The 72,089-nt window shown below is 38.5% G+C and overlaps 1 pseudogene; it reads right to left on the bottom strand.

Annotated features, from left to right (window-relative positions):
• Positions 1-61,923: 61,923 nt before the first annotated feature.
• On the bottom strand, positions 61,924-63,555 carry LOC118987500 (probable inactive 1-aminocyclopropane-1-carboxylate synthase-like protein 2; annotated as a pseudogene).
• Positions 63,556-72,089: the final 8,534 nt, after the last annotated feature.

The following is a 72,089-nucleotide window of genomic DNA, read 5'->3' as shown; positions in this document are numbered from 1 at the left end:
CCCATGGTTCCTGGGCACCCAGTCCTCTGCTCTTGGAATTTCCTGAGTTATGAAAGCATGTATTGTCCCAATATTGGATCTCTTGTCCTCAGTCCCTAAACTTGCTTCAGAGTCACAAAGGTCGAAGGGATCTCTTGTTTACTCGTAACATGTCCCTTCTAACACAGCTAGGTTTGTGTTCATCAAGGTGACTTTTGGAAACCACTTAGGGATGGAGGCTGGTTGCAGGGTTACCAATCAGCGATGGAAGGTTGTAACTCTCAATTCCATCCCCTGATTTCTGGGGAGGAGAGAAAATAGAGGTTAAATCAATCATCAACGGCCCATAATGTCATCAATCATGCCTAAGGGACGAAGCCTCCACACAAACCCACAAGGACAGGGTTCAGAGAGCCTACAGCTCGGTGCGCAGCCTGCCCTCACGTCCCCTGGGGCCAGGCACCAAACCCTGAGAGGACAAAAGCTCCTTTGTTCTTGACCCAGCCCATGTATCTCTTCATCTGGGTATCGATTTGCATCCTTCAGTATTCTTTGTAATTAGCAGGTAATCCAGTGCATCAGTTGGGTTCCTCCATTCTCTGAGACACTGTAGCAAAGAGGGTGTCCTGGGAACCTCTAATTTACAGCATCCATCAGGGGCACAGGTGACAACCTAGTCTTGTGATGGGCCTCTGAAGTGGGGGAGGGCAGTGTTGTGTTTGCTGCTGTCTCTGAGTAGTTGGTGTCAGAACTGACCCAAAGTGAAGGACATCCATTGGGTGTGCAAGAATTGCTTAGTCATGTGGGAAAACCTCCATCCCCCACATCAGAATTGGTACAGAGCTCTCAGTATCTAACTGACTTCAAAGCCTTTTTTTCTTCTTCTGTCTTTCATTAGCTCACTCTAGAATAAACAGGCATTTCTGCAACATTGCGAGTAACAAAGCAAGCATGTCTCTGGTTTTCTCTATGCATGTAAACATATAGTTAATGCTTGTGACTTTTCTTAAGTTCCACTCAGCCTCAAGACACCTCTCCTCTCCCTTTCAAAGTTCACTTTCATCTCTTTACTTCACCCCAGCACTTCCCTTCTTTTCTGGGACCAAGAGGATGTGTTAAAGTTTTCTTCCTCTCCCTTGCTCGAGTCTTTTCAATCTTACAAAACTCTTCTTCACAATGCTTTAGATGCCACCGTATCCCTCTCTTTTCCTCCTCAGACATCCTTCTTATAAGACTCATCACCAATTTCTGCCTTTACTTCCACAGCTGCTATTTGCTCTTCATCCCCAAATGATTCATATGGCTTCAATCCTAATCACCAGATCTCCTTGGACTTGACCTATCTCTGGGGTTTATACTGGACACTGTTCTACTTGAAACTCTCTACTGTCAGTTTCTGGGATAGCTTCTCTTTTGGTATTTATTCATGCTGTTTTTTCTGACCATTTCTTTTCTGCCTCTTATGTCTGTACCAAAGTCATAGCTGTCCACAGGGTTTGAGGTTGGCCTTGTCCATCCATTTTCCTCATCTTGTGCTTTCTTTGTGTCTTAAGTCTCATAGATGTGCATCTTTAGCCAGATATTGCTGTTGGGTAACTGGGTCATGTGCTCTTCTACATGGGAGGTTCCTGGTCACCCCACATTTATTGTGACTATAAGCAAACTTGCCTCCTTTCTTACCTTACCCTGCAAATTTACTTCTCCTCTGTTAGTTCTTATCTTGCGTATTAATATGTATAACAGGTATATTCTAGCATATTTTGGCCACACAGTAAATGGTAGTTATTATTAATTTAATTCCCCAATGCGTGCTATTATTATTATTTTTATATGAAAAATTGAGGCAAAAATCGGTTAAGTGGCTTGCCCAGGGTCATTCTTGTTTTGTTCATTTCTTTAAAAAACAGACAATTAGCATCTGAGCCCTTGTTATTCTACAACATTTCTCTATCTCCTACTACCTATGTTCCGGTGCTTTTTATTTCTTACATGACCTATGGCAATAACCTCAGATGGCTATTTTTTCTTCCACTCACATCAATCCATCTACACTACGGTCAGGTCAAAGTGATCTTTCTAAAATATTTGTCCATTCATGATACTGCCTTTCTTAAAACCTTTCCATGGCTTCCATTTCTTGCAGGTTAGTCCAAACACGATGCTGTAGCATGATGGGCCCTTCTGGGCTGGCCTGCTCTTGCCTCACCTTTCTCCAAGCCCCTACGTTAGAATTCATGCTCCGACCACATAGAATAATAAGGTAGTTCTCAAAGGCATCATGCAGTGTCGCACTTCCATGACTTTATTCCCACCGCCTCCTCTACTCAAAGTGCATTTTTCTACTCTCTTTCTGAGGGACTCCTACTCATCATTTATGGCTGACCTATGAGGTCTGTCCAGAAAAGTAGCCATTATTAATATAATGAGAATGGTTTACGCGGCATCCATGTAACCTTGCAGCCAAGGAGAGTGGAGTGGACTGGAATGTACATGTGTGAATCACAACAACTTCATTGTGCTAGTCAGTGGGGGTGGTAGATGCTGTTGCGTGAGCACATGTACATCACATTCAAAATAACTGAGCAAGTACAGCAATGAATCTGCATCAGATTTTGTGTTGCTTGAACATTCCTCCACAGAAACTATTTGGATGATTCAGAAGGCCACAGCTATGGGCAACTGGTGAATGGCAGCTTCAACATGACAACATACTCACTCGTGCATCACGTCTTGTGCAGAGTTTTTTGGCAAAATTTGAAATCACCCAGGTGACTCATCCCCTCTACAGCCCAGATTTGGTGCCCTGCAACTTCTGCCTTTTCCCAAAACTCAAATCACCTTTGAAAGGGAAGAGACTTCAGAGTCTCAGTGAGATTCAGGAAAATATGATGGGGCAGTTGATGGCGACTGGGAGAACTGTGTGAGGTCCCAAGGTACCTACTTTGAAGGGGACTGAGGCATCATTGTCCTATGTACAATGTTTCTTGTATTTTATATCTTCTTCAATAACTGTGTCTATTTTTGATATTACATGGCTGGGTACCTTTTGGACAGACCCCATAAAATGTCAGCTGCTTTAGGAAGCATTTCTACTTGAAATCTCAGGGGCAATTGAGCATGATTTCCTTCCAACGAAGGGACTGTGCACATACATTTAGTATACTATCTTTAACTGTTAGTTTTCCTAATTTGAGTAGCTGGTGGTTCACAGTTAAAATTCTGGGTCTGAAAACTTAATCTAACACTAAGTTGTGTCTTGCCCTAGTCAGTGTGGCTCAGTTGGTTGGAGTGCTGTCCCATAACCAAAAGGTTGTGGGTTTGATTCCTGGTCAGGGCCACATACCTAGGGTGTGGATTCAATTCCAAGTCCAGGGACATATACGAGGCACTCAATTGTTGCTTCTCTCTCACATGGATATTTCTCTCTCCCATCCTCTCTCTCTAAAAGCAGTGAAAAAATATCCTCAGGTGGGGATTAAAAAAAAGTGCGTTATGCCTTTTGGCAAAATACTGTTCCCCTCATTTACATCTATAAAATGTGGACTAAATAGGGACACTTAGGGTTGTTGAGAGCATAACTGAGACAATTACAGTCAGTGCTTTGCATATCAGACTTTCCTTCTTTTAATGGGTTCCCATCATACTTAGCATGAAATTTCAAGTATTAATTTCTTTTGCTATCTAGATATACTTAGTCCTGATTTCAGAGAGAGAGTTTATAAAGTGAGGGGTACCTCTACTTACTTTCGCCTTTGTAATTGTGCGTGATCCAGCCCCTGGCTCTCTTTCTGACCTGATTTCCTACCACTTTCCACTAGCTCTCCCCTCCCACCCTCATTAGCATCCTTGTTCTTCTCACTGTGGCATCTAAACTATGACTTAGAGAACATTACCCAGGGTTTTTCTTCCCACTAGTGTCCAAAAGATTCCATACAAGCCATTGCTCAAAGGCCACCTAAGAAACTTATCTAAAGTAGAACTCCCTTCACTTTATTTCTCTTTGACCTCCTTTAATTTTTTTAAAGATTTTATTTATTTATCTTTAGAGGGGCAGGGAAGGAGAGAAATATCAATGTATGGTTGCCCCTCGTGCGTCCCCCGCGGGAACTGGCCTGCAACCCAGGCATGTGCCCTGACTGGGAATTGAACCATGATCCTTTGTTTCACAGGCCTACGCTCAATCCACTGAGCTACACCAACCAGGGCTGACCTCCTTTAATTTTTTAATCACACTTATTATTGCTCGACATTATCAGTCATTCTTTTAGCATCTCCCATTTTTACAATGAAGAAACTGAGTAATTTTCCCAAAATGTTGCTAAGTGAAAACATGGCAAGACAAAGACACCCGCACCATCCTTACTTGGAGTTCTGCTTTTGGCCACTGCTACAATTTTGAGACACTATTCCGCAGAGCTGAATCAACTTTATTTATAATAGCTGATTTCTCTTCTTAGTAAACTTCTGTGCACATTAGCCACTAGTGGTAATAGAATGCTGTTTGCTTCATTTTAAATACTGGTACAGACACGTCGTAGTTGTGGGCACTTTAACCCAGGAAATTACTGAGAATACAATTTTCAGTGATTGGGTAGAAATGCTTTTAATTTTCTTCTTCTTTTTGCCATTACACTTTTTAAATAAAAATTTTTTGCTGTACATTTCAGTTTCACTAATGTGATTATGTGCTGTAACATCAAAAAGGTTCATTGCTTAATGACCAAGAACCAAGCATGTCAGGATGCAGGCGTTGAAAATGGTTTTAAACAAATCAATTTTAAGTGAATTAATCTTTGAAAACAGCACTTGAGCATTTTCCATACGAAAGTAATTTCCATTATGACTTCATAGAACCATTCAAAGTGTCTTTTTGATGTTTATTGTCTTTATGCTACCAAGAGTAGCTACATTGTGTGATAATAACATGGTTTATTTCTGCCTCTAAATTATCTGCAGACGAGAATGGATTTATAAAGCTGTGTATCTATGCTCAGCCTCTCTTCAATATCCTTCCAGAATCACTCATACATCACCATTGGTTGTATATGTATCTTTGTGAAGCTGACAGCAAGCACTGAATCAGAGTGATGCACCGTTTACTCTCGGTGCTTTATGTGTTCTCATTGCAACTGCGTGTTTACAGGCAGCTCAGTGTACTTAAGATTTACAACTCATTTGTTTGCTTCCAAGAAGTCATCTGTGACGACACTTATATTAACGATGCTAAACACATTATATTTGTTTGCCTACAACTTCTGTGATTTACCACGCATCAGCATCTACTTTTTTCCCTTTCTCCCTTCTTTCTTTCCTCCATTCCCTTCTTTGTTGTTGTTTTTTTCCCTGAAAGCTGTATATCTTTTGTAATTCATTGTGTAACTTTACCAAGAACCTGAAATCATTTTTCTTAGACTCCTTTTTCTTCCCGTTTTTGCCTTTGCATTTATATTGTCTCTGTAGCCCAACTTAATATGTAAGTCTCAAAGCGATTTCCAGGTTTCAAGCACTCTCTTCATTGGTATTATTAAACTTAGATTTTATCTTTCCCCATCCAATCACTAAAGTGATAAGATGAAAAGCTCAGTTATAGATGTGAGATTTCCTTAAGAATAAATTTTCTAAGCTCTGTAGTTTATTTTTTTTAAAAGCCAGGTCTGAGAAAAAAAAGTGTTGCTAAAAGAATCTGATATTCTCCACAAACCCATTAAATGATTCCCTTAATTTCCGATTTAAAAGAACACAGATTTCGTTTTAGGTAAACATTTACAGCATCCCTTTATTAAATGGTATCTTAAGTTTTGAGCCGTCCTAGCTAGGTGATTCTATTCAAGTCAGGTCCCTGTCATTGTACCTGAAACTGTGAAGTGTCCGTGTGGTAGTGTCAAATTGGGCTGTTTTGATTTTTTGGCATTTACTTAGACAGTTTCTTCTGTTTCCCCAAATGACAAAATTATTGCTTATTATTTAATTCAGCATAAAATTGTGCCACGATGATAGTGCTTTGTGTAGAAGAATATAGTGAAAGCTAGCCTGCCACGGGTGGAAGTATAGAAGCCAACATTTCACTTGTGTCTTGTGCTACTGCAGTGCTACTTCTAATTCTGATCCTGCCTAGTCCCGAGGAGGCAAATAAAGAAAATGTAATGGATTTTACTTTGTTTCTTCTTCCTCTCTTGCTTCCTGCTTCCTTATTTCTCCCTACCACACATTCGATTTTACGTGAGAAATGAAGACGCAGAAAGATGAGCATGAGCACCAGTCCGGGGTGGCTTTCAGATGCAGGCTTCTGGGGCCTCTGCAGAACTTTGTCACACGAGCCAGTGTTTTTTAAATGGTATAAGCTTTGAATCATCACATTTGAAGGAATTTGGCAGTTTTTCAGGCCTCCATCTGGCTCTAGTAAAAGCTGCTGTGATTAAGTCATTCCAGGGAGATGGGAATCCACGAGTAGGCTTCCTTTTAGGCTCTGAGAGAAAATGATTCAGTAATCTCTTTTATAACTTATTTTGGTGTCTAATAACTCGAACCGTCAGAAAAGATTTTTCATCATTAGCCTAAATTCTTTATGTTGTCGTTTAAGCCCAAGAATCAGATGAACAGCCTCGCACATTAATCTCTGAGGGCAACATCAAAGGGCACGGTGACTACAGTCCAGGCTGTTTGGCATCAGTCCTAATTGTACAAGTCTAGAACTAGGGCTTTTACTAAATTAATAATGATTAAATTTTTGTATTTGATCCTCTTCCTATTTATAAAGTTAAAACCTACTGGATGTGCCACTGTACAACTATGAAGTTTTCTAAAACCCTACTAATGATATTTCTTAATAATGTATACATTGTTACCTCTTCGGTTCACTGTCTCTGATCTAGACCCGTTTTCTCTGATCAATGCCCGAGCCCTCTGGTTTGGGTTTTATTCCTTCTTGTTGTCTTCCTGAGTTCTAGACCAGTTTTGCTCAGCTATGGGTATTACCTGCAACCTCTGTCATCTTGGGGATCACACCGGTAGCTGCCCTGCTGCTAGTCCTAGAGAACCTGCAGCCAATGCTCTCATTCCTCGGCTGTTTTCATTGCTGCTGCTACACGTATCCTCCCCTGTCCGAAGGTGCCAGGCGCACAGCGTGCTGGGCTCATCCTGGGAAAAGCAGCAGGGCTGGGAATAAAGACACTGCATAGATGTCTGCTTGTAGATATTACCCAAAAGAGGTTTGTTATTTCTTAAAGGAAACCTAATGCTTGTTAGATATTTACCCAAGAAGAGATAAAGACATGGTTCTATTATTCTGATTTTGGAATTCATCCCAGAACAGTATACGTTGATTGGAGCAGTTGACATTCCATGCAAGTGAGAAGAACTCAACTTAGAATAGCTCAGCCCGAAATGAAGATGGTATTAGCCTAAGTAATCAAATGACGTGAAGGAAGAGGCTCCTCTGGCATGAGGAACATCAGAAGTGAGGACCCTTAAGTGATACCAGCATTCTCTCCATTCCCCTCTTCCCTCTTTTGACTGAGGGATCTCTTCTCTCAAAACATGTTTCCTACACAGAACAGCTGTCAGCTTCCTACTCAGTGGCTACTAGAAATCTTTCCTTAACTGCATTATGGGAAACTCTGATTTTTGATGATGTTAAGCAGAAGTGTGTCTTGGTCTGGTCTACATCGTAAAAGGCACACCATGGCTGCCTTCTTTGATTGTAGGTAAGGGAGGTTGGAAAAAGAGGGAAGCCAATTAGGAGATCATTACAGTAGTTCAGGTGAGAAATAACAGTGGCTTGGGGTAGGATGGCCAGAGTTGAGAGGGTGGAAATGGTTCAATTGGATATATTTGGGAGGATAACTCATAGTTCAGAATGATGGACTGGTAGTAAGATGTGAAGACTGAAGGAGGAACCAAGGGTAACACCTGTGTTTTAAGCCTAAGCAATGAGATAGGTAGTGCTAGCATTAAATGGAAGCCCATGCTTGTTAGATCGGGAATGTGGAACAGCACTTGAAGATCAGCATGCTCAATAAACATTGGGTTGAGAGTCATGTGCCCCGTTGGTTAGCTAATTCTGGAGCTTGGGTCAGAAGCAATAATAGACACAAAATTATTGGAAAAGAGTTGTGTGATTATCATTATGTGGAGATAATGTGATTCTTCACCCAGAAAAATATAATAGAATCAGCGAAAATTCTTATAATTGAAGTAAGAGTTAAGGTGATAAAACAGAAAATAACTGTACTTTCTTATATATAGCTGTAATCAAACACAAGAAGATATAAATCTATTCTAAATTAGCAAATTGCATCTAAGAATAGCCCTAAAATACAATATGTAATACATATCTTCCAGCAAATATTTGTAGATTTTTACATGGATTCACACAAATGCAGAAGTAGCATGCCTTTATATCTAAAAACATATAACACATTCTACCCCAATCCAATTGATACTCAGTCTTGCCTTATAGCAGAATCAGAATAAGGCAGCATAACTAGTAGCAATAGTTTTATAAAATACGAGACCATACCCTTCTCTGCCCACAAATGATTAGACTGCTGAACCAGTACTGTGCTTGGCGTACCAACTGAATATTTCAGTGTGTGATTTGAACAAATAAAATAGAAATTATTCCCAGTAGGTAGAGTTGGTGTAAAGAGGATAGAACCAGTTAAAAACCTGAGTTTGTAGGGAGTAAGAATCACAAGTAAGCAAATAAAGTGGCTCTACAGAGAAACGGAGGACAATGCAGCAGACTGGACATGAGGAACAAGAGCAAGATAAACACTCCATTCGGTGAGAATAAGAAGTTGCCTTGGAGCCTGAGTTTCCCATTCAGACCCTGTATGGACAACCAAATTTTTGTTTTATTTTTTGGATATCAGTATTTCCTGTGTTAGATGTAAACATGGACTATTCCCTTAGTTGGAGTCATAATTTTAGATTCTGTTAAAAAATTTATAGATGTAGAAAAATATTTATGTACAGAATTATGCATAGCTAAACTACTGAACAGGAAAAAATAACTTAAATCTTCAATAAAGGAAAGTGTTTAAAGTGTATCCACACAGAGGAATATTATGTCACCAATAAAACTATATATTCAATAACAATACTCAGTTTATAGGATTAGGCTCAAAGAAAAAGTAGAATACAAAGCTGGAAGTAGATATACATTTACATATGTATTCCCATATGCCATTATCCTCACCAGCTTGGATATCTACAATGTAGTATGTTATTTTTATACAACAGACAACCTGCCAGAAAGAGGGCCCTTAAGGTTCCCTCATTTGTCTCTGAGAGTGTCTCACAAGCAGGTGTATCCATGCCTTGTACCAGGTTCTTCTGTCGCCTTTGTTCTGGCCTTCGTGTCTTGACCTTGTTGCTGGTGGACCTTGTGAAGTTTCTACTTCACAGACACTGGCTGCCATCTAATAATTATTGTAGCCAACACTTCTGCTCCAGTCTTCAAGCGGGGACTCTTCTCTCCCTAGTAGCCCACAGCACAATTATTCCAGACTTTACTAAAGGCTCAGGAGTAACAGAAATAGAGCACAGATTTAATCTAGTTGGTGGTGGCTCACAGTACTTATAGCCAAAGTCTAAGTGCACACATACCTAGCTTTATCAGAAGGTCTCGAGCCCTGGCTGGCGTAGCTCAGTGGATTGAGCGCGGGCCTGCGAACCAGATGATCACGGTTCGATTCCCAGTCAGGGCACATGCCTGGGTTGCAGGCAGGTTCCTTGCAGACTAACTACCAGCAGGGGATGCACAAAAGGCAACCATACATTGATGTTTCTCTCCCTCTCTCCTTCCCCTCTAAAAATAAAGAAATAAATGAAATCTTAAAAAAAAAAGAAGGTCTCGGTGTACTAGCTCACCTTCCAGAAACAAGAATTTCAGACAGTTTCATATCTAGAGTCTGGGTCCTAATGCACTGTTAGCCATAGAGAGAGGAAGGAAGAATTTTCTGCCTCTGATCCAATACCCCTTGCATGTCCTGCCCTGAAACGGTTGATGATGAAAATATTCATTCCTTGCAGAGGAAATAACTTCCCATTAGGAAGATGCATGGGTCCCATGATCTCCGTGGATAATCACAACATCCACAGTGCATTTCCCCAAATCTAGATCACCCAGCCTCTTAAATAACACTTATGTATGACGATAGCCCCAAACCAGTCATAAGCCCCTAGAGCATGATATGATGGGTTGACCAGGAAGATGTATTTTCCTGCCGTGATTGAATCTCTCCATTTCTTTGTGACTGAATGTTTGTATGAGAGCACACATACCATGCATGAAAGATAAATTTTGTCCTAGGGTAATCCAAATGAGGATGTAGAAGACAAAATATTCTCCAACTCTGCACAGGTACGATGCTGCCAAAACTGTATAACACTGCAAACTCGGAATGCCTCAGTCTGACTCATGTTTCCCGATAACAGTGGAAAGATAACCCAAAAATGCCTTACTAACTATGAGGAAAGTGGCCACAAAAGTGGCCCCTTCCAGAAGGGAAGTTTCCTTGAGGGAAAGTTCACTTTTCTACTCTAAAATTCAGAAACTGCTTACAATCACCAAAATTATTGACTGGAAAAGAAATATTTTAAGTTGTAGTTGTCAGTGGTCATTTGTGAACAATAATTATCTCTGAGTAGTGAAATTGTATTTTTTCACAGTGGTCTCTGTTTTCCAAATTTCCTGTATTCTATGTGTCTTGTTAAAAATGAAATAATTTTGAGCCCTGGCTGGCGCAGCTCAGTGGATTGAGCGCGGGCCTGCGAACCAGACGATCGCGGTTCGATTCCCAGTCAGGGCACATGCCTGGGTTGCAAACCGGTTCCTTGCAGGCCAACTACCAGCAGGGGATGCACAAAAGGCAACCATACATTGATGTTTCTCTCCCTCTCTCCTTCCCCTCTAAAAATAAATAAATAAATAAAACCTTTAAACTAGTAGGGCTATTAGGACATGCATATCATTAGTGAATAAATAAAGACTGGTGGAGCAGAATACATTTTAAAAAAATGAAATAATTTTAAGAAGTCTGTATTGGAGTTTACCTTTATCTACTGTCAGTGTTTGCCTAGCTAGATTATTAATGGCTTAAACACCCCTGACTTAGTAGTTTTAATTTAAATGAAAATTTCTCATTCTAAAAAGAAGCCAGATGCTCTTGTTATTAGAGTGATGATTATGTTTGTAAGAATTTCAGTCAGAATGTAGAGCAGTTAAGGAAAGAGATCACAAAACTCCTAAAAAGTAACCAAAAAAATAAAATCTTATTTCCTCCCGAATTAAGTCAGAACAGTATTAACTGTTTTTTGGAATTTGAGAAGAGGTTCATTTTAGTGTGTGTGTGTGTGTGTGCGCACGCCCGCTCGTTTTGGCGGTGGGAGAGAACTCTGTCCATGGGGTTAATGCCTGAGCTACCAAATAAACTGCTTTTAAAATACAACCCGTGGACAATTTTATGGAATGGCTCTGAGGTCATCAACATTTTTGGCATTAATGACACTACATCATGTTGTTATTTGTGATAATTATGTATGTCTTGGGTCTAAGTAACCATCTCAGCTCGAATTTTTCAGCCAATTAATCATATAGGCAAACACAATTCAAGTTAAGTTAGTTTCCAACTCAATTCCTTTGACTGTGGAGGAAATAGGCAGGAAGGTTTAATTAAATTTTAAGTGCAAAATAATTAAACACATTGAGCTCATGAATGGAATCTTCTTGGAGATGCCAGGAGGTCAGTTAAGTAGTTTGATAGGATTTCTGTGAATTAAAATATACCACATTTACCATGTATAATGCACATGTGTTTGCCCAGATATTAGAGGGGAAAATAAGGATGCACATTATACCTGGGTATAATGATTTCATACTATGAGTATAATAATGGACATACTGTATTTTTCAGACTATGACACACCTTCCCCACCCCACCCCCAAAGTGGGAGGAATAATGGTTGTTAATGCTGCTGTTGAGTTCGGTTTACATTTACATTGGTGAAACAATATATTATTAAATATTTTACCACATTTTTTGCTTCAACATTTTTTTCTATTTTTCTCCTCTAAAACTGAGGTGTGTCTTACGGTCCGAAAATAAGGGTAATAAAGCTGAGTATAATGCACACAAAAACCTGGGTGTGCATTATACATGACAAAATACCTTCAACTAAAGTGGTAAATATTCACTTTAGAACAGAAACATTGTTGGTTTAATTATTATTCTTTTTAATTAGTCTACAGTAGATAATTTTATAAGATTATACAGAAACCACTGTGCATTTTTAAAAGCATTCTTCTGTAACACAGATTTGATTAGGAAGCTGTTTCATTTGCCTTTCTTGACCCGAAAATAAAATTAAAATCTCTTTGGAGATACTTTATTTTATTTTCATTATTATTTAATTTACTAATATGATTTTTCTTTGGTTTATCTTGTGAAATGTATATAAACCAGGTAGCTTTAAATACTGAGCTTCAATTCAAATGTGTTTCCTCTGTCTAAAATGAAACAGCTATTTCATAAATGCCCTAAATCAGTGAAATGAATGGTTAGAATCATACCTGAAACAGCCTGATCTTCTGATTTATTTGAGGTATTTTAAAACAACTCACATAACACTGTTTTTTGTAGACTCTCACTGCCTTCCTTCCTACTTTTAAATCATTTCTTAATTTTATGTTCCTACTTTCCTTTTCAGTATGGGACTTACCCATCCTTTTACTGACCTTTATAAATGGTTCTCTTTGTTATCAGAACAAAATAACAGTGATCTCTTCCTTGATAATGATCAGGAAACTGTGAGATCAAAAGAGAAAGAGTTAAGTTCATGTTTTCTTCTGTCTGTAAATGTTCTCTTCTTTTTGTTGTCACTGCTTGTTGCCCAGAAAAGAAAGCCTGCCCCAGGTGGGGTGCAGGGCAGCAAACACAGCTTCTGCACTCAGTCAAAGGCTGTGTTTTTAAATAAGAATCATTTTCCTTTTAATCTTGAGCAGGTTAACTACATGTTATTTTTTTCTTTCAAGAAATTAGCAAGACAGAAAAAATTTTTTTTGAGATATTAGGTCCAGTTGAAATTGTTTCCATTAAAATTCACATAATTTTTGTAAGACAATATTGAATTGGCTTATATTAGCAGAGGACAAGTCTGTTTCTTACAGTATAAATATATTTGGTCAAAAACTATAATCCCTGTCTTCATTTTACAATTATCTAGGCACAGATAGCTAGCAAAAGTGAATCCATTGTTGTATGTTCCCTTTCTCCCCAGGTACATTCTTATGCATTAGGTAGCTATCTATTCTGCTGGATAATTTCTGTTAATTAAAGTTGATAATTCCAGAAAATGATGCCCAGTACATTCATCTCTTGAGTCATTATTGCCTCCTCTAAATTTTGGGTAATGAGGTTGTTTGCCTCTGTGAAATACCTCAGGATTCTGAGCTGGTCAGAGAGACTGTCCATCTGAAACAGATCACACGAGTAATGAGAATCCACTCTCACCGTGTGGCGAAAGAGGACATCCTCTATTTTTGCTCAGAAATGTTATGTGGAAAATAAATTAAACATCTAATATTTTATGACTCACTATGTCATAGTGTATCTTGCTAGACAATGAAGCAGGTAACACTACTATTGACTTTAATGACTGGCTCCTGAAAAGCATAATCATTCATTGAATTTATTTTTTTTAAATTATGGTTCTCCAGGTCACTCACAAGTATGCATTGAAATAGTTTATTAGTGTAAAGATTAATTGTGGTAATTTCATTGTCTAGGGATTCAATAAAGAGACCTTCAAAAATTCCTTTGAATGTAATACGCAATAAAAATACAGAAACAGCCAGTTCTATGGTTCAATATTCATGGGTCTGTGCTAGAATCTTTACATAAATTTGAACTTTTATAGGTATTTTTTCAAAGTGAAAATGTGCTAGTGCTTTACACTCACTTGTCTTCAGTTTCATTGGCTCCGTTCAATAAAGTTAGCTATCTCCTAAAGAACCATTACGGGTTATTGGCTTCATGAAGCACAATGGAAAAAGTTTCAAGCAGCACCTTTTCTGTGCTCCTGGTGCTTTATTAAGTTGCAAACTATGTCCCAGTTCTAAACAATTCCCAGGGGTGGACTTATTCCCAGCATGGCAATAAACTGGACCTGCGGGAATAACTACATGAGTATTGTACACACAGACCAGCTCTACCGCCTCAATGTTAGACCGTGTTCGACCATGATAACTGCTCTGAAGAGAGTCTACGTCTAGCAGTGGTGACCAGAGTATTTGTTTCCTCTTTTTGGAAATTCGCTGGGGTATTACAGCCCATGTAATTGTATGGAGAATGGTTAGGGAGTCTGATGATTGACACTTTGTCATACAGGAGGTCGCTAAAAAATAAATGTGTCCCCCACATTGTAGGCTCTTTCACAGCGCACAGATTTTCATACTCAAGTCCTTAATGCTGAACACCAAGGAATTCTGGCTTTCTTCATTATGATCAATTTCTAAAACAAAATTTAAAAATCTATTCTTAATTTACAGGAGGGGAATAAGAAGTAAACAATGTACAGGTCTGGTTAGTGTTTCATGAGGTTAGGAGAGAGGAGTCTGGAAAATGTCCCTCTCACAAGTGTGAATAGGAATAGAATCTTCTCTCCTGTTGTTTGCTGTTATGACTTAAAAACACTGACTCCTAGGCTTCCATTTTTGGCTTCAAGGATAAATTTAAAGGGCAGTTTATTTAATTATTTTATAAATTTGCCTTTTTAGTATATCTACAATTATTACACTCTGGCATCATTTGAAAAGCTCAGGTCATAATCTGAGCTTAATCTCAGGTCACTATTCCTTGAACAAGTAAATAAAGTTTCTAACATGACCTCTCAAGCTTATGGCAACACTTGAATAATATAAATAGAAAAAATAGAAGTATATTGTTAAATGATAATATTTTTTAAAAAATAAAATCAGAGCTCTCATATAAATATAAAATTAACACGTCAGATATTTTGACTCATTAATTAATGAGGAAACCAGTAAGATGTTCCAANTGAAAGTGCATCATTTGAAAAGCTCAGGTCAGAAAATATATTCACTATTCCTTGAACAAGTAAATAAAGTTTCTAACATGACCTCTCAAGCTTATGGCAACACTTGAATAATATAAATAGAAAAAATAGAAGTATATTGTTAAATGATAATATTTTTAAAAAGATAAAATCAGAGCTCTCATATAAATATAAAATTAACACGTCAGATATTTTGACTCATTAATTAATGAGGAAACCAGTAAGATGTTCCAACTAGCTAAAGGGAGAATTCAAATAAACATGCACCTGAGCAATAAGGGAAGCTGAAATGAATATACAAGTAGATGCAAAACTGTTCTGTCACAAGGCAATAGCGAATTGTATTTCACAGAACTCCTTTCATTTGCATTTCTGTAACAGGAATGCTTCGCATTATTTTCAGTTTTCTACAATTTACAAGATTAGAAAAACAGGTCAAAGAGAATGAAAGGCAGAGGTACCCATGAAGGACAACCCGAGGGGACATCCAGCAATTTTTTTGCCCATTTCAAGCCTTTCCTGCTTCTTCCTGATAGTAATAAAACTGTCCATGTATCATTTCCCCACAAGCTTGCTCATTAAGTAAAAACCATGGGTATTTTTTCTGTCAATTTTTATCAGAAAATATCTGGGAAAATAATTCAATTAGATTCAAACCAATAATTTTAGGATAACTATTAAGAACCATGAATCCAAGGTGAATAGCGTGTGCTTCCTGCCACCTGAGACTGCCTAACCCATGGAGAGCAGCAAGGTCTAGTGTGAGAGGAGCTCTAAGTGCGTTTAAAGTGCTGAGTGTTGCGGAGGTGTTGACTCGGGAGGAGTAGAGGGGGTAGTACTTCATGATTAAATATTTGACCTAACTGCACGTGATGGGGATCTTCTCACCGGCACCTGATTTTCCTCATGCCTCACTCTTGCACTGAGGAGAGACTTTCCTCTCCATTACAGCAAGCTAGTAGAAATGTGTCTCAAACATCTAGTGCAAAATTAAAGGACCTTAAGTGGAGAATTTCTGGACCTAAGATATTATGCTCTGAAGATATAGGAAAAAATCATGAATAAGTCATTTTTTAAGTCAGAAGTGGAAGGTGGGGAGCCTAATTTGAAGAATGTTGTGCCCGGACCTGGGGTCATGTTTGAAAACCAGTTGCTGAGATGACCAGCAACTGCGATGAACATCAAAGAATAGACATCTTTGAAACTCAAGACTCGAAGCTTTGAATCTGTTTACAGAGGAGGAAACCTTCAGTGCATCTTGGTTTAAGAGATGGTAAAGTAGTTTTTAAGATATCATTATAACCATTGAGTTCTTTGGAACATATGCTTTTTTTTTTTACTTTACAGAGTTTTTGCCTTGCACATTAATATCAGAATTTATTATACAAACTTTCCCCATAACCTTTTTTTGTAACAAGGTTTGAAAGTTTCCTGTGTTTATTTTATTGAGCTCAGGGACTCAGATGGTAAGATATAATAGATGATCCTTTCCTACTGATTGATTTATAGAGGAGCTGTTTCCCCAGACCACTGAGAGACGTTCTTAGTAATAATAATTACAACAAAAAGTCCGTGTTTTATTAAGATGTTCTTGTGAGGGAAAATCTTTCATTTTAAAAGATAAAGAGCTTCTGACATGTTCTGTTCACCAGACTCCAAAAACTCTAATGTGTGCTGGTAAAGTGTCCTAAATACAATTGCTTGGGATCTCTTTGTCTTGACTGGCATGTGATAAGTTATCAAATTGATTGAAACAGAAGTAACTGAGAAACTAATTTTGGCTTTTGTTAAATTTGCTGCAAACTTTAAAATAGTGAATTGTATATACTGATGAGTTTCCACTCTTGCTGTTTGTGCAGGTCTGCAGTTGTGGTTCGTCAGCTGTTGGCTGAGTGCTATACAGGTATTTTCGTTCAGTGTAGGAATTGGATTTTAATTTCCCATGCTGCTATTTCTAACTTTTGCCACTTTGTGATCAGAAAGGAAACAACTAGTCCTTGGTAAGGGTTTTGTTTTGTTGTTTTGTTTTTTAAAACATCGTGTTTTTCAATATAAGAGTTAGGGCACAATATGGAAGAGGTAGCAATCAGAGCTTTTGTGGAAATTTCAGTATGGTCAAGCACTGTAGATATGGCCATAGAATTTCTATACTCAGTTAAAAATGATCACCTGGTAAAAACAAAGTTGATAAGAATCAGTCCAAAATGAATGAGATTTGTGTCTACAGATATATTGCTACCTACAGGGTGAAGTTGCATATAGGTTGCTGATGGACTTATGATACTTTCTTGGTATTACTAAAATATCACCAATCTAAGATTCTTCTTTCATCTTGAGGTAATATTAAAATAAATGTCTTATTTGTTGGTTGGCTGGTAATAAGGGATATAGAAAGTCAAAAGATTATAGAGAAATAATTTATCTTCAAGATGGGTTTGTTTTGAAGCTAGAAAAGCACTCTGTAGTATAAAATGGATTTGATACATGATTTTTGAGTCAGGAGACATGTGTTGGGTACCATCTTGCCACTTGTGAACCATCTATTCCTAGGAATAATTGCTAAATATTCCTAAGAATATTTCTCTGTTGAGAAATATAAGAGACTACTAGAATATGCATATAATATTAACAATAAAATTTTTGTGATGGGATTTAAATTTTTCTTATTTATATTTTCCTTATTACTTTTAATAAATATGAATTATAAGAAATCATAGTAAAGTTATAAAAATGATACATAGATATTTCTTTATTTTTTATTAAAGATTTTTATTTATTTATTTTTAGAGAGAGGGGAAGGGAAGGAGAAAGAGAGGGAATGAAACATCAATGTGTGGTTGCCTCTCACACCCTGCTGCCAGGGACCTTGCCTGCAACCCAGGCATGTGACCTAATTGAGGATTAAACCAGCAACACTGGTTTGCAGGCCCAGGATCAATCCACTGAGCTACACCAGCCAGGGCCATAAATATTCCTTTAAAAAGATTATGTTCATGCCAAAGAAATCATGCTTATAAACAAAAAAATTAGAAAGCAGGAAAGGCTTATTTTGATACATTTCTAATTAATTCTACAGCTATATTACCTTTTTCTCAAGAATTGAGCCTCTTTACAAGTAGAACCATATGGAGGGAGCAACATGTAATGACCAAGCACTTACAGCTATGAAAAAAAATGTAGAAATGTCAGCAGTGCGCAGTGGCTTATAAAATGACTGAGTCCACATAGCTTCTTCTCCTGAGAATGAAGTCAGGTAGTAATTACTTCAAGGTAAAAAGCGAGAGTGTATTGTTGTGTATAAAACTAGGTTTTAAATATTTGTGATACAGAACATTTAGAAAATATTTCATGAACTAACAGAAACTTGTACAAACAAAGACATGTTTAGTTTGTGGGGGAACAGGCTGAGTTCTTCCCAGCACTGTCTGTGTAAAAGTGGGCTGTGAGGAGAGGGCTGGGCTGGTGGTAGTGGAAAGAATAGGGAGTTGGAATGGCCTTCTGTTCACCTCACCAGTCTTTGTGACCTCTTTGGACCTTGGTTTTCTAATCTAAAAATTGGAAAAACTAATAATAAATACCCATTAAAGTTGTTAAATAAAAAGCATATTTAAAGTAAGTAGGGACATTCTTGCCAAATAACAGTGATTCAATGAATATTAGCTCCGTACTTGAATTTGGAGTCTCCCTTGGTGATTCAAATTTAATTACTGAAAAGGCTAATGGCTTCTAAAGTAGCCATTTTAGAGAGTGAATTCACAGCAGGGAGAAAAACTCAAGCGGTTATTCTTTCACAGAATTCAGTGAACAGGTCTTGGGCTAATTTATTCAATTTAGAACCAAACAGTTGTGGAACAGTGAGTTTTCAAATTTATATCATTTGTTTGGATTCGAACTTGACTTTGATAAGTTCACAAGTGCGGAGGGGTTTTTTTGTTACAGAACAAGTTGAGTTTTCATCCTAGAAAATTCATATTCAGTAGGCTAACTTGATTCGCAACCTTTCTAAGAGAGAGATTCAGAAGTAGATTAACAAGTCTGTGGCAATTAGAGACTGAACTAATGAATAACAAAATTAGGTTAGAATTTTATCATCATGACATCTATTTTACTTCCATAATCTTTACCTCAGGACAAAAAAAATAACTGTAGCTTTCTTTTCAAAAGAATAATTGTTGTAGGGGAAGGGAAGTGCTAAAACAGTCTTATGAAATTCCATGAACAACTTGGAAGAGTCTGAATGGTGATTGCTATCTGAGTCTTTATCCAAAAGACTCAGCAACAGGGCAGCTTGGAGGCTTGGCACGTCTCTGGTGGTCTGCCTGCTGAGCTAGGACACAAGTGCCTGTCACAGGGACCCAGTGGTTTAATTCAGCTTCTGAAAGCAGGACCTTATTGACTTTTTAAATGAAATGATATTTGTTGGGGTGACATTGGTTAATAAAGTTACATAGGTTTCAGGGCTACAATTCCATAATATATCATGTGTATATAGTGTTGTGTCAAGTCAAGTTTCCTTCTGTAAATGGTGAAAGTAGATCTCTAAGAGTTCAGAGCCAAGACTCAAATTCATGAGAGATTTATTCCGCAAGCAAAGAAAAAGTACACTCAAAAGAAAAATTTTTTGAGTGGACTGAGCTGCCCTGGGGTGTGGGCTAAGGCTCTTTTTTATCCCTTAGTGGGGGCAATTAACTGCTTTTTTCTTCAAGCTGACCTGTCAGGGCCTGCCCTGTGGCCTTCTGTCCTTGTACAGCAGTCAGATGGGACTTTTTTTCTAGTCCTCTAGAGGTGTACTGCTTGACTAGCTATATGCCCAGGGAGAAAAGGTCGGGGAGGATCAGACCTGTGTGCCCAAAGGCAATCTGGGGGTGGGGAACAGGTGCATTACGGACAAGGACCTGATTAACGATACTTATCCCCAATTCTTGCTCTCCCAGTTCTGCCCATTTCTGGGCACCCGGGGCTTTCTGCTCTAGCGACTGTCTGCATCTGGCCCATCATCCTTGCTCTGCTCATGCTTGTTGGCATGCCTGCCACACTTCCATCACTATCTGTCACCTCTTTGTTGACTTTTAATCTTAAATTTTTGCGTTCATTTTGCTTTAGAATCATGGCAGTCTAGATTTTCTTTTACTGTTTTCAAGTCACAATAATTCCGAAATAATCATTTCACCATGCACAACAAATATGTTCTCTAAGGTTTTCAGGCTACTCTGCAAAACAAAGCAGTGTTGTGATCATAAAAAAAGCTTTAAAATATGAATTTCATGTGGGAAAAGAGCACTGTGTAACATCTTTTCAGACTTGTAAAGCACAAAGAAATGGAGGGTATTGGACATATGGAGTTGTTCATTTTGCACACCAGTCGCTCTCAGATGTTCTTAAATAACAGGATGAACACATGCTTAATTAGCTCAATTGTCTGTGGAAAACTGTGGTGATGCTTGACTTCCCTTTCAGTTTCAAGTTTATGATGCCTTGGAAATTCTCTCTGAAATTCGCTATAGTACATAATGCTTGTACATTATGATTTAATAAAATTATCCAGGTCTACTGAAATCTGCTGTAGTCCATCAAAATATTTCTACTTAGCAATAATATTATTACACAGAGCCAGACTCATACCTTAAGCTGTCATTTTATGGGCTATATTGTGAAGACATGATATTCTACAATTCTTATTTATATCAACACATTTTCCTTTTATCTTTTATTTAAAAAAAACAAAAACAGACAACAGTATGGTGATTATCAGAGTGCAAGGTGGGTGGGGGAGGTAGAGGAAGGTAAAGGTGGGGAATGGTGATGAAAGGAGAGTCGACTTGGGGCAGTGAACACACAATACAGTATACATATGCTATACTATAGAATTGTACACCTGAAACCTATATCATTTTATTAACCAATGCTACTCTAGTAAATTTAACAAATAAGAGAAAAATTAAAATCTATAGAAAAAGACACTATTTGTAACCCCAAAAATTATAAAGTAGAATTAACCTGCAGGGATGCAGAAAACTATTATTATAAAAAATTAAAAACCATTTAAGAAATATGAGACCTGAAGAATTAGAGTGCTATAGCACGTTCATGACAGGAAGATGGTGTTGTAAAGCTATAAATAGTCCTTAAGTTTTAAAAAACCCACAATGATCTTTAACCTTTATTATTGGATCTAATAATCTTAATATCTCTTTTCCTTATCTAGTTATTGAATGGCTGTTTCAGATGTCATGAAGTCAAATGCTCATGATGTCACCAGTAGGAAGAGATGATAATATGGTGAATTGTTAAGTGTGGGCTCTTTGCGATGACATTAGGCCTACCTGGGTAATGTATTTACACACCAGTTATTAGCAATCTCAATTCTACCTCCACCCTTAATTCCTGTTTGCCATAGAATATATAATATTGGTTCTGGGGATTAGGGCATGAGTTTTTTTGGGGAAGCAATTATTCTATTTATTACAGAATGTATTTTCATTTTTAAAATAAGTTGGAAACCTGTGTTTTCAGTGACATGCCTAGATATTTAAATATTTAAAGCTAATTATAGTTTTTAACAATTCTAGGAGATACATGGCACTTTAGTAGGTCCATTGAGCCTACAGGCTGCCTATTTTCAACCTCTGGTCTTTTACAGAGCATCACGTATATTTTATTCAAGTTTTTAAAATCTAACTGATGATGCAAACATTTAAGAAAATATGTAAAGCATTTTGTGAACAGCATGGTAAAAGCACACTGTGTGGGGCATAAGGAATGACCATTGTAGGGTGCAGCAAGATAGGTCTTGAAAAACACATGATGGATCTGGATTGGCAGAAGGGAATTTTGAAGACAGTGTGATTGGTTAGAACAATACTGCCAGCAGTGGGGATAGGAGGAACAGGGTGTGCGTTGGCACACCAAGAAGCTGGTCTTGCTGGTGTAGGAGGAACCAGGCTGGGGATACATTATTTGAAACAGTGGCCCAGTTAATGTACAGTTTCAAGGCTTTCTTTAATTTGGCTTTATTCTGAGATGCAATAGTTGTTGTTTGGGTTCTCGGACCAGAGAAACAAGTGGATAGATACCGGTTAGTTAAGTTATTTTGAGAGTTATCATAACAGAAATGGAAGCATGAAGACTGTAAAGATGACTGTTCTAGTTATCCAGGTATGAAATAATGAGAAACCTATAATAGGGTACATGATGTACGTTGAAGAAAATCTGGAAGACATCACATAGAATGGATCAGCAGGACTATGAGATAAAGATAATGATAAGATCATGAGTCTTGGGACTAGGAGCACAATGAAATCATTGGCTGAAGTACATAAGTTTGGGTAGTAAAAATCATAAAGTTAGATCTATCTATCTATCTATTGTCCAAGGAAAGAGTGTGGTGCCAAGAACCAAGCTGTAAGAGATGCCCACATTAGAGTGTTTGGGAAAAGGCGAGGGAGTGGAAAGAGAAGAGCAGTATGTTGTAGCTGCATCTGAACATATAAGGGCAAAGGGTGGTTTAGGGCTGGAAAAGAAAGGGCTCTACGTTAACAAATACAAGTTTTGTAAGTGCTAGAATTGTTTGATATGGAAGTTGAGAGCAAGATAAGGAGAAATTGTTCAGAGGAGTTTGCAGTGGAATTTTCAGGCAGAAAGGAAATGCTCATTAAGAGTGAGAAAATGAATTTCCAAGTTTGTTAGTCTTGAAGTGGTTATAAGATAGGAAAAGGCCAGTATCAGAGGGTGGAGCAATGTTCCTGAGGAGTCAGGTGTAGAACAGCTTTGAAATGTCTGCCAGATCAGCTTCTGTGAGCTGTGTTTGTCCTACCGTCAGGGTGAGCCCAAGAGACCCTTGTCTATTGGCTACAGCATATTTTTTCAGAGAAAAGAAATAGCCACATGACTCAAGCTAGACCACTCACAATTTCTTTTCTATAAATTTGCCACTGATCTTGAGGAATGTGTCATTTATTTCTGTGGGTGATATGAAATGAGGACATGTAAATTGAATGTGCCATTTAATTGTGCACATGTATATTGTAGCAGTGAGAATCAGTCAAGAGATGAGAGAGAGAGAGAGAGAGAGCTGGCAGTGAGGCAAGAAGGAGGGGTTGGAGGAAGACACTGCCTATATTCCTCCTGGCTTTCCTGACCCTGCTTTAAGCTCTTTGTGAAGCTTTCCTTCTCCCCCTAGAGTTTTGTGATTATCCCATTATCTTCCCCAGACATTCCCTTCTTTGCTTAAAGTAGGATGAAGTGATTCTATTCCCTTTAACCATAAGAGCAATGAATAAGACACTAGGAAAAGTTGAATCTAGAATGGTATTACCTCCTCCTCAGGTAACAGGAACGTGGAGGGAACTGGTACAATGAACAGGCTGGGAAACCAGAAAAACAATAGAGGTACTTTATATTCTTTACCTTATGATTAGTTCTAGTCTGAGTTGCAGGGGCATCCAACCTTTTGGAGTTTCTGGGCCACATTGGAAGAAGAAGAGTTGTCTTAGGCCATACATTAAATACACAAACACTAAGAAAAACTGATGAGCAAAAAAAATGTTTTAAGTAAATGTATGATTGTGGGTTGGGCCACATTCATGATTATCCTGGGTCACATGTGGCTCGAGGGTCACTGATTGGACACCCCTGACAAGGGTACTTCTATGAAGCATTCCTTAAACAGCTGTTGTAGGTTAGTTGCCCCTTCAATAGGTTTTGTCCCATAAGAATGTCCCTTATCACAGCATTTACCATACTGTATTTAAGTAGTGGATGTTCTTGTCTGTAACACCCTCTAGACTTTAAGCTCTATGGAGTTAGGGACCACGAGTATTTGTTGAAAGAATAGTTCATATAGACCCAGTGGAGACTAATGTTTGTCCATTTTGCACACTGTCAGAAGAGCCTCACACATCTGAAACAGCTCTTCCCAGAAATGTTTAGCGTAGAAATTTAGAATTGATCCATGTAACATCATGAGAACTAAAGACTGCTGTTGTTTAATTTGTTATTACACATACGAAGTATTTAACACAATTTATTTAGAGATTTATTTTACAAAGCTATTGATTTCTTTAACAACTAATAACATTTTCTTCCAAAAGCAATCCTAAAATGTTATGTGATAATTTTATGGTTCTAGATCTTCTTAATACAAATATGAAGAGAAAAGGAAGCGTGAGATGTTTCCTGATTATTTGTGATTTCTTTTATCAAAAACTTTATTAAGAATTATAATGTGCAGTTGGTGGAAATGGGATAGTAAAATCAAAGGGGGAAATGTAGCTGACTCAGGAAATGAGCTGGTTGGTTGACTGGTCTACACTAGCAGTTTCTAGCTCTTGCAGACTTTGGATCAGGATGCCTTTCCAGGCAGGTCTTCCAGGTCTGTGCTTTAACGAGTGTTGCTCACCCCTCTGATGATCTCAAAGTAAAGAAACCTTCAGACTCAGAGCAGAGTTTTTTATTGTAAGAAGAAAGTGTTATGATGAGGTTACTATAAACGTCATTTGGGTCTAGTACAGATTATTTTGGATTTTCAAGATGTAAAAGAGATGGTAAGCTTAACCATTATTTCCCAAGTTTGATTATTTTAGATTCATGGTACAGATCTTAAACACATTAACCATCTCATTAGAACTTAGTTATGTGTTTGAAAACACTGTGGAAGATGAAAAGTCTTTAGTTCTACAAATAAGAACGCATTTATTCCTTCGTACCCACACCCTGCTCCACCCTGGCACTGAAAAGCAGCCAATGAAGAGGGAGAGGCCCTCTGCTTCTCTCTCACCGTGTCATTCAGGTCAGTCTTGCCAGGTGTCAGATCGGCAGTCCCTGGTCTTCCTGCACACACTCAAGCTATCTGAACCAATTTTTCTCCCTCATTGAAATCTATTCCATCATCTTCTGAACATATTGATCTTCAGTCGTGCACATACTCGTCCTACTCTTCATGGTGTCTCTGCCTGCAGGCTCCCATTCTCATTATTTCTGTATTGGTCACTCTGTCCTCACAGCTGATGCCAATCACGCTTCTTGCAAGTGCATTTCAAAGGCATTGAACCCCCGAGTGTTTCACTCACAGGAAAATAACACTGAATCTCTCCTTTGTACCGGTCGTGTGGACTCACTTAGCTGACTTAATTTGATTGCTAGTCAAATTTTTAAAGAATTTTTATAAAAGTGCATGCATTTTCAACCCCTCCCCCACATTCCCTTTTCACGCTGTACACAAGTGAAAAGAGGAATTTCACATAACAAGCACAGAGAACACTTGTACCACACAAAAAAGAAAGGATCAATATTAATCACAACCTGAAGTCATACTACCTTTGGCTATGATCATCTCAGATCTCCTATCTGAGAGGGGCCCGGCTGGATGTATTTTTTAAATAGAAGACCCCGTGGGAGAGTCTGGCGGCTGTCAGAAGCGCTTCTGGAGATTCTGCTTGTGGCACTGCTGGTAATTCTGCAGCTCTGCCTTTCTCGAGAAGGTTATGTATGCACACTGAGTTTCTAGTAGAAATTTTCACAAGATTGTTGCTAGTCTACTGTGGTCAGTGCATATTGATCCTACCTCATCTAATGGATAGATTCTTTAGGACATTCAGTCGAAGTAGATTTAATAAAAATAACAGCAATAATAATTAAGCCTGATTGAAATGTTATGAAATGCCAGCTGCTGTGCAGTCTGCTTCATTTCATTAAATTTTCAATAATGCAAATGAGCTTCTAGCCACATACTGCAGGTGAGGAAGCTGTGGCTTAGGAACGTTGAGGATCACATGGCACCACTTTTGACGTGCACGTTGTCTTAGTCCATTTGGGCTGCTAGAACAAAATACCACAGGCTATGTGGGTTATAAACAGCAGACTGTATTTCTTACATTTTGGATGCTACAAGTCCAAGGTCAGGGTGCCAGCATGGCCAGGCTCTGGTCAAGGCACTCTTCTAGGTAGCAGACTGCTGACCTTTGGCTATGTTCTCACATGGAGGGGGAGGGGCTCTGGAGATGTGTCCACTTTGGAGAATAGTGTTTTTTTATAAGGACACTAATCTCATTCTTGAGGACTCTGCCCTGATGATCTAGCTGACTCCCAAAACCTCACCCCCTAATTCCACCACCTTTGACATTATGTTTTCAACATATGAATGTTGGGGGACACACCCATTCAGAGCATCAGTGAAAACATCAGTTTTCGCATTTGAACATCTCTGAAATTGTGCTATGTCGTATTATCATTGTATTTTATGAAGACAATTGGAAGTTTTATTTTTATGTGTGGCACATAAAATACCATCATATCTGACTTTCAAAGGTAGTTTAAATTTCACAGGATAAGGCAGCTTGTCCAAAGGCAACCAGTTAACAAGCGGTAAAGCAGACCGGAAACCCCGTGCTGTGTTCTCGGTCACTACACATCCAACTGGGAGGATGTGGCGTGTTCTTTTTAAAGCTGTAACATTCTTTCCACTGCAAGAGTTGACATTGATAAAGGAATTTTAAAGACCTTTATTATTCGGGTCCCCAGTTTTTAGGGAGGGCCATTAGGCAGGTTGAAGGAAGCTGTCTCAGTGACACTGGGTGGAGAGGATGACCTTCGACACTCCTTTCAGTTTTCTTTCTGACTTGGATATTTGGTGTCAGATGAAGAGGGGACCTCTGCATCTCTTTGTCTTTAGAATCCCGTACTCTCTGAACTTAGTCTGTAGTCTTCTTCTGCAGTCCTTGAATATACAGATTACCCTCCCAGGATTCATAACCTAATTAATCAAAGACAAGGACAGCCATCTCTTTGCTTAGGGACTGATAGTTTTCTGTTACACATTAGGAACTGTGTCTCAGAAGGCATTTATCTTTCTTTACTTGCTGTTCACATTGAAGAGTGAGAGAGTGAGAAAAGCAATAAACGGTTTCTCCTCTTCTAAGTGTTTCAGCATTCTTTGTATGGCTTCTCATGTTCCCCTGCCTCCTGTTTTAGTAACACTTCAGAATGTCTGCCAGTCTGTTTTAGAGACAGTTTATTGGCTGTGATACTGAGAAACATGCAACTTATGTTTCTTAACTTCTTTTTCTGCTCTATTTTCCTTTCCAAATTAATCCCACAAATGGCAACCATTTAAAAGTGGGAACTTGTCGAGAGAACTGGAAAAAAATCATCCAATCCCAGACATCCGTGATAGGATGTTAATGAAATATTTTGATATGCTGACACCTCAATTTCACACTGGCCTGGTAAGTGAAACTGTCTTGTAATGAGTGTTTTCAAGTCACAAAAACTATTGAAATGTTTCCAAAGTTAATCAGAGTTCTATAATAGCAAATTTCATCTTGGGGTAGATCACATAAAGAATTCCAAATATTTAACACCATTCACTATCAAACACCAATCTCGCTTTAGTCATTACATCAAACTTACTGACCTTTGGTAAAGGGAAATGCTAATGTTGGGACTCTTCATGTAACTGGGTCATTTGTCACGTGATGGATATTCTTAAAACCAGAAATTAGATGCCAAATTTCAATACTCTGATAATGGCTTTTATAATCACAACTTTTAAAAAAATTTTATGACTTACAGTTTGTTTTAGACCTTTTTGAAAACCATTATCCCAATCTTTCCACTTATTGTTTGCTTGGGCATTATTTCTTTTAATTCATCCTGCAAAGACCTAAAGGTCCAATTATCACTTGAAAAAAACTTTAGGAGTTTCCAAACAGGAGAAGTTATTTCTTGATTTGTTTTCCCATTGCCTGACTTGTACTCTCTCCTCACTTGTCTACCGTTTAATTAATGCACATCAGCTTTGTTGTGTCACCTCCGTTGAGAATTGTGAATGAGTGATTAGTCCAATTTTAAGCTATTATCTAACACATCACACATACGTAATTGAAACAAAATGCTGCAGATAGACTTGCCTGGTTCATGCTTCTGTAATTTCTCACAAAGAGGTCATGTAAGCATCACTTCCTCTGAAACAAAGATAACTAGGGCCAGCTATATAATTTATAGAGGTAAGTGGGAAAAAGAAAAGCAAGACCCTCCACCTGGAGGTGAGGAAGGCAATCTCCTTTTCCCACAGTCAGATGGACAGATGAATATGTGACCCACAAGACCTTGCCTTAGATACCTGGATTGACCCTGGGCAAGAGTCACATTGCGGGATCGCAGGAGGTTCCTTCCGGGTGGATGCTGAGTGCACCACGGGGCTGACAGCCACCCAAGCACAGGCACACACCTGACTTGCCTCCCTGTGCCCGTACCCAGGCTCTTTACCATTTGGAAGGGACCCACCCAGCAGTTCCTTCCCCAGGCAGAGAGCAGCAACATCCTGTGTGTCGGTGGGGACAGGGGTGGGAGGAAGAGATGAGAACCTGTCCAGAAGATGCACGACTCTGTGTGAATTATGACTCTACGCTTCTGGTTCATGCTTCCTGTCCCCCTTGGGCTTCACCTCCAAAACACTAACTCAGAGATAAAATGATTAAGGATTTCAAGATGGCGACTACAGAGCATTAACACCCTTTGCAACTGCACTGGATACATGCCCTTAAAGCCTTCCCTGAAAGGTAGCCACGCCTGTTGTGAACTTAGTTACTGTGGTTTTTATTTTTTTCCTTAAAGCTTCAAATATTTATTCACAAGCATCTGCTCCTAGTAGATCATGCACTGATGAGCAGCCTGGTGGAAGAAGTGGTATCCTTGGAATTTCTTCCATTATATTTAGAGCTACCGTACTGCATGTAACACGTTTATTAATTGGATGAGCAAAGCAAACAAAAAAAGGCAAGATTCAAGGGATGGTCCTTAAACCCTCTCTTCTAGTTCATTTAATTCAGGAATGGGACATTTTTGTATACCTCTTTTAAAATATCTGTTTGACTATTATATCAGCTTTCAGGTTTAAAGGACTAGAAAGAGTACAAGAAAGTTGGTCTTTTAAATCTGAGGGTTGTACCGTGCCTGTAAGTCAGGGTTTCCAACCCTGGCTGCAGATTGCAGTCACCTGGAAGTCATTTCATAAACAGGCATGCCTGTGTCCTTTGCTCAGAGATTCTGATTTCATCGACTGGGACGTGAGGGCTTGGTTATTATTTCATTTTGGAAGCTCAGAGGGTGAGGAGAGACTGGGGGGAGGAGTTAGTGCTAGTTGTGGACCAGGGCTGTCAGCCAGATCCCCTACTCAGAGCCTCTGCAGTAGGCATGGCCTTCTCAGAGCCTGGCAGCTGGGTTATGAAGGGGAGTCTTCCAGAGTGAATGTTAGAAGGCCCAGGCGGAAGCTGCCAGACTTCCTGTGCCCTAGCTCCAGAAACCTCAAAACATCACTTCCGTCACATTTTGTTTGTCAAGCAAGTCACTAAGGCTGGTCCAGATGCAAGGGGAGAGGAGTTTGACTCCACCTCTTGGTGTAATGTCAAGATCACGTGTGAAAAAGCACGTAGGATGTGAAATATCATTTCAGTTATCTTTGGGAACGCAGTCTGCTGCAGGGGCTATGGACTTTTCAAAGTCATTTTAGGCTGGACTACAACATTTAAAAGAATCAAGGAAATAGCCCAAGGTGTGGTATTTGTTCCATTGTTTTTCAATTGGTGAGCTAGGCTTTAAAGAGTACCAACCTGTGTTTCCTAATTTTGATTATAAAAATTCTATTCATTTTAAAAAATGTTTGTGATGATAAAAGTACACTGCTGATTTTTTTAAAGAATGAAATCAATGTAAATGACAAAATCCCTTTATGCTACTATATTTTTTCTCTCATCCCTACCTCAATAAAAACAATGTATAAAATCTACGATTTGGAAGGACAGTGAATTCAACTCTCTAATTTTATATCTATATAGTAAAAATAAAACAGAATACTGAAAAGCCCAAATATTATGAAACCTCACCTTGGCACTACCTCTTGGTATTTACCACCTGATGCTCGTTAATCTTTTGTCCAACTTGATTCAATGAAGTCTCAAGTTCACATGGAAACAGGTGTTCATCCACACCTGCCTGGCTTTAGGTCTTTCCTGGGTATGGTAATGTTCTGGAACTTTATGGAGAAAGACATTTAGGTTTAGTTTATGGGAGTACAATGTATTGTTTTATGTTAGGAACATTTGACCAAAATTAGAAAACAGTAACATCAAGTTTTATCATTTAGCATACTTGTAATATCTATTGTGCATCCTATACCCATTTAGTCAACCTAAACTGTGTATACAGTACACATAATATGTAGATATTTTATGTGACCCTAAGGAGCACTCATCTTTGGTGAGAGCACACTGAACAGTATTAAATGTAGGCTACAGGAACATCTGTATATTCGTTTTATCCCAGGTAAATTTACATCTATGTCATATTTTCCTTCGAAGAATGATGAGCTGTAATCAGTGGCAGAGTCTTTGAAATAGATCACTAGGCCCGTCTTACAGTATAAGTTGGTACATTCATTTCATGAGCAGAGAAGCAGAGTTACTGAGACAGTTCAGAGGTGTTAGTCTCATCATTTTCCATATTTTTTTCTCATTGCCGGCCACCTTGTACACTTCAACGTGGTGTTTTCCTAGCCTTTTTAAAAATAAGCAATCATTACTTTTCACCCTTCCTTCATCTTGATATTCTTTTGACTTTTAAAAATAAAAAAAATGAATCTCTTCCTACTTTTTGCTTTCCTGTGTGTCTCTGAATAAAGCGTTACCTCATTCATTACCACTGGGAATACTCCAGTATTTTTTCTGGATCTCTAGAATTAGTAAATGGCCATAAATCTGCATTGTACCAGACTTCCCAGGTGACTCTTGTGCACGAGAAATATGTAGACTCACTAGCCTAGACCTTTGCTACCTAAAGCACAGTCCTAGGACCAGCAGCCGGCACATCCCTGGTGGCTTGTTAGGCATGCAAAACCTCAGCCCCTGAATCTTCAGCACCTGCTGAATCCTGGTCTGCACTTTAGCAACAGGCCGCAGTAGTTGCTGCACACTTAAGGCTAAGAAGCACTGATATAGGGGGTTAAATCCAAATACCTAAGCATGTCAAACACAGCTCAATATAATAGTTACTACCTGAGTCTCGAGCTCCTTCTGCCCTTTCTATTCATTCATGTGCATACTCCATGGAGCCATTCCCGACCAGGAAGATGGCCTTTTAAAATCGCAGATATTCTAACACTCTTGAGCTACAAAAATGCTGAGCAATTACTGTGGTTCAAACTAAATACTTGCACTTCCTTATGGAAGGGTTGCCATTTCATGAGTCTTTCGCCTTTGGACATGAACTGCTACAATGACATCTTTCCCCACTTGATGAGTTGTCATTCACTCTTAAAGAGAAACTTTCCATGAAGTTTGTATCTGTACATCTGGGTTCTGATGGCGTTTATCTGTCCTTTGCCCATTTCAATGCCTAGAATATATAAAATGTTCAATTAATATTTTTAAATGAATGAAGGAATAAATACATGAATATTTCACCTGTTTTCCATCTTCTCCAACACCATGGATTCACTGCTGGTGGTGGAGGCTTTTTATAACTTGCTTTACAACAGCTAATAACAAAAGAAAATAGACGAGGAATATGTTTTCTAATTTTTAATCAAAGTAAAAGTGATATATAAGTATATTTTGCATCATGAAAAATACATGTTCCTAAAACTTGTTACTAAGTATGGTCAAAATCAATCACATTATGCTTGTAAGGGAAATGCTTATGTTTCTGAGATTAGAGCCCTATAGTATGTGTATGTGAGTATATATATATTTTTTTAAAAGATTTTTTTATTTATTTATCTTTAGATGGGAAGGAAAGGAGAGAGGGAGAGAAATGTCAATGTATGGTTGCTTCCCATGTGTGCCCTGCTGGGAACTGGCCCACAACCCAGGCATGTGCCCTGACTGGGAATCGAACCACGATACTCTGGCTCGCAGATTATATATATATATATTTAATAACATGCTGATTCTTTTCAAGATGGTAAGAGTCACCTTTAAAATTTACCAATTTTTTAATTGTGTTTTGAAGCTACCTCTTCTGCTATGGGAGTGGTTTGGCATGGCATCCCGATTTTATTCCAAAAGACATAGGAAGATAGAGAACATCTTTACGTCTCAAGTTTTTTCTGCTGTGCTGTGATTTTGACAAAGAGCACGCATTGGATCAGTTTCAGCTTGGCTGGAGAGTATATACTTCACATATGCTCTTTGGCTTTGACAGTGTTATCTTGTGATTTAAGGATTTTCCTCTTGGTTGGCAGGTTTTTCTTTGGATGAGATCTTAATAAAACCCTAACTCAGACACTGCAAAAATCACACACATACTCTATTAAAAAAACTGAAAAGACATTTTTACTTTACAACAAATACTAACAGATCGATCTCCCCAGATTGCTTGCCCAGAGATAATCTGAATAGTTCCAATTATCCATTTCAAGAAAGAAAAGTTTCCTTTATTATTTTTCCTGCTTGCAAAGTAAAGTTTCTTTGATGTATAAAATCTAAACTTGTCTGAGATATAGTGGTAAATTCAAGTTTGCAGTAATAATCGCTGTTAACATTTTGGCATATATCCTTCCAGATTTATTCATCCACATGCAAGGTTTGTCCGGAAAAAGTCCAGCCATTGTTAATATAACGAGACCAGTTTGCACATCAGTGTAACGTGGCAGCCAAGGCAAGTGGACTGGCATGTGCATGCATGAACAATGATGACTTCACTGTACAAGTCAGTGGGGGCAGTAGGTGCCTTCAAATCGGCATGTATACAGTGTGGCCATCACATTTGAAATGACTGAGTGATTAGAGCAATGAATCTGCATCAAATTTTGTGTTAAGCTTGAACGTTCCTCCACAGAAACTACTTGGATGATTCAGAAGGCTGCAGCTATGGGCAACTGGTGATTGGCAGCTTCATCACAACAATGCACCCACTTATGCATCATGTCTCATACAGAGATTTTTAGCAAAATATCAAATCACCCAAGTGATTCAGGTCCCCTACAGCCCATATTTAGTGCCCTGTGATTTCTGGCTCTTCCCCAAACTCAAATCACCTTTGAAAGGGAAGAGATTTCAGACTGTCAGTGAAATTCAGGAAAAGACAACAGGGCAGCTGACGACAATTGGGAGCACTGTGTGAGGTCCCAAGGTGCCTACTCTGAAGGGGACCGAGGTGTTATTGCCCTATGTACAATATTTCCTGTATCTTGTATATTATTCAGTAAATGCCTCTTTTTTTTATAGTATGTGGCTGCATACTTTCTGACAGACCTCGTCATATGAGTAATATGTTATGATCTATAAGAGACATAAACCCCTGGACCTAAAATGCCCTGGAAGGAACATGTGTGTTTCTAGACTACAGTCATGTAGCATTTTGATCCATCAGTGTATGCTATGTTATGTGGAAGGGGTGTACTTTATTCCTCTTTGTGTTTTGTATATATATAAACATTATAAATATTTCATTAATATGAATTTCCAGCAGTAAAATATCAGAAATGAATATAGTGTTAAATGAAATGATTATTCCAGAGTTTCATTTATCTCTGTTTATATCTTTTTTCAATGTTATTAAGTTCTAATATTTATTTTTTTCATGAGCAAATGATTAGCAGAATTTTGTGAAAACTAATTTTTAAATAGTTATTTTTCTCACCAACTGGAGGATGTTTCTAAATTGAAAGCACTAACTTGTCTAGGATTCTTTGAACTGTATTGGTTTTAAAGAAACCCTCTTACACAAACACACACTCAAACATGTATTCACTTACAAATATTGGAAGCATATTTCAAGTTCAGGGTCAAGGACTAAAAATTTCCATCATTATATTTAATGAGGATAAGGCATTTGAGATGCTTGAATAGAAGATGCTATTCACAGTTCTAATGATTATATAATAATTAGAAAACATGGACCCAATGACCATTCCCTGTGAAATTCTCTAGAGAAGGGAAAAATCAAGTTACTATCCTAGCATGACATTGTCCTTTAAGATGACTCCTAAATTGAACTTTTCATAATAATTACCTTGGAAAACTTTGAAATGTGATTCATCAGTAGCTTTGGGCTAGATTTAAGGCTTGGATCAAGGTCAGGAATAAAATGACTTTGCTCAGCAAGAATATTACCTTTGTGCCTGAAAGAGCGTACACTAAGCATTTTTACTAGAATTCTCTAGTGAGTGGGTGATTCTTTGTGCTTTTATTTCCTTCTGTCTTTTATGACATTGAAATAGAACTATTTTACCTTCGTCCTATGACTATATTCTGAAGTGTAAGAGGCAAAATTCACCTATGTTTTGGCAGCTGGAATTTTAAAGAAATTTTATCTTTTAAAAAATTTTGTTTCTTATTTAGAGAACAATTGTATATGTAACATTGTCTTTAATTATTTAAACATTTGCTTAACTTATGAAAACAGGAAGAAAATGTCTTTATTAAGCTGATTACTTTGGAACAGTGAAGCTCAACTTTGAAATATTCTGCCTGGGTTCAAATTGTTACAGTATAATGACCCTCTGTTCAATAGCAGCCACCATTTCTTAGCATCTTTACAAAATCTGGAGACTGGAGACCAGTTGACGCAGGGAGTTGTATCAATGACTTCATATTTACCATGGGAAAAGGGTGCAATTTTGAAATTTAATAACCACACATACCAAGTCCTGTAATAGAGGGGTTTCATGTCCTTGTGGGACTTAGGTTTGTAGAATTGCTGATTGAGATTAGGTTTTAGGAAGGAAAAGAGCAGGATGGTATGAGAAAAAGTAGCAGTGTTTCCACTCCTGATCTAGCTGGGCGTTCTCCTTTGCTTACAAGTGTTAGAAAGAACTTTCTGAACAGACGTTGTCATAGATTGAATTTCCAGAAAGCAGGCTTTGAGATTGGAGATCTGGAAGTCGATTGGAAAGTACTTTGGAGGAGACACAATGAGGGTAACAGAAATGGGCCGAAGCTGAACTATGTAATGCAGCTGCAGCAGAGGCTTAGCCAGTCCCACAGACAGACAGCTCTGGTATTGAGATGGTTCTCCAGAGATGTCCCTGCCTTGAAGCAAGAGCACCTGGCTTGGCATTTATACATTTTCCCCTCTGCCTCCCCTGCTCCACCGGCACACATTGTGTACCAGGGATTGGGAATAGGCTGTTCCTCAAGAGAGTATGGTCTTGGGCAAAGTCACTATTCACAAAAGCGGATAATGCCTTAGGCATCATCTTAGAGCCCTCAGTCACTGGCACACCCCGCACTGTGGGGATGGGTGTCTCAGTTCTGAAGGGGAATCTCGGCAGCACACCAGAGCAGGCACTCTGTAACTTAACACCTGAAGAATGAGAAAGCCACAGTCCAATGAAAATGCATGGGAAGGACTTTCCAGGCAGATAAACAACAGGGACATAAGTCCTGAACCGGCAAAAGGCGTGAGTTCCTGACCTAACTAGAAGCCTGGCGGGGACTGCTGTTCTTGCTGTATGAAGAATGGCTTTGGTAGGAATATAAATGAAAGTCAGAACTTTGCAATGGTTCCAGGTAAATGAAATGGTGGCTTAGATATGATGGTAGCAATACAGATTAATAAAAGTGTATATTTTCTAGCTGTATTTGAGTGTAGAATTACCGGAACTTTGTGATGGACTGAGTGGCAGTGGAGTCGGTGGGGAGAGGTCAGGAATGTTTTCCGCATTTCTAGCCTGAGCAGCTAAGTGAATGGTGGTGCAGTTTATTAAGATGGGGAATACTGGGGAAGGAACGGATTCCTGAAACTTATTATATAAGCACATCTTGATTAATATAAATCACACTTTTTAAATATATTTTATTGATTATACCATTAAAGTTGTTCTATTCCCCACTTCATTCCCCTCCACCCTGCATTCTCCCTCCCTCACCATTCCCCCCCTTTAGTTTATGACCATGTGTCTCAAGTTTTTTAGATTCTATATTTCCCATACTATTCTTGCCCTCCCCCCCCCATCTATTTTTTACCTACCGTCTATGCTACTTGGTTTCTGATTCTTCTCTCTCCTTCTCTTCAAATTGNTTTGCTGTTCATACTTTTATCTTCTTTTTCTTAGATAAGTCCTTTTAACATTTCATATAATAAAGGCTTGGCGATGATGAACTCCTTGAGTTTGATCTTATCTGAGAAGCACTTTATCTGCCCTTCCATTCTAAATGAAAGCTTTCCTGGATAGAGCAATCTTGGATGTAGGTCTTTGGATTTCATGACTTAGAATACTTTCTTCCAGCTCCTTCTTGCCTGTAAGGTCTCTTTTGAGAAAGCCGCTGACAGTCTGATGGGAACTCCTTTGTAGGTGACTGTCCCCTTATCTCTTGCTGCTTCTAGGATTCTCTCCTTCATTTTAATCTTGGCTAGTGTAATTATGATGTGCCTTGGTGTGTTCCTTCTTGGGTCCAACTTCTTTGGGACTCTCTGAGCTTCAATATTTACACAAATAAACCACACTTCTTTGGATTAGTTCACAACAGTGTGGCTCTCCTTCCCATCAATAAAACATTTCCTGAGAAATAGTGGAGTCATCACTGGGAAGTACAAGGGAAACAATATAACAATGTAGATTTTGTATCCATTCAGAAATGTAAATTCTCTGAGGTTTCCATGGGTTCTGTAGCACCTGCATAAGATAACAAGAACAAAGTTCCACGTGGTTCTAGATGCTCTGCAAGTTGAGGACTGAAGAGCCATTATGTGATGATCTCCAAGACCTTTCCAGGGCAGTTGGAAGAAAAAAACTCAACTACCCAGTGTGGGAACAAGCTTGGACTATCCAAGAAGTAAAAGAGCAGTTTATGTTGAAGCATAAGTACGTGATAGGGAAAGTGTTGGGAAATGAAATTACATAAGTTACATCAGAAGTGTCTTGGAGGCCATGGAAAGAACTTTGTCATCCAAAGAGCACTGGAAAGCCATTGAAAATTGTCAGTAGTTGAGTGACATGGTCAGATTTCTGTTTCCAAAAGATCATTTTTGTTGGTATAGAAGAAGGATTTTAAATAAAATGGGTGGAGCAGGAGGCAGCTATTGAGGACCTGGAAGTTGGCAGGGACAACATGATTGTGACTAGGACTAAGGGAGTGATAGTGGAAATGGAGAGAAGAATGACGTGCAGTACGTTTGGGAGGTAAATCCAATGAGTGTTGCTGATAGCTTGGATCTGGAGGTGATGGAAAAGGTAACTCTCCCATTTGTAACTTGAACAGCAGGAGGAGATGCTGGTCAATAGTAAATGGAAGTACAATAGACAACGAACATCTGTGAAAAGAAGAGTTTTGCAAAAAGCAACCAAATGTTCTCTTGTAGAGATGTCAAGGGTATTAGTAGGCTTTGTATGGAGATGAAGGAAAGAAGTTTGAGTTGAAGTCATAAATCTAGTAGTTTTCAATGGATAGATACTAATTAGGAATATGGGACCAGCTGAAATCACAATTAATAAAAGAAGAAAGAACAGAGCCTGCCACCAAGGCCAAGGGCAGCATAACATTTAAAGGTCTGGCAGAAGAGGAGAGTGCAACAAAGACAATATGCATTTTCTAGCCTCTTGATGCAGAACTTGGTGTTAAATATGATATGTATGTATATATATCATATTTATATATCAAGCCATGTACTATGAAAATACAGACATTTACTGAAGAAGATCCAAGATAAAAGAAACATTGTAGATAAGACAATGATGCCTCAGTCCCTTTCAAAGCTGTCCCCTCATACAGTTGTCCCAATCACCATCAACTACCCAGTCATATTTTCCTGAATCTCGTAAATGGTCTGGAATCTCTTCCCTCTGGAAGGTGATTTAAGTTTTGCGAAAAGCTGGACTGCAGAGGGGCTGAGTCACCTGGGTAATTTGATAATTCTCCACAAAACGTGATGTATAACTGAGGTGATGAAGCTGCCCATCACCAGTTGCTCATAGCAGCAGCCTTCTGAATCATCTGAATAGTTTCTGCAGAGGAATGTTCAAGCTTAACAGAAAGTTTGATGCAGATTCATTGCTCTTCTCACTCATTCCTTTTGAATGTGACAACCACACAGTGCACACGCTCACTCAGAGGTCCTTACTGCCTCCACTGACAAGTACAGTGACGTCGTCATTGTTCATGCTTGTGCATTCCAGTCCACTCTCCTTGGCTGCCAGGTTATATCGATGTTGGGCAAACTGCTCTCATTTTATTAACAATGGCTTGACATTTTATGGACAGATCTTATATATATACATATATATATATATATTTTTTTTTTTTTACTTAATCTCTTCAATTTCTTTCACCCAGTGCCCTAATCTCCCTTCCCTTTGACAGCTGTCAGTCTGTTCCATTATCCCTGACTCTGTTTCTGTTTTGTTCATCAGTTTATTTTGTTCATTTGAAATCATGTTATTCCTCTTTCTCTGACTGGCTTATTTCATTTAGCATAATAATCTCCAGGTTCATCCATGCTGTCACAAAAGGTAAAATTTCCCTCTCCCCCTTTTTGTGGCTGAATATTATTCTGTTATGCAGATGTGTCACAGCTTTTTCATTTGTTCATCTACTGATGGACACTTGGGCTGTTTTTAGATCTTGGACACTATAAATAGTGCTGCAGTGAACACAGTGATGCATATATTCTTTCAAATTAGTGTTTTGGGTTTCTCCAGATGTATTCCCAGATATGAGAATGCTGGGTCAAAGATAGTTCTATTTTTAATTTTTTGAGGATATTCCATACTGCTTTCCACAGTGGCTACGCCAACCTGCATTCCAAGCAACAGTGCACAGGGGCTCCCTTTCTCCACATCCTCAGTGACACTTGCTTGTTGATTTATTGATGATGGCCATTCTGACAGAACTGAAGCAATTTATCATTGTGGTTGTAATTTGCATTTCTCTGATGATTAGTGACTATGAGCAGCTTTTCATATGTCTCTGGGCCATCTGTACGTCCTCTTTGGAGAAGCGTCTGTTCAGATCTGTTGCCCATTTTTTTAATTGGGTTGTTTGTCTTCTTGGTGTTGAGTTGTATAAGTTCTTTATATCGTGTGGAAATTAATCCCTTATTAGATGTATCATTGGAAAATATGTTCTCCCATGCAGTGCATTGCCTTTTCATTTTGATAATGGTTTTCTTAGCTCTGCAAAAGCTTTTTACTTTGATATAGTCTCATTTGGTTTTTTCTTTGTTTCCCTTGAGGAGATAAGTCAGCAAAAATATTGCCATGAGAGATGTTTGACATTGTACTGTTTATGTTTTCTTCCAGGATTTTTGTGATTTTGCAACTTATAGTTAAGTATTTTGTTCATTTTTAGTTTTGTTTTGCTTTTAACCATTTTATTTATTTTTATTGTTGACACTATTACAGATGCCCCCATTTCCCCGGCCCTGCCTTGGCCCACCTGCACCCAGCCCTGTCCCCCCTCCCTCTGGCCATCACCACGCCATTTCCTGTACGGTGTAAGGTGGTAGTCTAGTTCCATTTTTTGACATGTACCTAATTTTCCCGATACCGTTTATTGAAGGCACTGTCTACACTCTATGGTGTGTCCTTCCCTCTTGATTAAATATTAACTTATCATAAGGGCATGGTTGACTTCTGGGCTCTCTGCTCCGTTTCATAGATCGGTACGGCTGTTCTTATGCCAGGTGCAGGCTGTTTGGGTTATAGTGGCCTTGCAGTGCGGTTTGCTATGAGGCAGGGTAGCGCTTCCGACCTCGATGTTCTTTTTCGAGATTGCTGAGGCCATTTGAGGTATTTTTTGGTTCTATATAAACTTTATGGAATATTTGTTCTAGATCTTTGAAATATTCCATTGGTATTTTAATAGGAATTGAATCTATAGATTGCTTCTGGTAGTATGGACAGTTTAATGTTAATTATTCCTATCAAAGAACACAGTATGTGCTTCCACTTGTATCTTCCTCAATGATCTTTCTTCATTATCTTATAATTTTCTTGGTGTAGGTTTTCTTCATCATTGGGCCTCAGAAGAAGTATCTCTTTCTAATGATTGAAAATTATGGACATGTCCACTAATTTTCATATGGCTTTCTTTTAAGAGTAGTATCTAAATTTAGTGGGACTATTTTCACTACTACATTTACTGTGACCTTATCATAACCAAGAAGATATTTCTTCTTTAAGGAAAAGCATTCTTAGTTTACCTTCTTCCTCCCTATAAATAAGGAATGATCACCCCTTCATGTAGAGTTGCTTACAAAGTACCTATTTTAGGTTACTAAAAGTCACATTGAATGGTCATATACTTCTACATCCTTAGCTCACTGTCCCCTTCATCTTCATGTAAAAATAGCAAAGGGGACACACCTGCCCACGGAAGTGCTTTTGAGAGATTTTTTTATCAGGGTTGACAAAGTATCATCATGAGAAAACATCATTCTGATGTTCGAGCTTGCAGGCATGGGTGTTGCACCTTTCCAGATAACCCTGAGACGTAGGGAGGAAGGGTGGCTCTGGCTGCCCTTCTGTTCTGTTCTGTTCTTTCTTGTTGTTGATGCTCACTTATTTAATAAGGAACAGACAGAAAACTACACTTGGGTTTTGTGATAACTAGAGGGGAAAAAGTTACCTGTGTAGGGGACCGGTTTGTTTTGGTCTAGCAAATGTGACTCAGCTCTGTATCTAAAACCTACAGAAGCAAAGTGGTGGGCAGGAGCCAGACCTTCAAATGGAGTTTTCCTGTGGGAATCAGGTGTTGAAAATGCATACAGACTGTTATGACTTGCTCTTGCTAAAACTCCATCACCTGGTCTAAAACAACAAATGTGTATTGTCTATCTTCGAGACAATCTGCAAAGCCTGTATAAACTTTCCCAAGGACAGAGCTAATCAGCTCATGGCCATTCCCCTCTGCATGTTATTTTTATTTCTTTGTACCTAAAATGTAGACAATAATAGTCTATGTAATAGATAATAAATCTTTCTCTGATGTAAGACCCTAGGAAAACAATAAAAGCCTGTCTAGACAAGGGTCGGGGTGCTCTCCTCTTGAGGGAGTGGCCTAGGCACCCATAGACACTCTTCTCTTGAGAGAGTCGTCGTGCCTGTTCCTTTTTTTCTCCACAGGATTGTTGTCTCCTGTGCATTCATTCTCGTCGTAAGCCACAACAGGCAGACTCTGCTGGCTGGAGTCCACCAGAACCTGCTAAAATGTTCCTAATGTGAACAAATGTGTGTGTGTGTGTGTGTGTGTGTGTGTGTATGTGTGTAGTGTGTATATATATAGTACGTATGCACACACACACGTGCATGCATGGAGGTATTTCCCTTCCCTATTGATGTTGCTCTTCTAAGAATGGCTTTTTGCTACACGGTATGATTGTCTTTCTCAAGGTTATGCACATTTAGTAGTTTTGTTTATTTTCATTTTTAGCATTTTTAAATTAGAGAAAGTAACTTGAGGATTTAAACTATTGCTTTCGCCAATGCTAAAAAGAAAATGGGGACAGGTGCCAATGAAATTAGATTTCAAGGAAGCACAGATATAGAATACCAGTACTTTCATTTCAGTTTTGAAATATATTTTGAGAAGGCAGAAATTATATAATTTATAATATGTTATAAATTATAATTTATAAAGTGATAGTACTGGAAGTTTCACTTTAAGGCAGTCTAATTTTGCAGAAATCTGAAGTCTTTGTCTTCTGAAGAAAATCAGAGGCAAACACCTAAAAGGTTGAAGCAGTACGTGGATACATAGAGTAAAGTGAATATTACCATAAATTTTTAAAGATTTTGGACTGGAGCCAATATGCAAAACATTCGTTTTCAATGATCTTATTAAAATGCAGACTCACACACAGTATGCTGTAGTTATGTGCATTTAAGTGCCAACTATGCCTCTGAGTTTAGTATTCTCATTTACAAGTGTTTAAAATATAAGATCCTACATTCTTTTCTTAATAATTAATTATGCCTCTGTATTAGAGTATTTGTTATTGGTTAGCACTTATTCTCATATGTATACCTATTACATACATATTCTTTGGGGATATAATGTTTTATAAGTCTAAGATATAAATATGTACCTATTATTAATGCACACCTGCCAGTATACGTTTATGATATATGACAGTTTTCTTTGCTCTTTTAGAGTGATTGATTGTTGTTTCTATGCAGCTTTTATGGTTAGATTGAGTGATGATTTTCTCTCTCTGAGGTATCAGTGGAAACATTTCTTACTGCCCCGGGCGGTCAAATGCCATGGCTGGCACTGTATTTAAACTACTTCCCCACCTAGGTGTCTAATTTTGTCACCTGGTGATAAAAAGAGAAAGCTACAAAAGACATTTTGCAAAAATTGTCCTATTTGTCCTGAGCTCGTGTTGCAACTTTGTCAATTAGGCCTTTCCAAGTAGATGAAAACGTTTGTTTGCAAATGAAATAACTCAGCAAATTTCAACAGGACTCAGCAAAACTCAGAATGCCATTTCCTAAAAATGCAGCCACATTCTTGTCAGGCACAGACAATCAGACACTGTCTGTGGCATTTAGTGGCTCCCCAGCTATTGGAAGCCATTTCAGTCAAAGAAAAAGCGACACTGTTAACCAAGGGAAGGTCAAAGAAGGTAACAAATTACCCAAAAGTATTAAAAACATGATATAATTTCAATTATATACGAGAGAAAAATGTTGATAGATATGAGAAATTCATTTGAATTGGTAAATCTTTTCACTTTAATATTTCAAGGCTTTGCTCTGATTTCCTTGTTGCTAAATGATCAGCTTCTTAATAAAACAACAGGAATATTTGTTGTCTGGATTAATATAATATCAATAGTTTAAACACAGGATGATGATTTAGTATAAAACCAGATAGCTGTTTAAAATAACAATGAGGAATTACCTTAAAAAATCTATTTTTAAAGCTGTGTACTTTTTGAAATTACTGCCTTTTAAACAACACCTTCAAAATATATTTATTTCAAAGAGAAGAAGGATGGGAATATTTATCATTATAATCTGACAAACCGCCATCTAATATGCTCTGCTCTTTGTTTTCCCAACTCTCGTTTCACTAGGGCACCTGAGGCCTTCCTCCACACCCTTCCCAATGTTTTGTCACTGATACATCTTCCTGATTTGGGGCTCTCGCTTCTCAGATCCCCTGATTTCTGCCTCATCCATTTTTGCTTCAAATATGAAATGGAACCCTCCTCCACCGGGTGCTTGTCTCCCGGACGAACACTCGGGTGACGGCATCAGCAGCCCTGCCTGTCCCTGCAGAGGCTGGGGGTGATTTGCTGCTCCTTTCCCCTCCGTCCTCACCAAATGACTCTGGGTGGAAATCCGCTACTTCTGCTTGTGCAGTTTGACCCTGCATCTCTCTGCAGAGAATTGAACTGTCAGCCTTTGAAATAACAGAATAATTTAGGTGATGAGGTTTTATTTTATTTTCTTTTAGGAGGGTCATACTGAAGAAACATACTACTTTATGTAGAGATAACCCCCCAATTCTATAAGAAAAGAGTGAATAGTGCCTCTTAAAAGAGCATTCATGAATAAAGAGGATAGTTCCTGTAATACATTGGAGATAGAAGTTTTTTCAGAACCATTAATGGACACCAAAATAATTAATTAAGCTTTCTAGGGAGCAGAAGATTGAGAGAAATGGGACTTTTTTTTTATTCTGGGTAGATACTGAAGCAACCTTACTTATATAAGTAAGAATTATTGTTATTCTTATTAGGGAGGTAAGAAAATAAGATACTAGATTGAAGGTCACTGAGTAGCTTTACTTTTAGGAAATGTTTAGTTTTACTGTAAGGTCTGGAAAAAGACCCAAAAGTGGTTGTTAGTTTGTGACACATGTCCTCCAAATTTTCACAGGCTACCAATATGGGGTGACCAGGTTAGCTTCCAGGTGGTTGGTTTAGTTTGTCCAGCTGTGCCAGCTGTTTTGGGAAGCTAAAAATAACAAACCTAGAGAGAATTGAAGAGACAAAAGACTCAGGGAGACTGCCCTGGAATTCAAGCTAATTGTCAACTCTTCAAATATTTAGAGAGGGCCAGTAAGTAGTGCAGCCAATCCCTAGTTTGAATGGCAGATTCAGACACAAGCTAAGCATCTGGGGCTGGCTCTCTGCCTTTTTAAAAAGTGAAGTGACCCCGGTGATACTTCTCTTGTGTGGTTCCAATAAGCTGTCAAAAAAAAGCAATGCACTTTTTTGAGGGATGAGGTGTAGATTTAGAGATTCCAGATATTACTAAATGTTGTCATCTCTTGCCTACTGATTTGAGGCCCACAGTCAACTCTGATACCTAAATCAAAGAGATTAGAAATATCTCAAATTCTCTTCCTTCACTATTACTGTAACAGTGTAACTAATATGTGTTCAGTCAGAATGCATTTATGCATGGTATCAAATTTCTTCTTTCTGTACTGAAGATGTGCTCTTTCATTGCTTTCAGGCAACTGAGTAAATTAAACAACATTTATGTTTTATTCTGTACAGGGAGCAGAAAAAACATATATGATACTTTTGTATTACATATATATTTTTTAGAATAGACAAAATGGAAAGTAGTAGACATATTATATATTCATTCATTCCATCAGCAAACTGTTACTGAGTTCCGACTCTGCCAGGAATGGCTCTAGGCACTAGAGATACAGCAATGAACAAACCAGACAATTCCCTGTCCTTCTCTAACCTATAGTCCACAAAAGAAGGATAAAAATGAAACACGGCTGTTTTCCTTATTTACAATGCGTATTTATTATGACCAGTTAGCATAGATGTGTTCTTTTTGTTGTATGACATATTTCATGTAATTTATCTAAATAGATATCCATAGTAAATTCTGAAACGCATGCATACTTAATCTATTCTATGAAAAAAGGCCAGCCTGGTGGTAGCCGAAGTTCTCTCACAAAGCCAGTGGTAGAGTTGACCATGAACTTCAGATCTTCCAACTTACAGTGACCTGAACTTTCAGCTGCCTCTACAACCCTTACTTTAACATTCTTTCTCCTTCTAAAAGTGTACCCCTGCACGCCATTCCCAGAAAGAATGATGGAGTCTATTTTTTTGTTTGCTTTGCCATACTACAAGTACAAAAAGTATAATTACATCCATCCCAGTTGATGGATATAGGTAAATCTAAGCATTTCAAAAGAGGAATAAAAACAAATTTAGTTGTATTAATAAAGCAATCTTTTATGTCTTCTAGTAACTTCCATCTGATATGGATTTTTATAAAAATTTTGTTCTGGCTTTTTAGCAGTCTCAAGACCACAAGAATGTTGTGTTAACCATACAGGCAGTTTAAGTTGGTTTTTATTTTTCTGTTCTCATTAGTTTTACTACTAATATAAAGTAGCAGTTTGGCTTCTCCTCCGATGTAGCGTTGGTGGTTTCCTTCATTGTTGGTGAATATCGAATATGTGTCTGTAGATCCGTAGATGCTACCTCAGGAGATGGTGATCATTTAGTTTCCTCAAACCTGGCTTGGGGAACAAGAATGATCTTTTTAAAACTCTTTTACATTAAAACATGTTTTAAACTTGTAACCCTTTATTAACTGTAGGGCAGAAGTGACTTCAGTTCCCATCATTGGGAGCACTTGCTAAGCAGCTAAAACATTCTTTTTCATCAAATGTGTGTAACTACGAGTAAGTGCTGATAGCGTAAAATAATGTTCTTGCAGCCACGGAACAGAACATAAAATAGTCCGTATCTTCTAAGGAATATCCTTTGAGAAGAAAAGGAAAAATGTCAATTTGAGGAAGCCAGAGGCAAACATTGACATCTGAGGGAAAAGACTTACGTTTCCATATGCACACACAATATGTATTTCCACCACGGCCTTCTTCAGTTTACCTACTTAGTGTATACGTTTGGGTTCAGTTCCCAGTCAGGGCACATAGCACGTACCTTGGCTGAGAGTTCAGTCCCCACTTGGGGCATGTGTTAGAGGCAACTGGTCAATGTTTCTCTCTCCCATAGATGGTTTTCTTCCTCTTTCTCTCATTCCCTTCCCTTCTCTCTATAATCAAGAAGTATATCCTTGGGTTAGGCTAAAAAAATGTAGAACATTTAAAATAAAATGTAAATTTTATTTTACATTTTACCAAAGATAAGTTTTTAAACGTATGAAAATTATTTTTAAAAAGATTTTTTAACATCCCACTATACTAATGTTTTTGTTTGTTTGTTTGTTTAAACATGATTTTTATCTACCGGCCTCAGGCAAAATTAGTATGATAATATTGTTTACCTCTGGAACTTTCTCATCGTGTTATTTAAATTATCTTTGTTATTCAGTGGACATTGCTTTTTAAAAATTTCAGACTCTCTACAACAATACTATAGTTCCATGATAATTGCTCCCCTTAGTGTCTACAGTGACTATTAAAATGCCTGGCACACAGTATGTGCTCAAGTAAATGCTGAATGACTAGGCCTTAGCCTAACCATCAAACTATTTTCCTTTGCAAGATTCTCTCCCTGTCTCCACCCTCCACTCCCAAACTATGCATTCCTTTTGTATATAGTGAGGTATAATTAATGTACCATAAAAATCCCCATTTTAAAATACACAATTTACTGATTTCTAGAATACTTAAAGAATTTTACAACCACCACCATCATTTAATTTCAGAATATTTTCATCTACCTTCCCTGAAAAAAAGAAACCTTAACCCATTCTCTCCCCATTCTCCCCTCCCTCCAGCTCCTGGCTACCCTGAATCTACTTTCTGTCTCTATAGTTTTGCCTCTTCTGGAGAGTTCATATAGATGGAATCATACAATAGGTGGCCTTTTATTCCCCTGCCTTATTTCATTTAGTGTAATGTTTTCAAGATTTATTATTACTTTCGTTTTTATTAATATTTCATTCCTTCGTTAAGGCTGAGTAGTATTTCATTGTGTGAATAAACCACATTTCATGTATCCACTCATTAGTTAATCAGAATTTTACCCATTTACTAGTTGATTGTCATTTAGATTGTTTCCACTTTTTGGCTATTATGAATGATGCTGCTGTTGAAATTTGTGAACAAGATGTTTTATTTATTTTGGGAAGATGCCTCATTGTGGAATTGTAATAGGGTGCAGCCAAGAGAAGGGCCCCCAAAAGGGATTTGGAATGGGGTCCAGAACTCAAGGTGTCCAGGAAATGTTAAGATGTCCTCCCCCCTCCCCTCCACAGGTGTGAGTTGGGGGAAGGGACAAATGGAGCAGGGCCATTGAGAGCTGTTTTGTACAGCAAAGGCTTTGCAGCTAACTTCTGGCATGGTCATTTAACATATCTATAACCTTTAACTGGTTGCATAGATATATTAAATAGCTGTGGCCATGCTCTGGGCCAGGGGGATGGAAGTGACTTTCACCCAAGATGTAACTGGGGCAGGTCCCCTGAGTTACAGCCCCTGCATGAGAGCTTGGAGTTGACTTGCTCCAGGACATAGGGCCATACCTTCTGAGACTCACAATGGCAGCCCAGTAAGCTTGGAATAATACAGAAATGTGGGCAAGTGTAGCTGATTGTAGGAGGAGTCAGAAATGGGGCTGCAAGGGAAGACTGGCGCGGGGATTAAAAATCCGGACATGGCAGCTTCCGGGGGAGAATCACGCACTTTTGGCCAGAGTGGGGACCCCTGCAGCCAGGTGAAGAAGAGAGCCACACACTTTTGGCAGAATGCAGACCCCTGCAGCTTTGGCAGAAGAGGTCCACAAGGCTTTGGGGTGCTCCCTTTGGCCATGTGGCCTTGGAAGAAGGAGAGACTTTGCCTGGAAAATGGGCACAAAGAACTCTTGCCAGTGGACTGTGAGAAGGTGACACATGGCTTTGGAGTAATTAGAGATCCTGCCCAGATGGTGACACAGCTGATGGTGCCAGGGGCCTAAAACATGGATGTGTGCTTCTTTTCCTGAGATACGGTACCCTGAATTAGGGCAGGGGGAGAAGGAAGTGCTGTGGGTGTCTGTGGTTATCCTGAAGGACCTTGATATATTAATGGGGACATTGGGTCACTACTTTAAGTCTGTATAGCTTTAAATAAACCTTTCCTTTCCTTTTCACAAATCTCTGGCATTGAGAGATGTCTTTCCTCTGGCAGTGGACAGAAGAGCCCAGTAGGTGGTCCGGACAGTGTTAGTATACCGTCCTCCAGAGTCCGGACCCCGGTGTGTCTGTTCTGTAACAGAATTGGGGGGTCATATGATAACCCCGCTTAATACTTGAAGGACCTGCTTTTCCACACGACCTGCAGCATTTTGCATTCCCATCAGCGATACAGAAAAGTGGCCAGACATCCACATCCTCATCAAACTTCTAAAACAATTTTTAAAAAAACATACACCCTTCATAGTGGATATGAAGTGATATCTCATCGTAGTTTTAATTTGTACTCCCTTAGGGATTAATGATGTGGAAAACCTTTTTACGTGCTTATTGTCCATTTCTGTATCTCATTTGAAAAATGCCTATTCAAATTCTTTGCCATTTCTAATTGCGTTATTTGTCTTTTTATTGTTGAGTTGTGTTATTTAACATTCTGGATACTAGAATTTTAGCAGCTATATGATTTTCAAATGTTTTCTCTCATTTTCAGATTTGTCTTTTCACTTTATAGCACCCTTTGTTACACAAAAGTTTTTTTCTTGTGATGGGGTCCATTGTATCTGTTTTTTTCTTAGTGGCTTGTACTTTTGGTGTGTGATTTAAAGAACAATTGCCTAGTCCAATGTCATGAAGTTATACACCTATATTTTCCTCTAAGAAGTTTATACTTTCACTCTTATATTTAGACCTTTTATCTATTTTGAGTTTATTTTTGCATGTGACATGAAGTAGGAGTTAAAATTCAATCTTTTACACGTATATATTCAGTTGTTCTATCACTATTTGTGGAATTAAAGCATATTTTTCTGATGCCTTAAGGCTTTTTTCTCTGTATCAGTGAAAATAAGATTTCCCAAGTGTGGCACTTCATGACTTAAGGCAGTAATGGGGGGGGGACAATTTTTTTATTATTTTAATGGTTACATACTTATTTTAGAAAATTACACTTTTTATTTTGTCCCTTGTTTCCTTTTTACAGTAAAAGTAGTTATTTCATTAAAAATAGTGTTGATTTAAAGAAAAACATTATGAAAACCATAATATGGGAAGGACTTGGATTGTCAAAAACAATGACAGTAAAGTATGAATAAGAAAAGTATGAGAAATGCTGTTTGGTAGGCTTTAATTGACTAATCTTTCAATTAGATATTAGAAGTTAATACTTTTTTGGAGGAGAAAAGGCTGTTAAGGTTTTTTTTAACGAGTGAGAGCCACAGGCTTGTGCACATTCATTGCGTGCCAAACAATGATCTGGGCAGTTCCTCATAAATTACTGCTTTTAATGCATACTCAGTTAACTCTCTTGAAGTCACATAGCCAGGGAAGAGCAAGACAGACTGGGAACCAAGGTCTTTCTCACCTTAGCCTGTGCATTTCCTCTCTACCAGGCTACCTTTCACCTCTTAGAGCACATGAGTTTAAGTTTTAATTCAGAGGACCAGTTGTACTAGGGGTAGATAGGCCATGTGAGTGCTAGAGGTCAGGCGGAGGAATGGCAGGTGGGGTTCTCAGTCACCTCTCAACGCTGTTGAGACAACTATTGGACTAGTACTTTTTCTTTTTTTTTAAACATTCTCTCCCTTTTCTTTTCCCTTCTCTTTTTGAGAGAAAACTAACAATGACTATTTTAGTATCTTGTGCATATATGTAGTTATTCACCATTTACCAAGATTTCTATTTGAAATAGAGCTATAGCAATTAACAATTACAGGTTTATTATTTTGATGAGTTACGATTTTGACAAAGACCCTCAGATTTTGATACTTCGTTTTAATTTTGTAAATTTAATCTTGAAGCTGTCTATCCCTTCCCTTCCCTCCCCATCCCACCCCATCCCATCCAGTGCACTAAGGAATCTTGAATATATATTTAGCTTCTCTTTTATTTCTCATGATCTTGAGAGGCAATGAAAAGAACATTGTCTTTTGGGTTTAAATCCTGAGACAGTCCACCAATTACTAAATCTTTCTCAGCTTTTTTTTTCATAAAATGGAAGCCATAAAATCAACCTCATAGGGTTATTCTAAAAATTAAATGAGATATATTTATAGTGCTTAATCATATAGTGGGCTACCCAGCAAGTGTAGCCATTATTAATTTTGTTGTATATCAGTTATATTATTTTTTCTATTGTGATATATTATATTTTGATAACTTTTTATATGCAATCTAAGTTGTTAAATTTATTTTTTTAATTTTTGTTGTTGTTCAGTTACATTTGTCCCCATTTTTCCCCATTTCTCTTCTCTGCCCTAACCCCCTACCTCCCACATTCAATACCCCCCATTGTCTTTTTCCCTGGGTCATTTATAAAATATTATTTTGTCATCAGCAATACTATTAAACCAAAATTTTGGCAAAAATTAGAGTGTTTAAAAATCCATACGTGATGGAAACAGTGGACATTCTGTGGATTGTTGACTGGCTCTCTCTGCAGATGGTTTAAGAATCTTGGAGAGAATGTAAACCCCTAACCAGTGCTGAGAATGTATGGAGATTAGAAATGTGCTTGAGGCCCTCAAAGATTCTATTTTGCCATTTTTGCATCAAACATGACCTAATTAAATTTGTTGGCACTACTGATTTTTATTTTTAATAACCAGAAATACATTAGCTAAAATAAAACCAAAGAGTCGTAATTCTCAACTAATATGTTTCCCCAAATACCTGCTGGGTTTTGCACATTTTATTTAATGTAAGTACTATATATAGTATGCAGGGTCTGTAATTATATTTCTCTAGAAGAATTTAAAAAGAACCTTGCAAGCCCTGATCCTCTGAGCATAGAGAGAGAAGCTGCAGGAATTAGTTTGTCACTAGAACCTGACTCACTATATATACTGTTGGGGTGATGTAAATTTTCCTAGTGTAATTTTCAAAAATTTTGACCTGCACACAGCAAGTAATCCATATTATATTGCTAGCTAGCACACAACAACAAAGAATTCTACTTTTGCCATGTGCTGTGTCCTGTCAAATTTTCTGATCTGTTCTATTCCAGTTCACAAACGAATGTCACTGAATTGGTTTCACAACCCACTAAAATGTTGCAACATGCAGTTAGGTTAACACTTCATTTCAAAGGTAAACACTTCACTTCTGACTTCCTTCCAGAGTAACCAAGGAGTTGTTTGAAACACCGCCAAAATCTTAATATTTATTGACCTTTTAAGTATTTTTCATTTTTATCCCAGATCATTCTCTGATAATATGTCCCTCTTCATTTAGCATTGAGTAAAAGCACTCCACATACTTTTGTTCAAAATAAGGGTACAAAAGCACTTAAATGCATGATGGAATTGTATTGTTATCCCTTTAAATACAATAAAAATAATTCCGCTGAATCTATATTATAACCTTTCATTTTTCCTTCACAATTTCTATTAATTTTTCTACATTTGATAAGTCTTACATTTCATATGAAGTTCTTAACAAGTGATTTATATTGAATGCCATGTTTCAAATGTAAAAAAAAAAGAGTTATCACAATGAAAGGGAAGCATGTCAAATGAAAGAGCAGACGGGCAGGGCTGGATTGATGTTCGGAAGTTCTTTTTGCTGTGAACTCCTGTCAGCCTAGAAATCATAAAACAAAAAGGAGGCTTGGTTCAGCTCACACACCCTTAGGGGATGTATGGAAAAGGATTTAAAATTCTGAGAGACTAACTTCAAAAACGTAGCAGCTGTAATAATTTATTTCACTATAGAGCAACCAACTGAACTTTTACGTTGAAGTTATTCCTTTTGAACTTGCTCACCATGGCGGGAAGGCTAAGTAGTGTCTGCGCTTGGTGCTAAAGATGCCAGACTGCATGTCTTGGGGTTCCTATCACGAACCTAAGAGCGGTGGCTGTTCCAGTCCTTCCTTCCTTTCTCGTTGGTTGTTTCCTGCGTAATGAGTGAGAACAACCCACAGCCCATGATTTCAAAAAAAAAAAAAAAAGGATAAAGAAGAAGGAAGCTGAGGGTCGTGAAGAAGTTATTCTTTTCTTCTTTAGAAAAAGTATGCAAAGGTTAGTTTTGGGCACTGTGTGAAAGCAACAGAAGCAATTTGGGCTCATCAGTGTTTGGGCATTCCAATCCATAATGACCACCACACTCAGCCGACTGGAACTGTGAGATTTGATCAGGATGTGTCTTCAGATCGTCGTAGAAGAAAAACCAGAGAAGTAGTGAACCAGGCAAGAGCCTCTGCTAGTTGTTCAAACATGGCATTTCTTTTCATTCTCTCTGCTCTCTGCCAAGCACCATGGGCAGCTCCATGCATCACTGAGATGATGACCTCAAGAAAGAAGAAACTGTCACCTCTGGACAATGTTTCTCAACCTGACCCCATCTGTGCCAGTTGTAGGTTTAGTCTTGGTTAACCGAGAATATAAAAAACAATGATAAACAATGGCCAACTAACCTGGTGGCCATTAAACTATAAAATGGATTTCCATTGTACTAATCAAAAGCCACAACACATTTGATAGTGTATTTATGTATATGTATGAGAATCTATGAGCTATAATATATCTGATCTGCAAAAAATATTTGCACACAGAAGTTCCCAGACTCTCTGCAATCATTCCATGATCTGTAATGCTCACAGTTTGGAAAATCTTGCTCAATAATTTTAAGGATTACTATTTCATTCAGATAAGGAAAATGAAGCCAATGGGTCCTTGAATTAATCTTTTAAATAGAAACTAAACAACAAAAATAAAGGAAGTGTGAGTAAATAACAATGTATTGTCTAATTTGCTTTTATCGATGGCCATACTTCAGAATGAATGGGAAAAGCTCAAAAGAATGGGAAGGTATTCAGTGTTGTACATGAACATTTTCCTGGAATCTACAGATTTTTTTCTTTTTTTGGATTAGATAAAAAAATGTGCTATAGCTTAGAATTGTATTTATAAATTTAATAATATCCTGTGCTAATTATAAAAATATTTGATCCATTATTAATATTAAAAATCACTAGATAGTTGGAACCAAAAAAGACCCATTGATGACAACGGTAACAACCAAAATAAGTTTTTACAAACACTTTCGGCAAAGGTGAAATAATTAGAATTACAAACTATATTTTCAATTTATGTTATTAAAGTTTTAGCTTTTTTTTCATTTACAGGGGAAATGTTTTCATTCTAAAAAGGAAAAAAATGTTTCACGATCAGATACAGAACTTCCAACCTGGAAAATTTTGCTTTGGGGTAGAGGTTAACAGTGAATCATTTCATGGTTTATAGTTAATTAACATTTATCTAATGTTGAAGAGAGATAGTCAACTAAAAAATGGTCTCTAGTTAACAAGCTTTTACAACTGAGGGTATGTTTGTCCCCCCTGAGGAATGGCTAGATTGCACTCTATGCTAATGAAACTGTTTTTCAGTGGAGCGTACAGTGATTTTCATAATTCTAGTCCTGGCTGGGATGTTGGGAAAATGGTACATAGCCAGAATAATTAAAATAAGTTTTAAGGCTTTATTTTAAAAAGCATTTATTTTTCAAGATGATTATGTCTGTGACTGCAGTTATTTCTGAAGTCTCAGAAATTTCAGACATAACAATAAATTTGGTGTTGAGGAAAGCTGTGAGCTTTGATTCAGATCCCAACTCTGCTAATGTTACAGAACCACAGTAGGGTTTCAGCTGCCTGTTGCCACCTATAGGCAAATTCCAGAGGCAGAGGTGGGTGAGAAGGGAAAGAGGTCTTTATGCACATGCTGCACAACCTGGGAGAATGGCAGACTCTTCTCTCAAAGCCCATCCTCTCCAGGAAACCCAGAGGAAAGCCCAGCCACCCTCATCCGGACTAAAACCAAAGGTAGCATCCAGAATTCGAAGTACTGTTCCTTGGGAACTTCAGGCAGTGCTGAGTCATCACCCAGGCAGCTCAGCTTTTCTACCAGCCACTGTCGGGCCTCAGGTTCCCTCCTGAACCCAGGTGTGGGTCTTATGGGCTGGCGCTGCCATTAGCCATGTGGCTTCCAGGGCCAGAAAGTCCTGCAAATGCACCCCTGGTCAGTATGTTTGTGAGGTGGGTCAGAGCCCATTCCTTCTTTCCACTGGGTTTATATTAATTTCCCATGTGGGATGGCCTTCCCTGTGCTGCAGGAGGGTTTATTCCCCGACCAGTCTCTTCTTTACCCAGGCTAGACTAACAGGTTTCCCTGCCTGGTACCTCCTGCTGCTGTCACTCTGACCTCTATGGTCCGTGTGCCTGCCTTTCCTGATCCCACCCCCAATAAGGTACTGGAAGTGGGTAGGAGGACTTTTCCCATCTGTTTATCTTACTGTCCTTGTGTGTGCTCACTGCGGTACTTCTTCCTGGAGCCATCTTGACCCGGAGAGGGGGGCATCTGCCACTAGGAGCAGGAGGAGGCGTGGGGGGATGGGCAGAGCTTTGAAAAGGCAGGAGCTAGGTTATGCAGCCCCACCCACCGCCTTGGGCAGTTTGCAATCTCCTCCCCAGCCCCTCCTGTTCCCAGACTTCTGGCCAGCCCCTCAGTATCACTGTTAGCTCTGCGATCTTGACCAATTTACCTAACTAATCTGAGACTCAACTTCCGGTAACTGGAAAAGAATGTGTACTTACCTTGCAGGGTTGTGAAGTTCTATATCACATCTAAATCTTTGTCAGGCTGTATGACAGAACAGGTGAGATTCTAGAGAGACCCAGACTGTCACACACATGAGTTGTCTTCACACCTTTGGGACCTGACCCTTTCGAATGAATATTACTCCTTTGGGAAAGTTGAATACAACCTTGTACACAAGGTTGTAAAACACCATTCTGAATGTTTCAGCATTCCACCCAGGACTTCTATCTTAGTGTCCAATCTACAGGATTGATTTTTTTCAAGCATATGCCAACTTACAATCCCCTTTCCACTGGAAAAATAAAGTGTTACTTTTATACTAAGCATAGAGCAAGGTGGATGAAGGCAAAAGGAAGTCTCCCATAGGCTTTGCATGCAGAAATCAGAGAAAGAGAAGCTTAGGGCACAGATAACTTGGATGTGGTACGTGTAGGTCTCTCCACAAGATGGCACTCATTCTCCCCTTTCCTTTCTCTCTCTCTCTTTCTCTTTCTCTCTTTCTTTCTTTCTTTCTTTCTTTCTTTCTTTCTTTCTTTCTTTCTTCCTTCCTTCCTTCCTTCCTTCCTTCCTTCCTTCCTTTCTTTCTTAATTGACAGAAATAAGTTTGTCATTTTTCTCCCATAGTCATAGAACATATTTTTGATTTATGTATCAAATGTAGCTGTTCAAAGTATTTTTAAAAACATTCTATTATGTTTCTTATTTTTGGTATTAATAAGTATAATTTTACATCTAGTTGGGAGTAATTTTAAGGCTCTATTTGCATGTGAACACACTATTAAGTCTTAGAAGGATACCTTTCCTTGCTACCAAAAGTAATGAAATTCATATTAACCTAAAATTTTTCTACTAAAATTTCATTTTTAAACTTTGTAAAACACAACCGATGAGTAAAAAGAACCAGAATGTTGCCCCTCTTTTGTTTTTATCACTGTTATCTTAAATTTTAAGCGGGCTTACCTTTCCATTTGAAAAAAAATCTCTACGCTACTTTCACTTAGACACAAATCAGAAGCTTACTCACCTCCAAAGAGCTGTGGGTGTGTCTACTCTTTGGTGGAGTGAAATGTCATGACTGTATTCTTGTTACCTTAAGTTAACTTCAACTGGAGTCTGAAAATCATTTAATTTTTCTTAAAACAGAAAGAAAAGCTAATTTGTTAAATAAATTTTAAGATCAGATGCAAATAAATATAGTGTTATTTGTTAAAACATTGGAGAAAAAATGTTAGGCTATCAGTTCCACTAAAAATAGGCTTTGAATGATAAGTAAGTAAATAAATAAATGGAATTTAATTGACCATTTTATGCTTATGCTTTTAGCACTTGTATCAGATTATATTTCACAGTTACCAGTTTTCTTTCTAAGGTATGCAGTAAATGTGGGCAAAATTATAGCTGATTTGATTTGTTAATGCAACGATAGTGTTCCTTTATTGAGAAACTCTTATGGTAGTTTTCAGGGTCTAGGCTTTCTCCTGGTAGCCTTTAGAGTTGTTCATGGTTTCTGTAGGGCAGACTGCTGCAGGTTATAGTGAAATCTTCCCGCCCTGATCACAACAACTATTATTGTGGGGTCTGCCTCCCTCTTTAGGGTACAACCCTCTGCTGGAAGCCAATACTGCAGAGTGTTTGCCGCCTTGCAGCCAAAGTCACGCTTTGAGAGAAGGCAGCAAAAAATCCCGAGAGGGTTCTAAGAAGAGAAAAATATTATTACAAAGAGAAAACTGAGACTTACATCAGAATGCTCAGATGAAAAACAGAACTGAAGCTCGAATGATGTTAATAAAANTTATTGTGGGGTCTGCCTCCCTCTTAGGGTACAACCCTCTGCTGGAAGCCAATACTGCAGAGTGTTTGCCGCCTTGCAGCCAAAGTCACGCTTTGAGAGAAGGCAGCAAAAAATCCCGAGAGGGTTCTAAGAAGAGAAAAATATTATTACAAAGAGAAAACTGAGACTTACATCAGAATGCTCAGATGAAAAACAGAACTGAAGCTCGAATGATGTTAATAAAAATGATAACTATTGCTATAATAACTCATTTTGGACTCGACACTAAACTAAGTACTTTGTATTTATTAGCTCATTTATACTACCAACTTTTCTAATGACCAAAATCATTATCCTCCTTATTAACAGAAAGAATGGCTGAGAACTAGAAAGGTTAAGTGGCTTGGATTTGGAGGCAGGATTTAAAGCCTCTTGTGTCTTGTTCTAAAGCCTATGCTTTTGACCATTACACATCCCTACCTCATTGACTTCTAGGGGATAGAACTGGACTCTCGCCTTCAAACACAAGCAGTCTCTTTATATGGATGTAGAGTAGATCAGTTAGTCAATCCTTTCAAATTTTAAGGTCATTGAGAAAATGCAGAAATAAATTTTCTTTCTGTCTTTCTTTGGTTTCACCTGTGAATTCCACAACTTTTGTTTTGTTCAATAAAATTTGTTGGGGTAGCATTGGTTAATAAGGTCATACAGGTTTCAAGTCTACAGTTTTATGGTACATGGTCTGTATTTTGCATTTGCACCCACCACGCAAATACATTTTTTAAACAAGAGAGATTTCGACTCGATGAACTTGAGAAGTACTTGATTCTCAGGGTGTGGAAAGAGTGAGAGAACCACAACAGGGGCCACGTGGGCTCTGAGTGACCAATCTCTAAGGAGCACGTTGTCACAGTTGTGTGGGTCAGTCTTCCAAAGAAGGGCTCTCCTTTTGCAGGTTGTTGCTGTGATTGTAAGGCCTTTGTGTGGAAGGTATTTCCAACACGTTGAACTCATTAACATCATTCCACATCCACCTCTCTTCTCTGTCAGAAAATAAAGCCCTGGACCTTTGTACAGTTGGCATGGCCTGGCAGGAACTTTTCTTGTTAATCTCTTTTACACATTGTCATTAAACTAAGCACATAGTGGTCTAATCTAATTTGTAATAGCTACATGGAGGCGTCCCCTGCTACTGTGCCTCAGTTTATCTAACTATCCCTGTGCAGGGTGGGGTGAAGTAGGTTTACATTGTTCCTATGGGAAATAATATAATCATTAATAAATAATAATACAGAAGTAGACTCTGTTTTGAGTGCTCACATCCGTAAACCTACTTTGCCCCACCCGGTACTGTTGGATATTTCGATTTATTCCCCTACGTTTTGCTATTTTGAGTGAGCATTTTCTGTTTTGGGTGGGAAGGGAAAGGTGGGCTCAAGAGATAGATGTCAGTTTCTTTGAAATGAAGTCCCCCATTAGCAGATTTTTTTACCACTTGTTAAATATTTCCAGAGATATTTCAGAGAAAACAAATAACTTTTTAATGACTTTAGCAATTTATGAATTGTAAATCCCAAGCTCAAATTCTGAAAATGCGAGCTTTTCTTTGTTTTCCCAAACTGGTAAAATAAATGTATGTGGCTGACCAGGGGTGTGGCTGACTGCAGGGGCGGTGAGGACAGGGAGAAGCCACGGGGCCAGGCCACCGTTGAAAGGGGCAGCGGTCTCTCCTCAGCTCTGCCTGGGTGTTGCTGTGTGAAGAATGTGGTCTCAGTTTTGGCATAGAACTTTCCATTTTTATGGAGGATCTAGAAATCCAGATCTTATAAGAAATCTCACAACTTCTAAGCCTTAGCAAGACATTTAAAAGTGTTTTTACAAACCATGTAAGGACAAGAAAAGAATGCTGCTGGCCTGATGCAGCCACAGACAGGCTCTGGGGTTTATATTTTAATTTCCCAAAGTCCGTCACTGAACGTCAGCATTTTTAAGTTTTGTTTTCTATGCCAGTAGGCATGCCATGATGCCTGTGTGTTATTTTAGTTACCACTTTTAACTGCGTGTAAGGCTGTGTTTTCCTCCCTTATGATACTTCTCTACCTCTTTATCCATGTGAGATTTGTTTGCCTTTGTGAGTGGCAGTCTGGACACTGATTTGCATAACACATCAATTCTTTACACACACACACAAATGTGAGTGCGATACTATGTTTTAATCAGATATATATATATATATATATATATATATATATATATATATATTGCATGGCCTCATTATAGTACAGATGCCTTAGTTTTACATATCTGTGCTCATCCATCTTTCCTCTGATAAGATCCTAATATACCTCATTTCTTCAGTATCAAGAATTTATCTCTTCTCTGTTGCTGGAGGGGAACTGTTGTTTTTCTTCCAGTTTTCCATAAAAAGTTTGATTCATCTGGAATTAATGCAGCGTGTGGTATGATGAATAACTCTAATATAATTTTTCTGTACTGATATCACTTTGGCTCAATACTATTTCTTAAGTAGTAATTTATTTCTCTGTTGTTAGAGATTCTTCTGATCATTTGAATTTATTTTACCATTCTCAATTGTATTTTATCAGTCTGTTTTTATGGGTTTTGAATGGTTTCTTAATATGTAATTATTGCTTTGTGATTTTAATCTCTCATAGAATAAATTTCATATAGATATATCAAACTTCTTTATTATATACACAAGGTGATTTTTTCATGCCTCTAATGTTTCTTTTTGCCAAAAAAAGTGTTAGCTTCTCAAACTAATGAATATTTTCAAAAATCATTAAATGTTATCAGTTGTGAATGAAGGACACGTTATTTAGGATAACTCGTTATGCCCGGAGAGTGTTGCAATGGTGTGACTGACAGTTTTTGTTGAATCCTGTTACAAGTCTCTGAAATTAGGACATGACATAGATGGTCTCTTACTTTCCTTAAGATGCTGAAGTTCTGGGACTGGCGTTTGGTTTGTTTTTCTGACATAACTATAATCATTTAGAAGGCCCCCATGGCTGACAACACATGTCCTTTGTGATGTGGAGACTATTTCAGACATTGTCTTGTCTGGGGACCTTCCCTAACCGCCACCGCAAGACCCCATACCAAAATCTGCAGGCTCTCCTGGCTCCTCCTCTTGGCCCCCTGACACCCAGTATGTACCACTGCATGCACCCTGGAACAACACGGTAGACTAATAATTTATTAAATGGATTCAGTCCCTGTTGAAACCTGGGAAGTTGGAGGTTCTGGCATTGTAGGGATCTGCCTGATTTGCTTTCGAGAGGCAGTTTTATCCTGGCCATGGCTCAAATGTTTGAGATTGGAGTGAAAGCTAAAATGAGAACCAAAGTACCTGTTAACTGTAATGACAAGTCGAGCATATGTGGGTTCTTTAAATTCTCTTCTTAGTCCAGGATGAACAGCAGGACCTGCACGTACATACAGAATTAGAAACAGAATATTTCCAGTCTCTATCCAGAAAGCCATAGAGGATATCCTAACGTTTAAAACTGAAAGCTGTTGTGTCTTCACACTGTAATTTATTGTACACTGCTAGTGATGAACTGGTTATTCTTGTTCTAAGAGTGTGCTGTGCTGAGGCTCTGGGAGCTGTATTTATCTAGACAATGATAATAGATACCATATAAACAGAAATAACATTTTCCAATCTAGCATGTTTTCTACTTACATCTTGAAGAGGAACATTCTGGTAAATATATCTAAAATGAAGGTAGGGGTATTTTACAACTGTAAACCATCCTTGCATAGCAGGGATGTAGCCCATTAATTCTCGGAGCTTGAGGCAAGGCTGACAATTCATAAGTGGTAAATCCAGAGAGTTATGAAGATATTAAATCTCACATCTGGTGAGAAAATGTGTTATTTCACTGGGTTGATTGATGGACACTTTCCCATTACAGTGCAATTTGGGAAATTGCACTGTTAATTGCTAGGGTTTCAGCAAAGCTCTGTAGTTCAATTCCAATTACTTTAGTTTTGAAAAACAGAACAGCTGGATAGTAAAATTGCCTGGAGCTGTCACCAAGGGAGGGCACAAGCTAGCTACTCGACCTCTGCCATTCCTGACTTGGATTTTCTACAGAATTATTAGCAAAGTCGAGGGCCCCCAGCACAGGAGGTCTCCTTGCCATGTGCTTACTTCTGGCTCAGGAGCATGTCCTCTGCCTACTTGTGCTCAGGTGATAGCAGCCCCATCGTCAGTGCCCTCTCCCCTGATTAATACCCATTTGCCCCTCACAGGGGAAAGAGGAGAAAAGTAAATCTCATCACATTTTGATCCCTTAATGCAAGGTGATTGCTTCTTTTCTTTAGAAGCAGAGTTTTAAAACGCCCCTCCCCAGAGATTTCTTTGCTGTCACATTGATCATTCAGGGCTCTGTAGGGCAATTAACACGTCTCCACATATGATCTCTTTGTCTCTCGCTAAATATAGAAAGACAGCTCCAGTCATGGTTCGAAAATGACCTGGTACCACTGCCTAAGTGTAACCCAACGGGGTTATTCAGCCCCCATTCCCCCATCTACCCCAGGCCACTGATTTGGAGTTGGACACGCATTAGGTGTTTCCTTTGGTTAACACATCAATAATATAGGCTCTAGGAAGCTCTCTTACTTGGAAAACTGAATATATAAGGGGCTTTCTTTGGTAGTTTCAGGATTTAGGAGCCATAATTAAAGGAAAGCATGGCAAGTGTGATGAAATCTCAAGGAGGATAGAGTTGGGAAAGAGTTTCAAGAAGAAATCCTCATGAGAGGAAAGAAAGCTTGGTTGTGCAGATGGAAAATGTGGAGAAAAAAGTGTCTTGCCTCTTTAGAATCTCTTCTTATTATTCAATATATTTTTGGATGTTCTAAATTCAGACTAATTATTTTTAGTGCCCTTTCAAATCAATACCCCTGGAATATGTGTTCAGCACATTTGACAGGGTAAACTGAGGCAGGAATTGGGGACTACAGGAGATGGGGCCTTTTCTGTTTGGCAGTTGTCTGTGCAACCATTCAGGCCCTCGACCTACATAACACTCAGCTGAGAAATACCTGCCCAAACTGCCGTTGCTATTGGGGTAATGCCTTTTGGGAGCCTTACCCCCCTTCTCTTCCTGAAAGGCTTATCAATAGGGTTCACTATGTATTTACATGGTCTGTTCCTTGTTCTTACACAATTTTTGTTTTTAGGAGAATATGGGATTTATTATATATAGGGATATGGGATTTATTATATATATATATATATATAAAATAAAACCCATCTAGAACTCCCTTTATTCCTACGGGCTTTCCCACTCCAAACCTCCTAAAATCATTTCACACCACAACATGGCTACAAAAGAATTAAAAAATGCAAAGCTTCCAAAAGTGGCAGATGCTCAGCTCAAGGAGGGAGATGACTGTGTCAAATGAGCCTATTTCTGCAGGAGACAGATGTTTGCTCTGTCACAGAGCAGGTCAATACTACAGCCTTCTGGACCAGAGGCGGAGGTCAGGCATCCCTGAGCAAGTGATTGGCTGCAGCAGCTGGTTGGGAGGCAGACTGTTTGCTCCCTCTGCACACCCTTCATATACATTTGTGTCAAATCCTGCTTCTGCTCAGCCAGCGCTGGAGAGAATGCGTGCATGGCAACTTTCAAGGGGAGGGGCTTTCCCACAAAGGTGGGGCTGAACCAGCCAGGTTCCTTACCCATGTAGGACTATCCAGGGGACAGTACCAGCCTGTTGTCCAGAAGCAGTGCTAGATTAGCAACTCTTCCTCAAATATGCATGGGTCCAGGTACTCTTTTAAGTTGGTCCAGATATAGAGGCCAGAGAAAAGGGATCCTTAACGCCTTCATGTTGGTAGTGATGCACTTGTGAGCTGTTTGCTGCTGGGAGCGATTAGTGGGCAGGTGCACTGTGTCAATCATTCTCTGTCCTGGAGCAGCTGACACAGCTTGTGCTGATGATGCCAGGGGTGCTGTGAAGGAAGCCTAAGGGGCTCATGGCAGAGGGTACCTTCCTGTTGTGGGTGTACCAAGTGTCAAAATGAAGCCAGAGATCCACAAACCCTTACTGGTGCCCCAGATTATATGGGTTCTGTTGGGGTCAAAGGAACTTCCCATGGTTAGAACACTGAAATGTGACAGACTCATCAAACACAGTCCCATGTAACTCTCATCTATGATCACATGTAGGGTGTACCTCTTGGCAAATTCTGGGTATTCCTTCAGTGAGTCCCGGGGGTAGATGCCTACCAGAGGGTTCTGAGGGTTGATGAGCATGAGGCCTTTGCCCCTTTCCCCCTTAGCCCTAGCCTCAAGCAGGGCTTTCACCAATTGGTCCACAGGCAGCTGGAACAGGTGGGTGTTCACCACAGTCCCCTCACTATCTTGATGGACATGAATGAGCTCAACTTTTGCATACAGGTGGGAAATATAAAGGAAGCCAGCATGGGAAGGGGGAAGGATCAGAAAGACCTCACCTGGATCACGTAGAACTGTGGGCAATGCAAAGACAGAGCAACAGCCACTTAGAACAATCACATTTTCTGCATCAAGCTGGGCAAGTGCTGGGCATAGTAGGTCAGAAACTGGGCCACTTCTGCCATCAGGAATGCTTGTCGTGTTCAGTCAGAATATTCCAGAAGGAAGAGCATCAGTGTAGTTCATATCACTTCAACTCAACCTTTCAGCCATCAGATCAGTGCAGAGCTTGTTCTCACTGATACCAAGGTTAATGAGCCCAAGGTGTTCTTGGCCCATGGTATTTGTCACTATGTAGGTTGAGTAGGCCTGGAAGCTAGAGTGGTATAAGTCTGAGGTACCAATCCCATGGTTGGTTGGATCATGACTAATAAATGTCGCTTCTGAGTCACTCATTTGGTGACTTAGCTGGTCAGGTTGCATGGACGGGGCCTGCTGCCCACCTCCAACATCACCCCTAGAGTCCAGGGAAGGGCAAGGCAATAGGAGCTCCAGGCTACTTGTGGAGGCTCTGGTTTCTGAGGCCCTGGCCCCTCGTCTGGCCACAGGGCTTGTGGGTGGTGTTTGCTGGTGACTCATACATCACCAGACTTTGGTCTAAAATCCTTATGCCCCATGGAATGGTCCTTGACCATCAGGGCTCAGACAATGCCCCACCACCCTCCTCCTCTCACTAGTCTTCCTTCTTACACAATGATTAATAACCCTGTGGACCTTTCAAAAGAGTCCCGGTCGGACAATATATTATATAGCTGCCCTAATTATCAGTGTGTGTCTTCTAATCTTAAACAGTATGAAATCTGACAAGTACAATTTTCCCAGTCTCCCTAGGTTTTCTATCCTGTTCTTATCCTTTGGAGACATTACCCAAGCAGTGGCCTGTCTCTCAACCATTCACAAAATCTTTGAGTCCTAGATGTTTATGTCTGATGGGACCCATTAAAACAAATAAACTTATTAAAGGGTCAAATTAAAGGGTTTGACTTTAAAAAACCAAGGTCTAATAGTGTACACAAAAATTGTTTTCAATTATTATTAGTTCTTACTTTGTACCTCATGTTCTGTGTCAGTGGCAAATCTGTCACTTCTGAAACCTTTGCAACACTGCCTTTCTAAGATGTGTGTTCTCCTGTAACTTTTCTTCCTTACGTTTACCTCCTTCTTCCTGACATTATTTCCACTCTTCTCTTACAGGTCCCCTTTTCCATCTTCTCTCATATGTGGATCTGTCCTGTTTGTTTTCAGTTTGGAGACTTTTGGACAAGGTATGCCTGGTGATGAACAGAGGTAGGATTGTTTATGTGCACCTTTTTTAATGAACTTGAACATTGCCCACTGTATTATTAATATGCATTTTATTAATGGAGACCCTGACTCTTTTCATTATCCCCCTTCAAAAACATTTCTTTATAATATGGATTTTGTTTGTTTTGTTTAAGTGTATGCACTAGGTATTTTTTTCCATAGATTCATTTATTTATACTCCTAATCACAGAGGCCATTTATTTAGATTATAGTTAGTACTCAGTCTTGATCTTCTTTCAGAAAGTCTTTGATGTTTAGTCCCATTTCATTCTTTCCCTTTGCATAACTGCTATTTTATGGAAAAATTAGATTTCTTTTTAGTGACTCAGTTATTCATAATTCTGTAGTTGTTTCTCATAGGTGAGTTCTGTCTCCTTGGGTTTGTACAAAGTTTACTCAGGGCTGAGGGTAGGAATCATGTCTTCATACACTTTTTGGATCTCTTACAGAACTGAAGTTCTTGTCAAGTACATGAACAAATTGCACTGGTCAGCTTGACATGTTCTTGACCAGAGATGTCAATAGTGTGGCTGTCTACCATTCTTGGATCCAGGATGTGTTTTAGTCAGGGCTCATTGATTGCAAGCATCAGAAACCACTTTTAACTTACTTAAGAAAATGTGAAAATGTTTCTGGGATCTGTTGAAAGGTTAGGCAGGGTTGCCCAGAAAAATTGAAGAAATAATGGAAAACCTAGTGATAGAAACATCAGAACCCAGGGCAGCCCTTGGGTTCCATGTAACTGTTAGTTATTAATGGGCAAAATCTATGGTCTTTATGCTGTTTGATTCAAGATTCAGTTTCTAGAACCGAGCTCAGGTCTTATGCTCAGTTTCTGAATGAGGAAGGGTATACCGGCTTTGGGTTGGCGTTACCTTCATGAGTGGATAAAGACTCTGAAAAGCCCTGCCTCTAAAGCCCTCTTCTCTCTGCGTGCCACCTCAGACGCCGTGTTCATACAGGTGCAGCAGTGGTGTGGCCGCCCTGTTGAGTGTCCTTTATTTCATCCCGCTGTTGTTTCTGTGACATTTCTGACCGAAGCAAACAGGCATGTCCCCGCTACTGCCCCACCATTCATTCAGTCTTAGATTATTCCATGGCATTTCTTTAGTTGGAGGGTTTATTGAAAGCTTTTATCTCCCTGTGGCATCTATTGGATTTCTATGCAGGTGAAGGGAATGAATAACAATACGAAGTTGCTAGCTCTAATAGAATGCTATTGACACAGGAAAAATAGTTTTATGCATGATTTAAAAACTTGCAGTTACAACATTTTTATGCCCTTTACATGTGTTCAAAGTAATGTGCTGTCCTGTTATTTTTCCCCACTAAATTTTTTAAATTGAAACTTCTCAAAATGCATAAAGGTAGTCCAAAAGAGACAGAGAGAGAGAGAGAGAGAGAGAGAGAGAGAGAGAGAGAGAGAGAGAAGGAAAAAAGGAAGGAAGGAAAAATTTTTTCTCCCATGTTTGCTCTATTTCCTCTTTTCAAGTAAGATCAATCTCCTCATTTCTAAGAATTAGAAGTTTTTACAGAGTGTTAATATAGCCAAGGAAGCTTCATGGAGAACAGCAAGGAGAAGACATGATAGACTGAATTCATTTTGTCCTATATACTCACGTAGTTGCTTTTTCTTTGGACTACCAATTGCTAGATCTAAAATAGCTTTTATTAATTTATGTCATCATACTATGATGTGTTTCATTAATATTTAACAATGTTTTATTGCAAAACTGTTCATTTACCATAAATAACTAACCTAAAATAGTTTCTACATTTGAAGGCACAATTGAATTATATCATAACATTGATGACTTTTTTTTTCCTGGGACTTGTCTGACTTTTTAAAAGGAAGCTCACTGGAAATAAGCTAATACTTTTATTTGCAGTATAATTATGACATTTTGAAGGACTTTCATATCTATTACTTAATTTGGGAATCATAATTGTGATGTGAGAATGACAGGGGATTTAGGATGAGGGCTTTGAGTCACGTGGTACCAGTCACCCAGGAGATGTAAATCAAACATTCAATCATAGTATTAATGGAGCTCCCATACAATCTTCGAGCACTGGGGCTTGCTGAGATTCCCTGGTTGGCAACACTCTGTGTGTACTGTCGCACAGCGGCAGGAAGGTAGGTAACACGTCCATGGGAAAATAGTGATAGAAGCCCTGTGTTTGTACTTTTCTGTTTCTGCCCTATGTGCTTCTTCCCTTTGGCTGGTTTTCATCTGCATTCATTCCCTGTAATAAACTATAACCAAATACATCAGATTTCCATGAGTTCTGTTAGTCCTTCTAGAAAATTATCGATCCTGAGATGGATTTTTAAATACCCACACACTTGCAATTAATATCAAACACGGGAGCATTCTTGGGGACTGTGCCCTCTAACTTTGCAATTGACTGAACTCCCAAGAATTGGCCCAAACTCTCACTATTATGTACTGACTCACTAGATTTTGAATCAATATAATATTGAAATCTTGACATTATTTCCTTATCCTGTCCTATCATGTAAGTCATTTTGTAAAAGAAACTAATTATCGCTTCAATTTTGCTATATTTGTGCCAGACTTTACTCCTGAGTTTATTAAGATAAATGTATTTGTTTAAAGAAACCAGTCAATTGGGGATATATCACTTAAATATTTTATTTCCTCTTTTAAGAACTATTCTGTTAGAAAGATTTTTAAATAACTAAAGAGGAAAGAAGGGGAAGGAAGTGGAGGGGAGGGAAAAGAATCAAGAAAATAAATTTCCCCACATGGTAAAAATTCAAACAGTACACAAAAATTTATCTGTGGAAAAGTAAATTTCCTGTCTTCCTCCTCTTTTAAATCTCTTAAAACAAGACTTGCTCCCCCTCCCTTTTAGTTCTTACATTTATATCTTTATTAATGTTAAAGGATCCCTTTACAGTGATTGATTGAGGTCCTCAAGGTTGTACGGTTTGTGTGTGAAATTTCAAGCCTCCTAGTCAATCACAATTCTGTGTTCTTTCTCACTCCTTATCAGTAATTAGCAGGCCCCATTTCATTTTGTTTCTAATCTGTATTTACATTGCTTCTGGACTATCCTTTTTTCATGCCTGCCAGTGATCATTTCTTTAACTTCTTTGATTTGGTGCCTCTTTTAAAAATATTTGCCCCTTCTTTCCCATATCCATTCAACTACTGGTTGTTTGTTGAGTGCCTATCATGTGTGAGACATTACTTGAAATTTTGAGAGTCACATTATGGAAATATCCAAGTCTTTGGTGGTGAGTATATTGTGCTTTGCATTCTGAAGTTAGATTTGACAAGTATGTGTGCACACATGCGTGCAAGTGTCTGTATATTTCCAGCCTTCAGCCTTTGGTAGGAAACTGTAGGAAATCATCTCAGCAAATATCTTGTCATGTTTCAGATACACATACTGAGCCAATTAAATGTTGGCTCATTTAAGGCAAAGCAGGAGCCACCAGGATGTAGGTCTCTGGACCTCAGTTTACTGCGTTGTAATTGCATTTCTTCGTCTTTCTACATGTTATTGGTTGAGGACAATCACAGCCTCGAAACTTGCAAACTGGAGACATGCGGGACACTTCCTACAGATTACAAATTATAAGTCCTCTGCAACTGCTCACACAAAGTTACCTGTTCAAGAAACAGGTAGTTAAATATTTAGAGTGTTGAGCAGCTCACTTAGGAATTATGATGAAACTCCTTTTTAATGTAGTTGATAATTCACCTTAGAGAGGGCTTTGTAATGGCAGACAGAAGTGAACTCTCCTCCTGGGCTTCTTCACGTTGTGGGACAGAGCAGCCTCCCACAAGACAAAGTGCTTTGAGGTATTAGCCTTTTGTTTTAATTTAAAAATTATATTGGAGAAAAAGTCAGAAAACTGTACTTGAAAAACAATAAAAATTTGTAATAATAAAAATTATATTTTATAGCTTTTATTGTTTAGTAAAATCACATTAAAATGGTTACTCCAGAGGTATGTACCATACTTATTTCTGTCATATGCTAGTCTACCCTTAACTCAAGTGAATGCATACCCCAGCTTCAGACACATGGAGATAGAATATGGTGATGGGTTTTTAGCTGTCGGTATTTTAGAGGTTTTTTTGTGTATTAATATAGATAGAGTCATAAAAAAGAAGCCTACTAAGCAGCACTCCATATATATATATATATAATATATGGGTATATATATATATTATATATATATATATATTTCTTATCGTAACATTTTTCCCACAGCTCTTTTGGAATGAGTGTTTCAGGGCATACAGTTTGGGAAAGATTTGTCTAATTCACTGTTACTGCTCCATTTTCTTACGTAAATACATTCTTTCTTAAAATAGTTTTTAATTAAAAAATTAAATACTATAAATATTAATTCTATTTTAATATGAAACAAACTGTGTTCTCTTATTTCTTACCATTTAGATAAAGGTTTTAATAAGCTCTTCTCAACATTTGGAAATAATGTCATTAGGTCCCTGGCTGAGAAATGAGAAGAACTTGTTGTCACCTAGGTTCTGACACCTGTCAGCTCTGGGATTTCAACCTTTCTAGCCAATAACTTCTCTTTGCCTCAATTACTTCTTTAAAAATTAAGAAAAAAATGGTAACACCTGTCCTATCTATTTCACAATATTTCGAGTGCTAGATAGTTAAATTTGTTGTGTAAACTAGGAAGTATAAAAATGTAAGGTACTATCAATGTCATTACCATTATTGTAGGACTTTTCTCATTTCCAGTTCATCTTTTGTGAATGTTGGATAGAGTTCATGGAGCCTAGGAAACATTGCCGAACACCATTCGAAGTAAGGAGTGATTGATTATTTGAATCAAATGTGAGTTGCTCTGAGCAGTTTCTTCCACCCTCTTTTTAAAAGAATCCTCTGTATGTTTATGTATGTTAGATAGCTCTAATTCATTTTTTCTTATTTGCTCTCTGCTATCACAACTACAGTTTGCATGGGAAGCATTCTATGTCTTTTAATTTGGTTTTAAGCAAGATGGCAAAGTGTTTTAGTTTAATGCATTTTCCCTTCAAGTTTCCCGTAGTGGAATTTATGAGCAATTTTAGATTTATTCAGTTATAATGTCATTTTTAAAAGATTATATTTAGACATTTTGATGGCTTTAGAATAAATCTAGTTAAAAATTCCATCTTTGTTGTGAAAAAGAAAGCTCTTAAATGTCTTTAAACATAGTTGATCTTTCAGAGACCCTCTGTTCAGAGACAAGTTTGTCTCCTGAGTATATTGAACAACAGTAATTCATGGCATTGCTTCAGCATTGTGTATTTTCGAAGCAATTTGCAATCATCAATTCATTTAACCACCCAGCAGTCCCATCGCAGACAAGCAAATGTAACCTGACCACCACCTGAGCTGCTGCAAGCGCCCAAATTACCTCTGCTCACATCGTGGAGCCTTGCTTTGATTAAAAATCACCCTTGGAACAAATGAAAGGCTAAATATAAGCTACTCCATTCAACTTCTTTATCTTTTATTTGCTCACAAGTGGAATAATCTATTGGTATTTCACGGTGAGCCATGTCCCCAGTACTCACTCCTTAGAGATGGTTTGTCTGTATAAATATGAGGACAATCTGTTGTGATAAGATCCTTTTAGGAAACTTTTTGTACTCACTCTTTAAGGTCCAACTCAGATGTTATTTTATAACTGAAATGTTCTATAAAGCTTCCGCTTCTGTCTTGCTTTGATTTAATTAATTTCTCCCTCCCGTGTTCTTGCAGAATGTTTTACATACTTCTGCTATAGCTCTGGTCACGATTTGGGTGTAGCTCTAAGTCTAGCCTGGGGGGATTTCTATGGCCTGTACCCTCATCTCATTTATTCATCTGTTCTCATCCCTCAGCACAGTTGTCTGGAACATGTAGATACCCAAGCATCTTTGAATCCTGCTTTAGAACTCAGCTTCTCCAGGTGGCGTTCATAGAGCCATCTACATTTGGTTCTGGTTGATGTGAAGAGTAGAAGGGGGCACCCAAACCATATGGGTTCAGGGCAGTCTCCCTGGAGGCATTAATTCTTTGGCTAATTTTTCAGAATGATGACATTTGGGTGAAAAGGATGAGAGCCTGTCGAGAGGGGAGCAAACCGAGTGTATGAAAGCTCCATGGAAGAAAGAGCATCGCACACTGCACTATTAATAGTCTGAATAATAGTAACCACCACAGGTCAGCGTCCTCCACGTCATCACCACTGCCACTGTCACCTTGCAGTTACCATTTATTAAGCACTTTCTAGGTTCCTGGCACTGCCCTCAGTGTCTCACAGACTTGATTTCACATAGTAACTACGATAGACACACAAGGGAGGAATTACACTATCATCCTCTTTCATATGAAGAAAAGTCAGATTCAGAGAGACTGAAACTCTTCAAATTCCTCTAGCTAGTAAGCAAGGCATCTTGGAATTTGACTCTTATGTCCTGGGGGTGACATTTTGTGTGTTGCACTGTGCCACTTAGGTACCATTTCAGGCCCGCTTGCTTTTTGGAATACCTGCTGATTGCATGGCTCCTTTTTTTTTTTGTCTATGAACTGCAAGTGGTGAACAGTCCAGAGGCTACATTCAGTGACACTTTTCAGTTCTGTGATTCTGTTCAGAATCCACACATCCTCTAAAAGGCCTCCTATAGAAGGAATTGCCATTAACTGCACATGGAGCTCTGATCACAGGAGGAATGAGGACAGGAGCGGAGACCATTATTCTCTATTCTAAGATGTCTAAAGCAGACCATAACTGCTTTTATGTTTTCATTCCTTGCTTTGAGGTCTACACCTTGAAGGCTAACTTTCTTCTCAGGTCCCCCCGATGGTTATTATTCTCAAAATTATAAAAGGGAAAGCTATTAGTGCATGATCGTGCTGCTTAAAGAAGCAAAAACTTTTCAAATCTTGAGTACAATTACTTAGGGGGTGTTTAATTTAAAACATGCAGACCGAGCTCTATTGCTTGAAGTTAAAGATGTGATATGTTCCTTGCAGTGCTTTCAGCCATCTAGTGGCTCATTGCAGAGTCGGCTGGAACCATCTGAGAGTTGCCTGATACAGTGCAGAGACATTTGCAATTTACACTAATCAAAGAAATCAATGACACTTGCAACGTTTCCTGGCTCTCTGAAGACTTAGATGTTACTTAAAATCCCAGCGAAGAGTGGTGTACTGTGTTGACAGGTTCCATTCCATATTCCGTCCCAAATGTACTATATCATAAAATTAATTCAAGGGTCCCTTGGTGCATGTGAGAAGGATCTAGAACTGTGTCTTGTGGGGTGTGTGCATAGGTGTGTGCATTTCTGTGTTAGTTTTTGGTGTGGACCATGTATTTGATGATTTGAAAATGTGTGGTGATTATCTTTTCTTTCATTTATATCTTAATTCCCATCAGTTGCTTACACATCCCTGAGTAAAGGGACCTTCATCTTTTGGCAGTTGAACATATTTATGTTTAAATTAATCTTACATGATCCATCTTACGTACTATTTGCTACAAATTTACCATTAAAGGTTGCAGGTTTCCTTGCTTTTGCATTATTAACACTTTCCTTAGGTGCTAAAAGTCAAGGTTGGAGGACATTGGCAATGGCAAGACAAGAACCTTCAGAAACAGGGAAACTCATGAAGTCTTAACAAGTGATTTCACTTTTGGTCCTGCAAAAATTTGTAAGACATTATTATAATAGATATTAAACTAAAAACTGAATAGGAAGAAAAAACAGAGAGCCCTAAATTTATGCCCATGTCATATTAATGGCTAGAAAACCATTAATCGG

This window comes from Sturnira hondurensis, unplaced genomic scaffold (assembly GCF_014824575.4).
Source record: "Sturnira hondurensis isolate 20B ecotype Veracruz unplaced genomic scaffold, ASM1482457v3 Scaffold0005279, whole genome shotgun sequence".
Lineage (NCBI taxonomy): Eukaryota > Metazoa > Chordata > Mammalia > Chiroptera > Phyllostomidae > Sturnira > Sturnira hondurensis.
This window is presented reverse-complemented; position numbering and strand designations above follow the sequence as displayed.